The sequence below is a fragment of the Lathyrus oleraceus genome, chromosome 6 (assembly GCF_024323335.1).
Source record: "Lathyrus oleraceus cultivar Zhongwan6 chromosome 6, CAAS_Psat_ZW6_1.0, whole genome shotgun sequence".
NCBI classification, from domain to species: Eukaryota; Viridiplantae; Streptophyta; class Magnoliopsida; order Fabales; family Fabaceae; genus Lathyrus; species Lathyrus oleraceus.
In genome coordinates, this window is record NC_066584.1 from 453,580,600 (window position 1) to 453,652,688 (window position 72,089).

At 37.0% G+C, this 72,089-nt stretch overlaps 3 protein-coding genes and 1 non-coding gene across 4 annotated transcripts; 2 read left to right on the plus strand and 2 right to left on the minus strand.

The window, feature by feature from the left end:
• Positions 1 to 13,289: 13,289 nt before the first annotated feature.
• LOC127098752 (small nucleolar RNA R71) lies at positions 13,290 to 13,396 on the minus strand. The gene has a single exon (XR_007793452.1). It is a non-coding gene; the product is annotated as a small nucleolar RNA R71 (small nucleolar RNA).
• A 12,236-nt stretch (positions 13,397 to 25,632) lies between these two features.
• On the plus strand, positions 25,633 to 28,452 carry LOC127096111 (amine oxidase [copper-containing] alpha 2, peroxisomal). Its single transcript, XM_051034726.1, has 5 exons — positions 25,633 to 26,559; positions 26,730 to 27,114; positions 27,194 to 27,307; positions 27,382 to 27,920; positions 28,019 to 28,452. Exons 1-5 carry the CDS (start codon positions 25,781 to 25,783, stop codon positions 28,230 to 28,232), a joined length of 2,031 nt encoding a protein of 676 aa, XP_050890683.1. The 5' UTR covers positions 25,633 to 25,780; the 3' UTR covers positions 28,233 to 28,452.
• Positions 28,453 to 35,441: 6,989 nt separating this feature from the next.
• On the minus strand, positions 35,442 to 39,712 carry LOC127092943 (amine oxidase [copper-containing] alpha 2, peroxisomal). The gene is made up of 6 exons (XM_051031833.1): positions 38,838 to 39,712; positions 38,213 to 38,597; positions 38,014 to 38,127; positions 37,322 to 37,860; positions 37,031 to 37,239; positions 35,442 to 35,728 (listed from the first exon to the last, which is right to left on the minus strand). Exons 1-6 carry the CDS (start codon positions 39,668 to 39,670, stop codon positions 35,682 to 35,684), a joined length of 2,127 nt encoding a protein of 708 aa, XP_050887790.1. The 5' UTR covers positions 39,671 to 39,712; the 3' UTR covers positions 35,442 to 35,681.
• Positions 39,713 to 69,753: 30,041 nt separating this feature from the next.
• LOC127098516 (uncharacterized protein C24B11.05) lies at positions 69,754 to 71,472 on the plus strand. The gene is made up of 7 exons (XM_051037127.1): positions 69,754 to 69,917; positions 69,990 to 70,153; positions 70,258 to 70,295; positions 70,388 to 70,475; positions 70,568 to 70,777; positions 70,896 to 70,961; positions 71,039 to 71,472. The coding sequence occupies exons 1-7, from the start codon at positions 69,869 to 69,871 to the stop codon at positions 71,219 to 71,221; spliced, it is 798 nt and encodes a 265-aa protein (XP_050893084.1). The 5' UTR covers positions 69,754 to 69,868; the 3' UTR covers positions 71,222 to 71,472.
• Positions 71,473 to 72,089: the final 617 nt, after the last annotated feature.

The following is a 72,089-nucleotide window of genomic DNA, read 5'->3' on the forward strand; positions in this document are numbered from 1 at the left end:
TCCTGGCTGTTACAAGTTACCCACCGTGGGTTGCCAACATTGTTCCTGTGCCAAAGAAGGATGGCAAAGTCAGAATGTGTGTCGATTACCGGGATTTGAACAGGGCGAGTCCGAAAGATGATTTCCCATTACCTCACATTGATGTATTGGTGGATAATACGGCTCAATCCTCGGTATTCTCTTTCATGGACGGTTTCTCAGGCTATAACCAGATCAAGATGGCGCCGGAGGACATGGAAAAGACGACATTCATTACACCTTGGGGCACGTTCTGCTACAAAGTGATGCCATTTGGGCTGAAGAATGCCGGTGCTACCTATCAAAGGGCAATGACGACTCTCTTTCATGACATGATGCACAACGAAATTGAAGTGTACGTGGATGATATGATTGCGAAGTCGCAGACGGAAGAGGAGCATTTGGTAAATATGCAGAAGTTGTTTGACAGGCTGGTCAAATTCAAGCTGAGGCTGAATCCGAACAAGTGTACGTTTGGAGTGAGATCCGGGAAGCTCTTAGGCTTCATTGTCAGTGAGAAAGGGATTGAGGTTAATCCAGCTAAAGTCAAAGCTATTCAAGAGATGCCTGAACCGAAGACGGAAAAGCAAGTCCGTGGGTTTTTAGGGAGATTGAACTACATTGCAAGGTTCATATCTCATCTAACTGCCACATGTGAACCAATTTTCAAACTACTCAGAAAGAATCAGGCAATCAAATGGAATGATGACTGTCAGAAGGCATTTGACAAAATCAAGGAGTATTTACAGAAACCTCCAATCCTGATTCCTCCAGTTCCAGGGAGACCACTGATAATGTACCTATCAGTCACCGAGACTTCGATGGGGTGTGTATTGGGTCAGCATGACGAGTCTGGTCGAAAAGAGCATGCCATATACTACCTAAGCAAAAAGTTTACCGACTGTGAAACAAGATATTCACTGCTCGAGAAAACTTGCTGTGCTTTGGCCTGGGCTGCTCGCCGACTAAGGCAGTATATGTTGAACCATACTACTCTGTTGATTTCTAGGATGGATCCTGTGAAATACATCTTTGAGAAGCCAGCTCTCACCGGACGTGTTGCCCGTTGGCAGATGATCTTAACGGAGTATGACATTCAGTACACGTCACAGAAGGCCATCAAGGGTAGTATTCTGTCAGATTATCTTGCTGAACAACCAATTGAAGACTATCAGCCTATGATGTTTGAATTCCCCGATGAAGACATCATGTACCTAAAGACGAAAGACTGTGAAGAGCCGCTTGTCGAGGAAGGACCAGATCCTGATGACAAGTGGACACTGATGTTTGATGGGGCTGTGAATATGAACGGCAATGGTGTTGGTGCAGTGCTGATCAATCCCAAAGGTGCTCATATACCTTTTTCTGCCAGATTGACATTCGACGTCACCAACAATGAAGCTGAGTATGAGGCTTGTATCATGGGGATAGAAGAAGCCATTGATCTGAGGATCAAAACACTTGACATTTTCGGAGATTCAGCTCTAGTGATCAATCAGGTCAATGGAGATTGGAATACAAATCAGCCGCATCTGATTCCGTATAGAGATTACACCAGAAGAATACTGACGTTCTTCAAGAAGGTGAAGTTGTATCATGTCCCTCGGGACGAGAATCAGATGGCTGATGCTCTGGCTACTTTATCTTCCATGATAAAAGTTCATTGGTGGAATCATGTGCCACATGTTGCGGTGAATCGACTCGAGAGGCCTGCGTATGTGTTTGCAGCCGAGTCTGTTAATGCTATTGATGATAAGCCGTGGTATTATGACATCAAGAACTTCCTCAAGACTCAAGAGTATCCTGAGGGTGCGTCGAAGAATGATAAAAAGACCCTGAGAAGGCTGGCTGGAAGCTTTTATCTGAATCAGGATGATGTGCTATACAAGAGGAATTTTGACATGGTCTTGCTCAGATGCGTGGATAGACACGAAGCAGACATGTTAATGCAAGAGGTGCACGAGGGTTCGTTTGGTACCCATGCTGGTGGACATGCAATGTCGAAGAAATTGCTGAGGGCCGGATATTATTGGATGACTATGGAATCCGATTGCTTCAAATATGCTCGGAAGTGCCATAAATATCAAATCTATGCTGATAAGGTGCATGTACCACCAAGCCCGTTGAATGTCATGAACTCGCCTTGGCCGTTTGCCATGTGGGGCATTGATATGATTGGGAAGATAGAGCCTACTGCTTCTAATGGACATCGCTTCATCTTGGTTGCGATCGACTACTTCACCAAATGGGTAGAAGCAGCTTCTTATGCCAACGTCACCAAACAAGTGGTTGCCCGGTTCATCAAGAAAGAAATCATCTGTCGTTATGGAGTTCCCGAGAGAATCATCACTGACAATGGTTCGAATCTCAACAACAAGATGATGAAAGACTTGTGCAGAGATTTCAAGATCGAACATCACAATTCTTCTCCTTACAGACCAAAGATGAATGGTGCTGTAGAGGCAGCTAACAAAAATATCAAGAAGATTGTGCAGAAGATGGTCGTTACGTACAAGGATTGGCATGAGATGCTGCCTTTCGCTTTGCATGGGTACCGTATCTCAGTACGTACGTCGACCGGGGCAACCCCCTACTCCCTTGTGTATGGTATGGAAGCAGTCCTACCAGTTGAGGTGGAGATCCCTTCTCTGAGGGTATTATTGGATGTCAAGCTGGACGAAGCCGAGTGGATTCGTACAAGGTTTAATGAGTTAAGCCTTATCGAAGAAAGACGGTTAGCAGCTGTTTGCCATGGGCAGTTGTATCAGAGAAGGATGAAGCGAGCCTTTGATCAGAAAGTGCGTCCTCGGACATTTCAAACTGGCGATCTAGTTTTGAAGAGGATCCTTCCTCCCGGTACAGATAACAGGGGCAAGTGGACTCCTAATTACGAAGGTCCATATGTTGTGAAGAAGGTCTTCTCCGGTGGAGCCTTGATGCTTACAACTATGGATGGTGAAGATTTTCCTTCCCCTGTTAACTCAGATGTAGTCAAAAAATACTTCGCATAAATTGACCCGCTGGACAAAAAGAACAAAAGAGTCCAGGCAAAAATGGGCATCCCGGCGAACCAAAAAACAGAAAGAAAAGGTTCGGGCAAAAGTTAGGGATAAAAATGAAAAATTGTACACCCGGTAAGTCGAAAACCCGCAAGGGCGGCTTAGGCAAAAATGGGTATCCTGGTGGATTGAAAACCCGAAAGGGCGATCCAGCCAAAAGAGGGATTAGAGCGAAGACTACAGTCTGAATTATCTGTACTTCATCATGCTTCGTCAGCTGCCATCTCGAAAGATGTGATCGGTCCAGTCATTCTTCTCAGAAAGCAAGGAATTGGGAGGAAACTGATGATCTATGAGTTATAACAGAGTTGGGAAACAGTGGATGCCGTGTTCACATTGCCATTAGGATAGTTTATTTTTCCTTGTGTGCGCAATTACCTCTTCCTAGGAATTGCTTCCCAATGTATTTGCCTCTTCAGGCACACTTTCAATCAATAAAAGTCGTTATTCAGATAAATTGCTCTCTTGCTTTTTACTTTTACTGTTTTGTTTGCAAAAACGTCCGAATTTTTGATAAACATTGCATATGAAAACATGAAGGCTAAACAATGACGTGCAGAAAGATTAAAACATTTGAAAATCATTTTGAATGTTGAGGACACTTGACCGTATCTTGTCCATGTACTCCCTGGGGCATCTGTTGTTCCGATTTGCAGGTCGTCACCTGTGAATATTTTCCCCAGTAAGGTCGTCACCTGTGAGCATTCCCCAGACGGAATCGTTCTCCTAACTATGGTTTGTTTAAGCCTTCCCCAGCGAAGCATTGGTCTCTCCAGCAGAGCTTATCCTACCAGTGGATTGGACAGGTGTCCATGGCAGACGGATACCTACATCCCCAGCTGAGTCGTTTCTACTTGTGAACATTGTGGGTCGTACCCGGCGGAGTAGCGGTTATTCCCCAAAAGCAGGGCCTATTTCATCTGAGGTTTGTATGAGCCTTACCCCCAGAGAATTGCCTGTTTAGTTTCCCCCAGTGGAGCTTTTATTTCCCCAAGCGGAATTTTTGTGGATTTGATTGGGCCACCCCCAGCAGGTTTCCCTTTGTTTTCCCCTAGCAGAGTTGCTTTATTACTCCCCAGTGAGTGGCCTTATCTTCCCCTAGTGGATTTGTATTGACAGCTCCCCAGTTGTCTTGTTGTTCCCCCAGTGGATTTATCTTGAAGATTCCTCAGCACAGTCGGCCTGTGTATTTCCCCCGCAGAGTTATCATCATGCCGCATTGCATATAGTAATCATTGCATCCTCAAACTGCGTAGCATTTCCATCCCATATGGAGCATTACGCCATAGAAAAATTCAAACATATGCATTCATGTGTTCGAAACCACATCAGATTGTAGCCCCGACAGAGGCGGATCGTTTTGTTCAACATCAGCACAGCAAATCAGCTACAGTTGTTTCGACAGTATTCAGAGTTGATTATCCCCACAGAGGTTTATTTCCTCACCCGATGGTGACAGAGGTTTATTTCCTCACCCGATGGTGACAGAAAGTTTGTTTCTCCCCAGTGAGACCCCCAGCAAGTGATCTGTCTTGCCTTGACATATCTAAGATGTCGTTCTTGTGATACCAGTAAGTGTCATGTCAGCACCCACGTGTGTTTTATTGTTTGGTGTCGGTAAACGCCATTGCTTCGATGTCGATAAACATCGAGTCTCACCCAGTCATCGGTAAATGTCTGGTTATTTTTTTGGTGTCGGTAAACGCCATTCTTTCGGTGTCGGTAAACATCGAGTCTTTCTTTCAGTCATCGGTAAATGTCTGATAATCCCCAACAAATCCCCAGTAGAGTCATCTGTAAATGTCCTACCTGGTTTTCAGTTGCAAATATTTGTTTGTCTCTTCCCAATAAATTCCTCACCCCAGTCATCGGTAAATGTCTGGTCTTTCTTTTTGATGTCGGTAAACATCATCTTTCGATGTCGGTAAACATCGTGTCTCACCCCAGTCATCGGTAAATGTCTGGTCTTTCTTTTTGATGTCGGTAAACATCATCTTTCGATGTCGGTAAACATCGTGTCTCACCCCAGTCATCGGTAAATGTCTGGTCTTTCTTTTTGATGTCGGTAAACATCATCTTTCGATGTCGGTAAACATCGTGTCTCACCCCAGTCATCGGTAAATGTCTGGTCTTTCTTTTTGATGTCGGTAAACATCATCTTTCGATGTCGGTAAACATCGTGTCTCACCCCAGTCATCGGTAAATGTCTGGTCATTCTTTTTGATGTCGGTAAACATCATCTTTCGATGTCGGTAAACATCGAGTCTCACCCCAGTCATCGGTAAATGTCTGGTCATTCTTTGTTCTCCTGTTAATAAAATCGAAATCCCCAGAAGTCGTCGGTAAACGTCTTGTCTGGTATCACCACAAAGATTTTGTTCTTCCCCAAGCTGAGATGCCATCGGTAAATGGCCCAGTTTTCTTCGATATCGGTAAATATCGAATTCCCAGTTGCGGCAGCCATCGGTAAATGGCCTTGATATCGGTAAATATCAGGTTTGCTTTGAAGCCACCATCGGTAAATGGTCTTGCTTCCTTCCTACATCAAATTATTTCCCAGCAACCATCGGTAAATGGTTTTGCTGAAGTTGATATCGGTAAATATCAAGTTTTTAACCATCGGTAAATGGTTCTGTTTTTCTCAAGTGGTTTCCCCAGCCGCCATCGGTAAATGGTCGTGCTGAAGTTGATATCGGTAAATATCAAAGTCCCAGTTTTAACCATCGGTAAATGGTTTTGTTTTTCAAAGGTTTGTTTTCCCCAGTCGCCATCGGTAAATGGTCTCGCTGAAGTTGATATCGGTAAATATCAAGGTTCCGGTTCTTCAACCATCGGTAAATGGTTTTGTTTCTCTGAAGTTGTCATGCAGTTGTCATCGGTAATTGACGTGTTTCTTCTGGTATTGTATCTAGCCGGTGCAAATTTCTGCGGTTCTTTTGTATTCAATCCCTGTTTACCCTGAAAGTCTGACAGCCATTGCTATCATCTGTTCGGGTTCCCAGCTGATTGAATAGGGGCAGCTGTAGCACCTCAAATTTGCACCTATCATTGTACATACATTCTCATATTAGGTCATAGCATATCATGGTCCATTGCATAGCATTGCATTGTCCCCAGTTGCCTCAAGAGCAAGCAAGTCAAGAATTAGGTCAAACTGATCAGGAGATCAATCAACCAATCAAGCAAGGTTGTTTCTCAAGGAGCCAAGGCCCTAGGGTTTGTCCAACAAGTTCACATGACTTGGAGGTCCATTTGAAGTGTTCAAGTCAAGGGTTGAAGGCTCAGAGGTCATCAGTTCATGTACAGACAGTCAAAAACCCTAGAAAGTCAAAGACAGTCAACAGTCAGTCAAAGCAGTGGATGGTGGCCATTCTTGCAGAATTTGGGCACCATGATCAATCATCAAAGGTTCATATATCTTGAGACATCATTTGGAATCAAGATATCAAGGAATTAGGGTTTGGAATTCATCAGAAGTGCTTCAGTCAGTCAGAAACCCTAGAAAGTCAAACTTGGTCAACTGTGGATTTAATCAGTGATTTGATGGATGGAATTGATTTGAAGGAGTTCATTCATGTCCACACAAGCCTCATATATCATGCCAAACCTCATCATGGAAGAATTTGAAGCAAAATCAGAAATTTCCCAAAATAGAAAGTGGACCTGTAATTTCAACTGCCAAAAATGGAAACTTCTTGATCCTCAACTTGCATCATGATACAAGCTTCAAATGAATTTTTTCCCAACATGAAAGTTGAAGATCTTGTTCTCCCATTTTCAAAAAGTCCAAGAACTCCCAAATCCCATGAATGGTTTGCAAAATATGGTCAAATCATTTTCACATTTTCATGAACTTCAAAAGGCCATATCTCATGATTCCTTTGGCCAAATTTGGTGGGGTTTTTTCCTACAAACCACATTTTTCCTCCTCTTTCCAAAAATATAAACATCATTCACCAAAACCTTGCCAATCAAAATGCCATTTTTGAGCTTGTTTCATTAAAATTCAAGTTTGACCAAGGTTTGACTTTTTGAATTAAAAGTTTTCAGCACATTTGGCCAATTGGGAAGTGTTTGGAATGTTATTTGCAAGATGTTCCAAGCCCAAATTCAAGTAGCTTGCTGTCATACCACCTCCATATGCACCTTTGGTTCACAATTAGCAAATAATGCATTTTGGTTCATTTAAGTAGAACAAGTTTAGCACTCCATTAGCAGACTTAAGACAGCCAATACAAGGGTCATTTGCAGCATGACTAAGCCCCAATTCGTGCAGCCTTCACACCTCCATATGCCTTGGTGCAAGATTAGCAAAATGTGCAAATAGCTTCATTTAAGTTAAACTTGTTTAAGACATCATTAACCAAGTTAAAACAGATGATATAAAGGCCATTTTCTGTCAAACACAAACCCTAGCTAGCAGCTGCAAATATCAGAACACTCTCATTTTCTCCTTCTTGCATTTTTGCTCGATTGGCATTTCTGTTCAAATCTTCAAAAAAACCTCGAGTTGGCTTTGTGTTCTCATCATCTACCAACAATTTTGAACTGGTTTGAAGCCCTATTTCCTTGCTGTAACATTGTTTCTTGCTGCTGCTACATGAAGCCACATTCATGGTGAAATTCGATTTGAGCTGGATTTGATGGTTTTGAGCTGAGCTTCTCCAACTATCCATCATTATCAAGCATTGTGGACCTCTGTTTGAGCTGGAAACATCCAAACCACCACTGTTTCACGATTTTCTTCACAGCCAAGTACCCTTAGTTGCTTAAGTTCTCTGAACTTGCTTTGCTTTGCTTTTTAGCAACTTGCTTGAGGTATAATCTCTTTTGCTTCATGTAGTCTGGAGACCCGGTCTGTTATTTGACCGGGCAAACTGTCTGAAGTCCTCCTTAAGAGGCCATGCTTGTGTGTGTTTAAAATTGTCCCAAGCAGGAAAAGTCCTTCAAGTAAGGCAATTGGTAGATCAAAGGGATAAGTAGCCTATCCCCTACTATTCAGTGAGTCTTCTCCTTGCTCCCATTACATGGTTGTAGCATTGAGATAAAAACCCAAGATCAATCGAGTCAATAATGTGGAAAGAGCTCCATCTTTCTGAGCTCCCACACTTTCTAATGCTCTCCCTGATCAGGGATAGAAGCAATGAGGCACACCTCTCATCTCCTTTCATCTGCTTCACCTTAGCCTCTCAATGGCAAGGTTAAGAGCGACATTTACCTATTACAATGGACTTTCATAGTCAAACCCTCTTGTGTGAGCCCCCTTGTTTGGCTATAGAGTGTGCTGTTTGATTCTCATTGATTGATTGATTGCTTCATATGCATCTGTTTGCTTGTGTGTTATGCATTTATCATCATCAATTGCCATTAATGCATGATCATCTCTTTTGTCTGTGTGACATCATCACTGTTGTTTACCCATTGAGGACAATTGTAAGTCCCACAAGTTGGCATTTGTTCCTATGATATGGAAGTGAGTATAAGACCATCACATTGGCCACTCATCTTATCTTTGCTTGTTTGTATGTGAGGATACAATTGTAAGTCCCACAAGTTGGCATTTGTTTTCCTAGGATCATATTGTGTATGTCAGAGTAAGCCCAGGCAGATTGGCATCTGACATCCATGTTTTGTTTTCTTTGTTTGTATGAGAGGATGCAATTGTAAGTCCCACAAGTTGGCGTTTGCTGTCCTATGATCATGTGTGGAGTTAACCTAAGTCCAGTTAGATTGGCAGTTGATTTCTGTATTTCATTCTTGTTTTTTCCTTTTGAGGAGATTAGTGTAAGACCATTGAGTGGCCTCTGATACCCATTTCTGTTTTAGGAGATTGGTGTAAATCCAGCTATTGGTATCCGATATCCGCTTTCGTTTGTGAGATTGGAGTAAGACCATTGAGTGGCATCCAGTATCATTTTGTTTGTTTATTTTATCATTACTTATTTTCCATTCCAAAGGACACACTTGAATCATACCCTATATGATCTCAAGAAGTGAACTCCTGAGAAGTTTTACTTTCCATCCTCATTCATTCATCTCTCATTGTGTCCTAAACCTTTTCACACTTTGATTTCAAACTTAACATAAGTGTTGTGCAAACATCTTCATGTTTTCAAACTAAAAACCTGGACCCAAGTCCTTGACTTTTTTCCAAACTCCATTTCATAATACTTCTCTGAATCAATCCTAATCATACTTTGACTTCACTTTCATAATCACAATCAATTAACTTCACTCATTCACTTGTTTTGGCTTTGTCCATTGTTAATCTTTTCATGCATTAGCCATAGGTTTCAATTATCTTTGTGGTTGATGTAAACCTCACCTTATCTTTAGTGAGTCGACAGTAAGACTTCCGTACTGAAAACAGGGTTAACCCCTCTAGTACGTCGAAGCTATCCTCGCATGGTGGATGTTGGTTTTGGTCGAGTGTTCTCCCATGGATAATGAAAAGCCTCGGTGCTATTGTTTAAAATTGAATCCACCAACTTTTGGAAATCTTTTAGCCGAACTACGGCGTTTTGATCCTTACCTTTGATGGAAGGTACGTAGGCAACGGGTTCATCCGTTCAAACCCAATAATAAAACTGTATATTCTTTTCTCACCATCCCAATCATGTTTGCACAATGTTTATGTCATAACAAATAACAATTTAGTACAACAAGTGTGAAAAGGGCTCCCTAGGAGTACCTAGGACGTAGTGGGTGCCTAACACCTTCCCATTGCGTAATTTACCCCTTACCCAGACTCTCTGATCTTTTATTAGTTTTCTACGTGTAAAACTTCTTAGGCTTTTGTTCGCTTTTTAGCCAGTCCTTTGGATAAATAAAAGTGCGGTGGCGACTCGAAACTTCATTGTATGCTTTGCTTATGGTTTAATCGATAAATCATATAGCGACGAATACACCGCTACAATCTTTACCCAAAGTTTAATGCAATTAGCATTTACATTCATCTTATTAGCATTCAAGCATTAACTTTTAATCACAACTACTTCTCTCTTCACATTTCTTTCTACACAAAACAGAACTTGAGATTTTAAGGGTTAATCTCTTAAGTGAACTAAACTCATGATTGTTTACTAAATTTTCCAGTAAACACATTCATACAGTAACAACGCTCACGCTATTGCCAATACATCAATCCACAAGAAACCCTTTACATCCAATAAGAACGCAAACACCACCACTATATATCTTGGACGTTATCTTATGAAACTAAAACATTGATAATGATAGCATTTGCCATAAAAAGCAATTGGAAGTGTGGAACAGATATCTGGGATGGATTGCAAGTGTAGGAAAAAAATTTGTTCCAAGGTTGGTGTTTTTATATAATATCTTATCTTTTAACTGCAATTTTATGTTATGTTTTTTTATGCTAAATCAGAAATTGGAAGCGTGCAAAACCATTGAACTTGAATAACAATGGTTGTGCAATAAAATTTGGATGTTTTCTTCTCCAAGAATAACAGTGATGATGATGAATCAGATTTGACAAAAATGTGTACTTGTAGATTAAAACCAAAACAATGTAACATAAGAAACTTTGTATTATAATATAAAAAATGGATATTTGTAAATAATGTAATTTAACATTATGTGTAAACAATGTAAGTTGTATTTTACAAAAAAAATCTTTTTCCACTCGTTTTTTGACAGAAATCGGGAGGTGTGTGACGCTAGTTTTGAAAACATAAAAATGTTGTTGCTGAGTATCGAATCTAATGACCATTTCAACTATCCCCTCGATTAATCAGAAACTGAGAGGTAAAATGGAAATTTTTTACGTCGCCCTTCGTTACCTCGCTTTTGTAATCGAGATAAAATCTCCTTCGTAACCGAGGTAAAATGTATTTTTTGTTGTAGTGATTACGCCTCATCGCTATGAGACAATGCACCCCACTTATCCATTAAAGCCTCTTCCCAGACAACCTTGAACATGCCCAGTTTCGTGTGGGGAATAGAGACGTCCAAGCGAACCCTTTTTGCTTGATCAACCTCCTAATCGAAAGCCTTATATACGTTAGTGATGACACTGAAATTCACCGTATTTTCGACTCCGATTTCGCATGCATTTTAGTTGTTTTATTGTTATTTTGTTATGTTATTACTATGTTTTTCTTTGTTTTCAGGTTTTCAGTCTAATCGGAGCCCCGATGAGAAAAGGAGTGAATATGAGCTAAAATGCCTAAAAATCAGCATTTTACACTTGTGGCTCCCACTGTGGTTGGCGCCATGGGTCCAGCCATGACGTGTCCCAGTTCCAACTTCTCCTCAACTGCCACATCTCCTACTATCTCCACTTGGGTGCCACAATTTCCTCTTGTGGCGGGCGCCATGAGGTTGTGGCGGGCGCCACAAGAACAATATGTTTCCCTCCCATTTTCAAACTGAGGGGCATCCTTGTCATTTCCATTATTTTCCTTGCTTATAAATAGAGCCTTGATTTCATTTGTTTCATCATCCAAACTTAGTTACAACTAGGCATATATCAGTATTGTGTAAAAATGGTAATCGCTTCACATCGGAGTGTTGCCACAACTGTGTAATCGAGTCTGTAATCGAGTTTGGAGCACTTTGGAAGGAAGTTAATCCTGCCGCCATTTTTATTTATGTTACGCACTTTATTCGACCCTCCGATTGGAGCAGGTTTTATTGATTTACCTTTGTCTACTTTACTTTCCCGCACTACCTTTACTTTGTTTACTTTCCCGCACTCGCACTTTACTTTATTTATTTCCCGCACTGCCTATACTTTTTTTATTTTCCGCACTGCACTACTTTTATTTAATTCTTGCACCGCACTACTTTTGTTTAATATCCCGCACTAACACTACTTTTATTTAAATTAAAATGCATCTTTACTTTACCATGTTTAGCTAAATCTATAAAGGTTAGAATGTAAGGATCGTAATTGAACCGATAATTCGTACAATTGTTCGTAGAAACACTTAAGGGCTATTTTGACTTTCAACTTAAGTTTTCCCGCACTTAATTTTCGTTGGGTAAGATCGAAAGTCGTCCGACGTCTGTCTAAACTTAGTTGTTTTTAACTATTTCAAATACAGCGAAAGCGCTTTGTTTAGTTCATCAGGAGTTTTTAACTTAAAAAGAAAACTGATTTTAAAACTATTTTCGGACGCGTTTATAAGTTTAGAGTCTGGTTCGTGAGAACCTCTTTTGGTTAAGAAATCCAGGTCAAAATACTTTTCAACTTAGTCAAGATACTATATTTCTTAAAAATAGGTTTACTACGCTAACGCAATGCGCGCCTTTTTATAAGTGACAATAAGAGGGTTTGATTAGGGAGTACAACTCGGTTCTGAATACGCGAAAGCGACAGTTCCCGTTAAATTGATTCTTTTCAAAGTAAGAAACACTGCCCATAAGTAATTCTATTAGCAAGTACTTGGATTATTAATTGATTATGTGAATTACATTCGAACCTGTCTTTATTAATTGGAAAAAAATTTAATACTTTATTTTTCATTGTGCACTCTTAAAACCCCTATTTCGACTACCTTAGATAAACACCGTAACAATAGATAACGATAGATTGACATTTGGTCTCTGTGGATTCGACAATCTTTTATATTACTCTGACGCGTTCGTACATTTGCGAAAAACAACGCATCAAGTTTTTGGCACCGTTGCCGGGGACCAATTTCGTCAAATTTCATACCCTGTTGTTATATCGTTTAGACTTAGGTTATTACCTGTCGGTAAATGCGAAGGACTCGCAGCACCGGAAGCTTAGTAGATCTTTTGGCGAAACCTGAACGTTACGCTCGCGCACGTTTATTTTTCCATAGAATTAGGAGAGTTATGGCCGAAGATCAAAACCAAAGACCTCTTAAGGATTTCGCCCAACCATCCAACGAAGAACCTAGTTCTAGTATAGTAAACCCAACCATCCCAGCTAATAATTTCGAACTTAAACCCTCCCTGTTGCAACTAGTGCAACAGAGACAATTCGCAGGTCTCGCTACTGAGAACCCAAACCAACATTTAAAAATCTTTCTCCAATTAGCAGACACTTTTAAAACCAATGGAGCTTCACCTGAGGCAATCCGTTTAAGATTATTCCCTTTCTCCCTTAGAGATAAAGCCATATCATGGTTAGATTCCCTTCCACCCAATTCGATAACAACTTGGGATAACCTTAGAAAATTATTCCTTGCTAGATACTTTCCCCCAAGTAAGACCGCCATTCTTCGAAACCACATAACCAAATTTACCCAGAATCAAGGAGAATCATTGTTCGAAGCTTGGGAGAGATATAAAGAGCTATTAAGAGCATGCCCACATCATGGTTTAGAAAATTGGTTAATCATTAAGACCTTCTATAATGGACTTCATTATAACACTAAGATGACCATCGACGCTGCCGCAGGCGGCGCACTGATGAACAAACCTTACCCTGAAGCTAGTGCCCTCATTGAAGATATGGCTCAAAACCATCAATCATGGGGAGTTGAATGAGCGACAGTTGAGAAGAAGGAAGCCCAAGGAAGAATACATGAGTTAAGCTCTATAGACATGATGCAAGCTAAAATGGACGCGTTGGCCCTCAAGGTCGAGCATATGTGTACAAACCCGAATACTGCAGCTGCAGTTTCGTCGGATTGTGAGATATATAGAACCAAAGGACACCAATCTGCAGAATGCAGTCTATTAAACGAAACCAACTCTGAGCAAGTGAACTACGCCCAAGGGAACCCATATTCGAATACCTACAACCCTGGATGGAGGAATCACCCGAACTTCTCCTATAAGAACAATAACCCTATCCAAAATACTGCACCTCCAAGACAACCAGGTTACTAAGCCCCAAGACCAAATCAACCTATGCAATATGTGCCACCAAAGCCGAGCCTTGAGAAAATTATGGAAAATTTTATCACTGCTCAAACCCAACAAAACAAAGAGTTCATGAACCAGAACATTCACATTAACGAACTGATTACCCAGTTAGGAACCAAGGTTGACCAAATAGTTACTCACAATAAGATGCTTGAAACCCAGATCTCTTAGGTAGCTTTAAACCAAGCCCCCCAGACTACACCTGGAGGACAGTTTCCTGGACAACCTCAACAGAATCCGAGAGGACAAGCCAATGCCATAACCCTACGAAGTGGGAACACTTATGATGAGCCATTTAACCCAAGATTGAGTGAACCCAAAACTTCTAAGGAATATACCGAACCCACTGACGAAGTAAAGGAACCAGAGGAATCTGAAAAACAGGAAGGTCAAGAAAAAGGAGAAGAACCTAAAGACAAAACTTATGTACCACCCCCGCCATACAAACCATCGATACCATATTCGCAAAGACTCAAACAAACCCAGATCAATAACCAGTATCAGAAATTCATTAAGGTTATAGAAAAACTTCATGTAGAAATCCCTTTCACAGAAGCCATCACCCAAATACCTTCTTATGCAAAGTTTCTCAAAGACATCCTTACCAACAAACGTAGACTCGACGATCCGAAGCCCTTGGAATGCAATTCTACTTCCGAGAATAAGTTAGCCAAAAAAGATAAAGATCCTGGAAATTTCTCCATTCCTTGTGTTTTGGGAAGTCATGTCATCGAAAAAGCTTTTCTAGACTTAGGAGCTAGTGTGAGAGGTTAAACATAGGAGAATTACAGCCTACTAAGATGTCACTTCAATTAGCCGATAGATCTGTTAAGTATCCGATAAGCATATTAGAAGATGTCCCTGTTAGGATAGGTCAGTTATTTATCCCTACTGATTTTGTTGTCATGGACATCAAAGAGGATAATGATATACCAATCCTTCTAGGTAGACCATTCTTATCGACTGCAGGAGCCATAATAGATGTCAAGAGAGGAAAGTTGACCTTTGAGGTAGGTGACGAGAAGATAGAATTTATACTTTCAAAATTTTCTTATGGCGCATATCCTGGGAGACGCATGTTATGCCATAGATATCATTGATGAATGTGTTAGGGAAATAGAACAAGAAGAAATCATAAAAACAATTAAGTTGCCATCAACCCTTATACTAGAAGATGATAACTTTAGGAAGCCCTATATCGATGATAACCTTTACGAATGTTTATCCCTTACCCCAGATCATATGCCATGCCCTAAGAAACCAACCTTAGAACTTAAGGAACTGCCTAAGAACCTGAGATATGAGTTCCTCGATGAAGAGATGAACCGTCCAGTTATAGTCAGTGCTACCTTGAGCCAAGAGGAAAGAGACCAACTCTTAGATGTTTTACGAAGATATCCCTCAGCCTTAGGATATAATATCTCTGATCTGAAAGGTATAAGCCCATCCGTATGCATGCATCAGATTTCACTCGAAGAAGATTCAAAGCCCTCCAGAGAACATCAGAGAAGAATAAACCCTATAATGAGTGATGTTGTTAAAAGAGAAGTTCTTAAGTTACTTGAGGCAGGTATAATCTATCAGATCTTGGATAGTAAGTGGGTGAGCCCTGTGCATGTAGTACCTAAAAAGGGAGGCATCACAGTAGTGCAAAACGATAAAGGCGAACATGTAACAAAATGGATAGAAGGAGGATGGCGGATGTGCATAGACTACAGAAAGTTAAATAAAGCTACCAGGAAGGATCATTTCCCTTTACCATTTATAGACTAGATGTTGGAGCGTCTAGCCAGACACTCTTACTTCTGCTATCTAGATGGATACTCTGGATTCTTCCAAATACCTATCCACCCCGAAGATCAAGAGAAAACTACCTTTACATGCCCTTTATGGAACTTTTGCCTACAGACGAATGCCATTCGGACTCTGTAATGCCCCAGCTACTTTCCGACGCTGCATGATGTCAATCTTTGCAGATTACCTAGATGGTATCATGGAAGTATTTATGGATGATTTCTCGGTTTGCGGATTTGATTTCAAAAATTGTCTTGCTAACCTTGAGAAAATCCTAGAGAGATGCGTGGAGGTGAACCTTGTGCTAAATTGGGAAAAGTGTCATTTCATGGTCACCGAAGGGATTGTTTTAGGACATATAGTTTCCGAAAAAGGTATTGAGGTAGATAGAGATAAGATAGAAGTCATAGAGAATCTAAAACCACCCAAAACTGTCAGAGAAGTCCGAAGTTTCCTTGGACATGCTAGATTCTACCGGCGCTTTATCAAGGACTTCTTTAAAATAACTAAACCTTTAACTGGCCTTTTAATGAAAGATGCTGAATTCATTTTTGATGGAAAATGTAATGAAGCATTTAATCTTTTAAAACAAGCTTTGATTTCAGCACCCATCATGCAACCCCCTGATTGGTCAGAACCTTTGAGATAATGTGCGACGCTAGTGATTATGCCGTTGGAGCCGTTCTAGGACAAAGGAAAGCTAAAAAATTACATGTGATTTATTATGCCAGTAGAACCCTAGATGCTGCCCAACTTAACTACACAACAACTGAAAAGGAACTACTAGCTGTAGTTTTTGCTATAGACAAATTCAGATCTTATCTAGTAGGAGCCAAAATTATAGTTTACACTGATCATGCCGCCATTCGTTACCTATTAAGTAAAAAAGATGCCAAGCCCAGGCTACTCCGATGGATTCTGTTACTACAAGAGTTTGATTTAGATATCCGAGATAAAAAAGGCACTGAAAATGTAGTGGCTGAATACCTTTCTAGGCTAGAACACCTGAAACCAAACTTCGTACCCATAAATGATGATTTTGCCTATGATAGACTGATAGCTAAACTAGAAACCATTGAAGATGATAGCCTAGGCCCTCATGAGCACTTCCAAAAATCCTTAGCAGTAAGTAACGTACCATGGTATGCATACTTTGTTAATTATCTAGCCGCTGATATCATACCCCTTGATCTTGACTACCACCGGAAGAAGAAGTTCTTCAACGATGTAAGAAACTTTTATTGGGACGAACCGCTCCTTTTCAAAAGGGGTAAAGACGACATTTTTCGCCGTTGTGTTCCAGAAGAGGAGGTAAAAAGTATAATTGAGCACTGTCACTCTGCACCCTATGGTGGACATACGAGCACCTCTAAGACATACGCCAAGATTCTTCAAGCTGGCCTGTTCTGGCCTACCATGTGGCGCGATGTCCATGCTTGCATTATCAAATGTGATAGATGCCAACGCACGGGAAATATTTCAAGACGTGACGAAATGCCTCTAAGAAACATTCAAGAAGTAGAACTCTTCGATGTTTGGGGTATAGATTTCATGGGACCTTTCCCACCATCCTTAGGAAACAAGTATATCTTAGTAGCTGTGGACTACGTGTCTAAGTGGATTGAAGCTATAGTTGCGCCCACAAACGACACTAGAGTGGTGATCAAGTTATTTAAAAACTATATATTCCCCAGATTTGGAACACCCCGTTTAGTCGTAAGCGATGGAGGATCGCACTTCATATCGAGAATATTTGATAAACTTTTAAGCAAATATGGAGTTAGGCATAGAGTAGCAACACCATACCACCCACAGACTAGTGGCCAAGTAGAAGTATCCAATAGGGAGATAAAACAAATTCTAGAAAAAACTGTTTTTATATCTAGAAGAGACTGGTCTCAGAAGCTCCAAGAAGCATTATGGGCCTACATAACTGCTTTCAAAACCCCTATAGGAACAACTCCCTGCCAACTAGTCTATGGAAAATCCTGTCATTTACCTTTTGAATTAGAGCATAAGGCCTATTGGGCCATTAAAACTTTGAATTTGGATTACCTGACCGCTGGTAAAAAACGTATCCTTGACATCCACAAACTGGAAGAACTCAGGCAATCTGCCTACGAGAATGTCAAAATATACAAAGAGAGAACAAAAGCTTGGCATGACAAAAGAATTGTGAAAAAAGATTTCAATATAGGAGACCCTGTTCTCCTGTTCAATTCTAGACTACGACTTTTCCCTGGGAAGCTGCGTTCAAGATGGACTGACCCTTTCAAAGTATCTAAGATTCTGAGATCCTGTGTTGTAGAAATCAAGAACGAAACCTGTAGTCCATTCATTGTAAATGGGCAAAGACTGAAGCTCTATGAAGGAGGAGACATTCCAACAGACTACTCCAGCCACACTCTGATAGATCCACCAATTCCTACGGCAGATGTATAAATTCCGATCGTCAAGCTAACGACGTTAAACAAACGCTGCTTGGGAGGCAACGCACGGTTTTCTTATCTTATTTTACTTTTTTGCATTTATTTACTTTATTTTATTTTTTCATATTTTCGTCAGGACTAAATATCATTTGCAATGTTTGTGTTTTCAGGATCCTTTTCCCTAACCTTTGCAGGATACAGAACTTTGATGACATGCACGTGGCTTTCAGAGATGATGCCCAGAGGGAGCGTTACATAGTTCTCTACTAGTGCCCTATGGCACCTACACGCTATCCGGACCAGGATTGCATGGACGCCCTAGGCATTGAGCCAAACATCAAATTCTTGTGCCACCAACTCCAATGGGATGAATTCGCTGATGACATGAACAACACCTATAGGAACCTGACTTTGGAGTTCCTCAGCTCGTTTGATTATGATCCTTACTCCGGACCAAATGGACATACTATTTTCAGGCTATTCAGGACTGAGTACTCTTTCAGCCAGAAGGAGTTCGGTGACTTATTAGGTTTTCAGACTACCCCCGACGCTATCCCTGAGACGCCGATGGGATACTTTCTGAGTAAGGAAGTGGAGAAATTCTGGAGCGATATCTCTGGTGGAGGGAGTCAGGATCCTTCCACTCAGTTTTCCCAGGTTATCCACAACTTGCTATGAGGTACTTCCAGATGATACTGGCGCACTTCTTTCTTAGAAGACCAGATGCTGAGACTCTGCTGAGTGAGGAGGAGATATTTTTGTTATTCTGTGCATCCCAGTCACGCCCTGTGGCACGTGGAAATTTCCTACTGTGTGGCCTTAGCAATGTTGCCAGATCATCCAAAGGAGTTATTCATGTAGGAGGGATTATCACGCAGATTGCCATTGCCTTAGGCCTATCCCGCAAGCTGCTCCATCTCAGGACTTTCTGTGGCTATACTACTATGGATATTGACTTCTGCTTGACCAGAGGATTGATAAGGAGATCCTCTTTCAATCCCAGACAGTTCAGATTGTTGATTGATAGCGAGACGATACACTACTTTACACTGCCATACCCGATGATGACCAGTGTTCATGATCCAGCTAACTGGAGTTATGCTTTGGAAGGTCATGGAGAGACTGTTAAGGAGCCTAGATCCCCTCCTATTGCTAATTATACTCCTACGTCGCTTTCACCCAGGATTACTGTGCTCTATAATAATTTATCTTTGTAGACCCCAGATGTCCACACGCAGATTGTCGAGTGTCGCAGAGAGATTGTCGAGCTTAGGCAGGAGGTGGCTGACCTTACTTTACAGATTGCGGTATCCGGTCTCACACATGCTACTGAGGCTGATTGTTTGTACCAAGAGATAGAAGAGCTTCGTCAGGAGATAGCTGTACTTCGTGGATCCAGTCAGGCAGAGGAGCCCTCTGCTGTTTGAGTTTACCGTCTCGTTTATCTTTTCTTATTTATGCTTATATTATTTTTCGCATTTCCCTGACTTATTTTATATTATCGCATTCGGTATATTTTCTAATTATGTTAGCACTTTGATATTTCTATATATATATATATATATATATATATATATATATATATATATATATATATATATATATTATGTGTGTTTATTTCATTTATATTCATGTTATAATCTAATAGCATTATTTTATTTGTTTAATATTTAATTTTATTTTCATAAATTGTGTCAGCCTTATTTCATTAGGAAAAACAATGAAAATGCTATCCGGACCCCCAGACCAAAAAAAAAGCATGGAGAAACCCATACCAATCTTCAAATTTCGGCCCAGCTTCAATTGCTCTTGTGGCGCCCGCCATAGACCCTGTGGCGCCCGCCACGGCGTCTGGTATAAGCGGGGAAGATTCAATGAATTCACCATTTTTGGCCCTTCAAACTTCCAAAACCCATTTTTTCCTCTTCCAAAAACTCCCTTGAACCCCATAAAAGCTCCTACATTTCTCATCTTCCCACCATACAATTTATCTTTCCAACTTCCATTTTAATTTTCATCCATCAATATCCATAAAAATCCCACCTTTACCACCCTATATATATAAACCCATTTTCATCTTCTTTAACACATTCAAAGAGCAAAGCAATGGAGTTCAACGGATACATTCTTCGCGAAGGGAAACCTGGGGATAGGCAGAGAAGGATTATTGAAAGGTTGCAAAATTGGGAAATTCTCCCGACGAGGTACGTGGATGATAATTGTCTTTATACTTTGGGTATCTACCATAGTGTTTTTCATTTGTTAGATTTTCTAGGCTTGCACACTATCTTTTCAAACAGAGAGTCTACCTTTGAGCGACTGACAGTTGAGTTTTTAAGTTCTTTAATTTATATTGTCAGTCCTAACACTGCTAGTACAGTTGGTACTGTTAAATTTTGAATGTTTGTTGTTGAGTATGAGTTTAGTACCAACGAACTAGCAGGTCTGTTAGGAATTCCTCATGGGGAAGGTGCTATTTGTGAGGGGCCTTTGGATTCAGACTGGTTGGTCGAGGTGTTTTCCTTCTGGCAAAGATTGTCTAATACCTCAATAAATTCTTTTGAAGGAATTCTTGCCTCGACCATCCATAACCCGACCATCAGAGTTTTTAGATATCTGTTGGTATGCACTATTTTTGGCCGGGAGAATCCAAACAAGGTTAATGGTAGGGAGCTTCTATTTTCACAAGGAAGTCTCACAAATAGGAGAATTAATCCGGTCACGTTTATGATTGCTCATATGGCTTTAAATCTTAATAAAGCGGGACCTATTGTTTTTGGAGGACTCATTACGTCTATTGCTCGGGCTCTTAACCTGAACAATGAGATAGTTACCTTAGTTTCCTTAGCTACTCGCACAATCAACCTTAAATTTCTAAAAGATATGAAATTGTGCCGAGTGAGAAGAGAGGGAGGTTATGTGCTTATGATTCATGGTGTAGCTTTCCCATCTGTTGTCTTACTGTGCACTAGACGTACTGATGTACGTAATGAAAGGAACTAGACCTATGCTTTAGATGCTCCACCTGCTTTAGGTCCACTTCCTCCTAATGTTTCTGATGAGGAGGGACACGACACTGATGAAGAGTTCGATCGGAGAGAGAAATCTCTCGTACCTCATGTGTCCCCCCATCACCCTTCACCACCATACACCGCACCATCTTCTTCTTTTGTAGGTTCTGCTCCTGGATTCTATATTACTGAGGAGATGTGGTGCGACCACATGGCTAGAGAACAAAGGCGTGATGACCTACTCTCCACCATTCAGCAACAACTGGCGGACCACATGAGCTTCATGCAAGAATCGCAACGGAGGACAGATTGATCCTATACGACTGTTGCACAGAATCTGCTTGCGATCACAAACGAGCAATCCCGTCAGCGGAACTACCACCGTGAGCATTTTGCACTAATGGAGGCCACTTAGGGTTCCATTTTAGGCAACCTTCGAGAGGTGAGGACTGCTCAGGATGCCTTATCGGCCAGGATGGATCAGAGAGACCGTCATCGTAGCAGATCCCGTCGTCCACCTCAGGATGGAGAAGGAACCAGTGGTCAGCAGTAGTGTGATAGGTTACTCTCCTCTTATCTTATTTCGAAACATTGGGGACAATGTTCGATTTAAGTGTGGGAGGAGATTTTATCGCTTTCTATTTTTTCTTTGTTGTTTTTAGTTAGATTGTTTATTTTTATTGCTTTTTAGTTGTTTACTTTGTTTCATTTTGCTTTTAGTTAGAGTGTTTTAGAAAATGCATGTGTCTGACGAGTCACCAGTATAGTGTATCTTTAGTACATCCCAATCTCCCCATTCCTTTAGCCCTACCAAAAATTATTGCAAAAGAAAACAGTGCTATTCTGAAAGTTTTTTGAGCTTTAAGACAGGTTTGAGTTAGGATGTAGTGACTTGGGAGAACTTTTTGAAACATCAGTACCGTTTTAGCACCATAGACTTCATGAATATAGGAATCACTCCCGAAACCCCATATATCATGGCCTTAATTATCATTTCAGTATAGTCCTCAGTAGTTTATTCCAGCAGTCAGCTCCGGCCTAAGCATCCTCTACGTAGGGGACCGATGAACATAAGTGAATGATCCAGTGAAATAAATAAAAGAAAAAGGCAACTCCGAGATAGGTGACCCTCACAAAATCATTTAAAACAAAAAGTTGTAAAAATTTGCTGCAAAAGAAAAAGAAAAGGAAAAACTCACCCGCTGTTAGTTGGTTCAGAGGTATCTGGCGCTGAACTCGGTAAGGCGGATTACGATCCGATCCCCCACAACTGCATTTGGGTCAAATAAAAGGGTTTACACAGATTTATGTGCCAGAAACCCCATGTTTAGGATCAGAATCACTAACTGGTCACTCTGCTATGAAATATGTACGGATAACGGGTTTAATGTGATTGCGCCTGAATGAAAAGGACCCAAAAAGAGATGAAGAGGTAGGCCTAGGTATTGTGTAATACTATGGGTTGGTTAATATAGGAATGAAGTTTATGTCCGTGTCTGCGGATAAGTGTCATCACGATACCCTTAGTTCACTCAGTTAGTACCTATCACTGCATCCCGACTAGAACTTAGAAGCCTTTCTAGCCCGAATCACTCGTTAACGCCGGTTTTTCTTCTTTGAGCTTTTAAGTGTCTTGCTTGAGGATAAGCAAGGGTTTAAGTGTGGGAGAAATTGATGACACTGAAATTCACCGTATTTTCGACTCCGATTTCGCATGCATTTTAGTTGTTTTATTGTTATTTTGTTATTTTATTACTATGTTTTTCTTTGTTTTCAGGTTTTCAGTCTAATTGGAGCCCCGATCGAGAAAAGGAGTGAAAATGATCTAAAAAGCCTAAAAATCAGCATTTTACACTTGTGGCTGGCGCCATGGGTTTAGCCATGACGTGTCCCAGTTCCAACTTCTCCTCAACTGTCACATCTCCCACTATCTCCACTTGGGCGCCACAATTTCCTCTTGTGGAGGGCGCCACAAGAACAATATGTTTCCCTCCCATTTTCAAACTGAGGGGCATCCTTGTCATTTCCATTATTTTCCTTGCTTATAAATAGAGCCTTGATTTCATTTGTTTCATCATCTAAACTTAGTTACAACTAGGCATATATCAGTATTGTGTAAAAGTGGTAATCGCTTCACATCGAAGTGTTGCCACAACTGTGTAATCGAGTCTGTAATCGAGTTTGGAGCACTTTGGAAGGAAGTTAATCCTGCCGCCATTTTTATTTCTGTTACGCAGTTTATTCGACCCTCCGATTGGAGAAGGTTTTATTGCTTTACCTCTGTCTACTTTACTTTCCCGCACTGCCTTTACTTTGTTTACTTTCCCGCACTGCCTTTACTTTATTTACTTTCTCGCGCTCGCACTTTACTTTATTTATTTCCCGCACTGCCTTTACTTTGTTTATTTTCCGCACTTCACTACTTTTATTTACTTCTTGCACCGCACTACTTTTGTTTAATTTCCCGCACTTGCACTACTTTTATTTAAATTAAAATGCATCTTTACTTTACCATGTCTAGCTAAACCTATAAAGGTTAGAATGTAAGGATCGTAATTGAACCGATAATCCGTACAATTGTTCGTAGAAACACTTAAGGGCTATTTTGACTTTCAACTTAAATTTTCCCGCACTTAATTTCCGTTGGGTAAGATCGAAAGCCGTCTGACGTCTGTCTAAACTTAGTTGTTTTTAACTATTTCAAATACAGCGAAAGCGCTTTGTTTAGTTCATCAGGAGTTTTTAACTTAAAAAGAAAAGTGATTTTAAAACTATTTTTGGACGCGTTTATAAGTTTAGAGTCTGGTTCGTGAGAGCCTCTTTTGGTTAAGAAATCCAGGTCAAAATACTTTTCAACTTAGTCAAGATACTATATTTCTTAAAAATAGGTTTCCTACTCTGACGCAATGCGCGCCTTTTTATAAGTGACAATAAGACGGTTTGATTAGGGAGTACAACTCGGTTCTGAATACGCGAAAGCGACAGTTCCCGTTAAATTGGTTCTTTTCAAAGTAGGAAACACTACCCATAAGTAATTCTATTAGCAAGTACTTGGATTATTAATTGATTATGTGAATTACATTCGAACCTGTCTTTATTAATTGGAAAAAAATTTAATACTTTATTTTTCATTTTGCACTCTTAAAACCCCTATTTCGACTACCTTAGATAAACACCGTAACAATAGATAACTATAGATTGACATTTGGTCTTAGTGGATTCGACAATCTTTTATATTACTCTGACGCGTTCGTACACTTGCGAAAAACAACGCATCAGTTAGTCAGAGTTTGATAGAGGGACTCACCAAATCTCTTATTTAGCTTAGCCACATGGTTATCTTGAGCCTTCTGATCTTCAGCACGAGATTCCTTCTACTTTTGAAAGGCTTTCAGAGCCTCATAAACATGACAATTTTCCTCCATAGCAGTAGCAAATGTCTCCTCATGATGCTTTTTCTCAACCTCTAAGGAATACTCAAGCTCAGATATTTGAGCAGCTAAGTTGGAAGATGAGTTGTGGATCTTCGGTCCTCTTGGAAAGCCTCTGCACATAAGACCTTTTCCTAAAGAGCGGACATCTCCTCGTTAAACTTGGAGCATTTCTACTCCATAGATTCACACTTTTCCTTTCATGTATCCCTCGCTTCGGAAGTATTACCCATAACCAAGACATTACCACAACCAACAACAAGAAGTGAATATAAAGACGTCACCTGGTAAGTGTAGAAGGTAGCCTCGAAAAAAGTTACATCTTTTCTGCAGATAGTATGGTATGGCAGGCAATTTGAGAAGAGGGATGACCGATCCTGAAGCACCACCCCTAGACAAATGAACCCATTTAGGAAAATATTCCTCCAAAATGGGACTTTGATCTTGATCCTGAAGCACACACACGCACACACGCACATAAACAATGTTTGAAAGTAAAGCGTGGAAAACCAATCAACTGAACTAAATCAAATTGAACCAAATCAATTAGTTTGTTTCAGTTCCATTTTATAAAAACACTAAAAACCAAATCAAATCAAACTGATTGAGATATCATTGATTCTAACATTATTTGACCAAAAACCAATCCAAATTAAACTGATTACACTCATATTTGTGACGATTGTCCCGTATAAAACCCTAAAAATGAATAATTTTCCCCTTTATAAATAAGGAAGAAAGTTCTCTCAAAACACTTTAGAACCGATTACAAACTTGTTTAATTGCTTCTACATTACTTAGTTTACAATTGAGAAGTTTTCTCCTATATATGCCATATGAAAGAGATTTACTTACATTTATAGAATATTTTAGACATATCAAAAGAGACTTCTACACACTTCTCTCTATTACATATATTTGTTAATTTGTTAATTTGTTAATGAATCTATCAATCTACTTATGTGTCTCTCTAAAACTTTCTCTAAACTATACGAACACGACTTTCCACTTTATTAGTATAATGTGTTAAATCATGTTTATAGTACAACAAGCCACTTTAGTTTTTCCTAAAAATAATTAAGTTCTAAAGATATGCTATATATACAAAATGGTTCATAATAAACTACCTGACTTGTTTGACCAAAAACCTCACCACAATAGGAGGGATCAAGATGAAGTTTATATTCTTCTCTCTCTTTTTTCTCCTCATGCTCTTATGTAGCTCTACAGAATGCACTCATCCTCACCCACTTGACCCTCTCACCCCTTCAGAGCTCAACCTTGTCCGTACCATAATCCACAAATCATACCAAACCTCAACCAAACACACCAACCTCACTTTTCAATACGTAGGATTACACGAACCAGACAAACATGTTATCCAATCATGGATATCCTCAAAAACCAAAACTATTCCACCACCACCTCGTCAAGCTTTCGTCATAGCCAGGTTTCAAAAACAGTCCCTCGAAATCACAGTAGATTTTCCAACTCTTTCTATAATCTCAACAAAAATCTATAAAGGACACGGTTACCCTATGCTTACCTTTGATGAACAAATCATTGCGTCACAGTTACCATTCACCTTTGAACCGTTTAAACATTCTCTAAACAAAAGAGGTCTTAATATATCTCATGTTCTGTGTTCCACTTTCACAGTAGGTTGGTTTGGAGAGGAAAAAACCAAAAGGACATTGAAAATTAAGTGCTATTACATGAATGGTTCTGCTAATTTTTATATGAGACCATTGGAGGGTGTAGCAGCGGTGGTTGATCTTGATGAAATGAAAATTGTTGGTTACTCAGATAAACATGTGGTTCCAGTGCCGAAAGGTGAAGGTACTGAGTATCGAGCTTCGAAGATGAAACCACCGTTTGGTCCAAAGCTTAAAGGCATAACTGTCGATCAACATGATGGACCTGGTTTCACCATCCAAGGTCACTCCATCAGGTAAAGGTTAAATATATTTAGACAGTGGACCATTTTCTCTTGTATGCTAGCTAAACATCTTATCTAGTCAAGTACTATTTTCGACTCTATTATATCATACTTTCACAAACACAATCATAGAGGCTGATAATGTCGCTTGATGAATGATAGTGACCATTTTCTGTGATCAGTTGGGCCAATTGGGTGTTTCATTTGGGATTCGATATTCGGGCTGGCCCAATAATATCTCTGGCATCAATTTATGATCTAGCGAAGCAGAAATATCGCGAGGTACTATACAAAGGATTCATATCAGAAGTGTTTGTTACATACCAAGACCCAACTGAGGAATGGTACTACACATCATACTTTGATTGTGGTGAATTTGGTTTTGGACAGTCTATGTCTTCATTACAACCTTTCAATGATTGTCCTGCCAATGCTGTGTTCATTGATGCATACTATTCTGGCTCAGATGGTATTCCTGTTATGATATCTAACGCTTTCTGCATATTTGAGAAGTATGCCGGTGATATCATGTGGCGTCACACAGAAATTGGAATCCCAAATGAAGTGGTGATTTCTTTGCTTTATGAAAGAAAAAGAATTATTTTTTGAATTTCAGGTAATGTATTAATATTTGTGTTTGTGGCAGATAAATGAGGTCAGGTCTGACGTAAGTCTAATAGTGAGAGCTGTTTCAACTGTGGGAAACTATGATTATGTTATTGATTGGGAGTTTAAGCCAAGTGGTAGCATCAAACTTGGGGTATGAATTTATACACTACATGTTTTATTCCATATTGTTAAATGAAACTAACTGCATGCTATATTTTGAAATAGGTTGGGCTTACTGGGATATTAGAGGTTAAGGCAGGAACGTACACCAACACAGATCAAACCAAAGATGACATGTATGGCACATTGCTAGCTGATAACACCATTGGTGTCTACCATGACCACTTCATTACTTATTATCTTGACCTTGACATTGATGGTGAAGCTAACTCATTTGTCAAGGCAAATTTAGAGAAGGTAACAGTGAAAGATCAGAAAACACCGAGGAAAAGCTATTGGACAGTTGTAAAGGAAACAGCTAAAACAGAAAATGATGCAAGAGTTAACATTGGTTTGAAGGCTTCTGAGTTAGTAGTGGTGAATCCTAATAAGAAAACAAAACTAGGAAATACAATTGGGTACCGTTTGGTTCCAGGCTCAGTTGTGCATCCACTTTTGGTAAGTGATGATTATCCACAAATTAGAAGTGCATTCACTAATTATAATGTTTGGGTGACACCATACAACAAAAGTGAGAAATGGGCTGGAGGATTATATGTTGATCATAGCAGAGGTGATGATACTTTAGCTGTTTGGAATCTCAGGTTAGTCTGTTATTAAATCACAAAAGGAAAATGTAATATGCATAAAAGAGGTGCATGGGAAATTGTTCATGTTTTGATATTATGAATTGGATGTGTAGGGATAGAGAGATTGAGAACAAGGACATAGTATTATGGTACACCATGGGATTTCATCATGTTCCTTCTCAGGAAGATTTTCCAGTTATGCCAACGTTGAGTGGTGGATTTGAGCTGAGACCAACTAATTTCTTTGAGAGCAATCCAGTTCTTAAAACAAAATCACCGGAGCCTATGAACTGCCCTAACTGCACTTCTCAACATTACTATGGTTAGAATTTGATTGCTAGTAGTATAAATTGGTGATCACGCTCTTGTTTTTCTTCTCTCATTTTCTACCTTCATGATGAGACCTTTACTTTGGTTCAACTTTTCTTTCTTTTAGTCCATTAAGTTTCCTCCAAAGTTTGAGAAAGGAAAGTCGTTTGTTTAATGGAGAATAAGGAAACATAAAAAACCACTTAATTCATATGGGTTATAGGAATCGGTTGTGATATAATCTGAGTTGTATAGTCCAAACTCAAAGATAATTAGGGTTTATCATTTGTTACTTAGTATATAAATTAGTGGTATATAAATAGGCATATTTTATAATTCAGTTTATAAAATATTCAATAATAACAATCTCTCTCTCTCTCTCCATTGAAAGTGTCTCACTCACTAACAATTTGGTATCTAGAGCTCCGGTTAGATTCTTGATCGTATTTTCAAGAATCACACGTCGGTGATCGTATTTCCAGAATCGTGGGTTGTTAATAAATCGCTACAAAGATGAATGGTACTAATGACATTCCAAATTCTTTTTCAATTCTTATCGAAAAAAATTGGAATCGATGGAGCAAGAAGATGAAATCCTTGTTCAGCTTTCATGAAACCCTAGAAGTGGTTACTAATGTCGCCCCTGAGCTTGCTGAGAATGCAATTGATGCTCAGAGAGTCGCGAACAAGGAGGCGAAGAAGAAAAACTGCAAGGTCGCGTATTAAGTTCAATCGACGGTAGATTTGGAGAATTTCGACAAGATCTCTCATGTTGAATCGGCAAATGAGGCATGAGATATTCTTATCAAGTACAATGAAGGAGGTGAGAAAGTCAAAGTCGTCAAATTGCAGACTTTGCGACGATAGTATGAATTATTGTAGATGGGAGAAGATGAAAAGATTATAGGTTATATGTCGAAGGTACAACATCTCGTTTATCTCATGAAAGGTTGTGGTGAAACTCTAGCTGATAAGATGCTAGTTGAGAAGGTAATGCGTACGTTGATCTCTCACTTTGATCACATTATTGTTGCTATTCAAGAATCCAGCAATCTTAAAACATTTAAATTGGAAGATTTGGTTGGTTCGTTAGAGGCATATGAGATGAGAATTATCAAAAGAAAAGGGGTTTAGGATTCAATACAAGCTCTACATGCTCAGACATGGAAGAAACATGGTGGTTCTAACAATTTCAAGGGCAAAGGAGACACGACTCAGAGTAAGAAGTCTTGGTCGAACCCTCAAAAGCATAAGGTCGATGATAGGGCTTTTGAATCCTCGAGAAGAGGAGAAGGAAAATCATATCAGAAAGACAAAGAAGAGAAAAAAAAATGTGTGCGGTGCTATAACTATGAAAAATGGGGTCACTTGGCCAAAAATAGTTGGTACAAGAAAGGCAAGAATGGAGGAGAAAACCTTGCACGCCAAGATTCAGATAATTCTGAAGACGTGATGGTTATGGCTGCAATTGCAAATGAGCATGTTGACACCAAAATATGGTTCCTTGACACAGGTTGCTTGAATCACATGATTGGTAGGAAAGTATGGTTGGCAGATTTCGACGAGTCAAAGAAGAGCAAGGTCAAACTTGTTGATAATAGCTCGTTTCAAGCAGAAGGTACTGACGACATAGTTATTCAAATGAGCAATGGAGCAAAAGTTATGATCTAAGATGTACTTTATGCACCTGGAATAAAGTGAAGTTTGCTAAGTGTTGGAAAACTGGTCGAAAAAGGTTTTTTAGTGGTTATGAAAGATGGAGCCTTTGAACTATTCAACAATCAGAATAATCTAGTCTTAGAATCTCCTTTGTAGAAGAATAGGATATTTAAGAGCATGATCAATTGACCTGAGATACAATGCCTAAAAACAGTTGTCGACCATAAGAACAGTTGGTTATGGAATTTAAGATTTGGTCATCTGAAGTTTAGATCACTCAATCAACTGATTACTCAAGATATGGTAACTGGTATACCAAGTCTTGAGATGCCTGACAAACTCTGTGAAGGTTGCTTAGTAGAGAAGCAATTCATAAAGTATTTTGTTTCGACTATGCCAATGAGATCTTCTTGCATACTAGAAGTAGTATATTCAGATGTATGTGGTCCGTTTGAGGATCATACCATTGATGGAAACGTGTATTTTGTCTCATTTGTCGATGAGTATAGTCGAAAGCTTTGGATCTATGTGATCAAGCGAAATGACAAAGTATTTTCAATCTTTAAGAGATTCAAAGACTTGTCAAAAACGAGAGTAAAAAGAAGATCAAGGTTCTACGAACAAATGGAGGTGACGAATATACATAAAAGATATTTGAAGAATTATGTGCAGGATATGGTATTGATCATGAGGTAATTTCTCCTTACATCCTCAACATAATGGAATATCAAAAAGAAGAAAAAAGACCATATTGGACATGACGAGATGCACGTTGAAGCAGAAGAATTTTACAAAATCTCTTTGGGGTGAAGCTGTTTCCACTGCTGTTTATATTTTGAAAGCTGAAAACAAGGTTCCTAAATAAGTTTGGAGTGGAAAACGACCATTTGTGAGTAATCTGAAGGTGTTTGGCTCTATTTTTTACAAGCATGTTCCTATTGCGAGAAGAATGAAACTTGTTGACAAGAGTGAACCTATGGTTCTGGTAGGATATCACAAAATTGGATCATATAGGCTATTTAATCCAATCAATGAGAAGATCGTGATGAGTCGAGATATTTTTATTGATGAAAATTCATCCTGGGATTGGAATTCTGGTGATCCAATTAACAAGCCATTGATGAGTTATAGCATCGAAGAAGAAACCAATGAAGTCAAAGCCGAAGTAATTATCGATATTCTAGTCGAAGCAGTAGTTGTCATTCCTGACACAGTCAAAGAAAAATAGGGTATGGCTAGCACAAGCTAGAGACCTCAAAGAACTGGAGTTCGTCCAGCAAGACTTCAAGACTATGAAGCGACTGGTGATGATGAAGTCACACCAGATAGAGAATTAGTTCATTTTTCTTTACTTGTAGGTGCTAAACCAATAAACTATAGCGAGGATTTAAAGAATATGAAGTGGAAGTCTGCTATGGTCTAAGAGTTACAAGAAATCGAAATAAACAACACATGAGAGTTAGTCGAATTGTCGGTACATACAAAAGCTATTAGAACAAGATTTGGTTATGCATCTATACCTTGACTTTTGATGATAACAATGTTTTATTTGTGTGAGAACAATTTTGGTACCCTAATGGTTTATTATTGTGTATCTTAACAGTCAATTATGATTCTGAGTATATGATGTGCAACGTCATCAGTTTCTTAACAATGAGTTCCAAATCCGCGTATGCGTCAGTTATTAGAAAATCTGAAAGATATTCAATGTTATTACTGCAATGATATTTCTGCTTCTGTGTTGATCCACTCTTGAGAAACTTCTGAGGAAACGTTATGTTGTTGCTGCAATGTTCTCTCAGTTTGTGCTTCTGGACGTGACTCCGATCACAAAGCTTCTAAAGAATTGCAAGCTTCTGAAGTTGTGTTACGTAGATGAAGATTTTGAAGATCTCAAGCCAGGCGATTGAGGCTATCAAGGTTCTAACTGTAGACTCTGAAGACTCTGAAGATTCTGAAAATACTAAAGATCTCAAGTCAGACTACTAACATTGTCAAGGCTCTCACCAAAGATTCTGAAGTTTCTAAATCCATCTCCCTGTTTCTTCATTTCATATTTCATCAACTCTCATCAGAAGCCAATGAATTTGAAGATAAGATCAAATAGAAACGTGATCAAATAGTACATAGTACAAATTGAATATCCTTCCCACTACCCGATTTCGTGGGTAAAGAACAATCTTATACATCACACCTGTCACTGATTTTGTGTGCGAAGGACAGTACGCAGTATCACTCCTATCACCATCCAACAATGGACAGTCATTCTATGATTGATTAGAAAATAATGAAACTATGCTAATTGTTTAGGTAATTTTTAATTAGAAATTTGATATGTTAGGTATTAATTCATTTGATAATTACCACATTAAAAATGCCTAGAATATAATAGAATTCCATTTAATTTTTTATTAGTATTTTTCCATTTTATCTTGACTTTTAGAATGTATGTTTAGATAAAATAAAAATGATTAATTCGTGTTCATGTTTTGTTTGATTTTAATTTCACTTTAATTGTCTATATTTTTTATTGTGGTTATTAGATTTAAATTGAAAATTATTTCAATTTAATGTGATATGCTTGTATGTCCATTACACTTACCATGATCTCTATATCATTTCATCATGTCATATTTCAGTCGATCCACTTGTTTTAGCATTTAATATCCATTTCATTTAATTTATTAATGCATACTAACTCACTTTGATTCATGTTTGTGTCCACATGTGCCTTTGAGATTCAAGTATATTTCAAACTATCAATACCTCTAATTCATTTAATAGCCTTGTATTATGTGAGGATACTATACCACTTGTATGTTTTACGCATGGTACTTGGTGTAATTTGTCTAATCTTTCCATTTCCACTTGTATTGTATGTAACTCATCCCTCCATTGTGGGTCACATGTCCCCCCATCCCATGAAAGTGTAATAGCCTAGGTTTATTTCTTTTAGTGGTTCATCATGCATGCTAACTAAAGAGATAAAAACAAACAATAAAAATAAAACATTTCAAAAGAAACAAAAGGCATACTTGATTCAAAGTAAAGTGTTTTCCAAGTCAAACTCACACCATATCAACACGAGTACTTGATCCAACGTCAAGTATCTCTTATCCATTCCATTATCCACACCATTCTCTTCTCAATTTCATTTTATCTCCCTCTTCCATTCTTCACACACACTTTCATAATAAACTCAAACACTTGATTCAACGTCAAGTGCCTTTTAATAACATTTTCATAACAAACAGAATGTAAAAATGGGATGTACGTGCTTAAAAACAACATTCAAGTTCTTGGGTTGTCAGTCGTACCTAGCTTGAGGACCTGACACTTGACTTCCCCCTTAAAGCATTCAATGACTCAAACAAGTTAGGTATAGGTGTTATGAGGGAGAAAAAGAGTAGTTAGGATACCATTGTCCTCTTGACTCCCAAGTATTCTAATTGTTGGTCGTAGTTAGTCAAGGGTCAGATACTTGTCTTCCTCTAAGTTCCAATGATTAGACTTGTCAAACCATTTTCATAATTCAAATCTCTTTTTTGGATGAAAAAGAGTGATTAGGATAACATTGTCCTCTCAACTCCCGAGCTTTTGGACTTTTGACTGTATCTAGCCAATGGTTTGATGCTTGTCTCCGTACTAAAACTAACCCCAACAAATCAAATCATCTTTTGCCTCAGTGTACTCTTCACACCTTTCAAAAAGGATGTGTTGTTTACGCTCTACATGAACGACGCTTAAGTATCCATGTGTGAGCAAGTAACGTTTAACTGTTAGAGTGTGATCCAAGCGCATCCACTTTACCGCAAACAAGCAAATAATTCTTGCTATCATGCTCTAGCATACAAGCAAGTGAACAGTAGCACATGAACGTTAATACTGTTTAGTACAAACAACCAAACACATACTCCGTTTTGAGCGGAACTACAGAGCTTTGACTTCCTCATTCCATGTACGAGGATACATAGGAAAAAGGGCCCAAATCCTTGACGAGCACACTAATTTAACACTTATTTTCTCTCCCCGTCTTATTCTTTCATCTCATTTCTTGATAACAAGCAACATACAAATAAACAACATCCATATGCATTGATACAAGCAAGTGGTTCCCATGGAGTACCATGGATGTGAGGGGTGCTAATAACTTCCCCTCGCATAACCGACTTCTGAATCCGCTCTTGGTTGCAAGACCATTCTCATTTGGGCTTTTATCGGTATTTTCCTTTTCCTTTGGAATAAATAAAATCTGGTGGCGACTCTGTATTTTTCGCGGCGCGACACATAAATGCTAAAGTTTTCTTGTTTTGACATCATACAAAATACATATAAACGAAAAGTTGCACTCACAATATATGAGGGTCTCTCTTTCGCTGGTGAGTCCTTAGAAAGTACCATCTTAATCTTGTGGATCTTTCAAGTTCTTCTTCGTCAAGAAAAAACATATTGATCTATCCGAGCATGAAAAACAGCCATACACAACATGATATTGGATTTAAGTCTCCTTCTTGTACATAAGGGAGAAAGTTTATAAGTAGATTTTCCCAAATGAAATACAGTTACCCGTCGACGTAGGTTATAGTGTGAATGTCTTCCCATTAATTGAAAATTTCTTTGAAGTATGGGTATGTAGAAAAAAGTGGAACCAACTTTCTAATTTTGCCTCGGTCATCTTGGAGTGATTCATTTGATCGTGCTCATATCATACTCATGTGGATATCATGTCGAAAGGACTCTATGGAGAGGTTTTCTATTGGAATGCATCATTTAGGTTTGAGGGAAAAGAAAGGAAACATCAATGAATATTTTCCATAGACGGTGATAATCATCTAGTAAAGACCTGAGATGCTCACAAGTGTAGGGGATAACATAGATCTAATGATGCACTCTGACTTATGACTGATGTCTTGATATTTGGGTTTGTTGTCGAGAGGATGATATCTGAAAAACACTCGGGCTTGATATTTGGGTTTGTTGTCGAGAGGATGATATCTGAAAAACACTCGGGCGCGAAATCCAATGGTGAATGAAAGTGAGAGGTATTTGAGGGTTAGAAAAGTGTACCTGAGACTAATGTCTCCATTTCTTTTTTAGTCGCCTTCTAAGGTTAGAGGTGTCTTGATCCTTATCAACTCGTCCATAAAGGCTTAGGTCCTTTAATCCTTCTCTTTAATATGATTGCTCATAACGCTTAGGTCCCTTAATTAATTAAAATTGTGGTAAATATTTTGTTGGACCCAAAGTCCAATTCATAGATGCAATAGTCTAATAACCAAGTTGATACAAATCTCTGTATGTATGAGTGTTATAAACACTAATAAAATTTCTTCAACAATCAATGTGAGACTTCAATGAGAAACAAATTGAATTGAAAACATATTGAATTGAGTTGAAAAGAAGGAAGGGTGTTGTTCAATTAAAAACTGAACTATGTAGAAAGTATACATTGTTAAATTGAATACATATTGAATGGAGTTATATAAGAATCTTCCTACATTAAAACTGAACTATGTTACAATTAAAATGCATGAATTAAAAACATATTGTAAGTTAACTCTTCTTGACATAAGAATGATGAAAGTTCCTGGTTGCACCTCTGAAGAGATTCATGGTGTTGTTCATAAGTTAGTTATTGGTGATAATTTCTACCCTGAATACAGAAATATTTATACAATGTTGGATGAGGTAGCAGCAACATTTCTGTGATTTTTGTTTTCATTTGGATCTGATCATTTTTTCAGCAATTCATGCAACATCCTTTGTGAGCTGATTATAATTATTCCTATTGCCAACAATGTCTGTAATTCAGCCGTAACTCCTTCCAACATTCCATATTGTAATTTTTGCACATTCTGCAATTAGGTAGTTCTTGCAAAATCAATCATAGAATAAAAATATATATATATATCTATGGTGCATGAAACTCGATATTCCTCACCTTTACAATTAGATAGTTCTTGCATAATCAATTAGGTGTATTCATTAATAAATCTATTCATAACACATACTTAATAGGTATGAAAACTACGTTTATACTTAATACTGATTTTAAAATAGTACATTAATTTTCTTGTTTTTAAATATATACTCATACAGAAAACTAAGTATGAAAATGATTCATATGTTTTAAAATGATTCATATGTTATCTCTCTCCCATCATTCAATTTACCCAATAACCAAAAAAGAGTAAAATATCATCACAATTAGAATATACTTCAATTGCTTAATTATGGATCAAAAGTTTCAAATTAATATTTGCAGTTATAATTGCAGGTTTAACAGACAGGCATTAATGTTTAATTTTGGTGGTATCTTATTCATGAATTTCCTCAAAAATCACTAGAGATATAGGGTGCATTATCCTATGATTGAATTGAATAAAGGATGCATTAGATAAAGCCAAACTAGTTTGAGAAGAGTTAGCAACAATATTTCTCTTTATAGTGTCATCTTCAAAGATTGAATTGACTTGAGTTGAACAAAAGAACACCCGAATATATATAACTTGTGTAGTTAAGATTGAATTAAAAACATATTGAATTGATTGTAAGGTATTGGCTAGTTTATCTCTTATAATTACATTATCTTTTAAATTCATTTATTTTATCTGCACTATACATTTCGAGTCATTTATATTTTCACCTTATTATATTTCAACATATATTTATTTCACAACTCTTTAAATTCAATTGTCGCAAACCAAACTCTTTTGTTACATTTGTTTACTTTTCACACATACCAAACCATTTTTCAATTAATTTCAACGTTAATTTAAAATCCAAATCCAATTTGGAGAAATTTTCAAAACCACCATCAAATATATAATCTACATATTAAACATGTCAAAACACTAAAATCGCTATATATAAACATTCTTTAGTGTTTTGGATTTGATTGATTTGTGTTGTATCCATATAAGCATGAATACTCTAATGCAATGCATAGATAAGACATAAAGTCTTGACACATAAAAATAGTAATGATAACAAGTGTTTTAGTGACTTGTTGAAAAAATTTCAAAAATGTCAATATAAGTTACATCATTCAAATCAAGAAAATTATGAACATTCCTTTCCTTAACAAAATGATTATATAGCATTAACAAAACGTAAACCCACAACATTAAAATGAGTGGTAACAATCAAATTCTAACCAAAGTAATGTTGAGAAGTGCAGTTAGGGCAGTGCATGGACTTCGGTGACCTTGCTTTAAGGACAGGATTGCTCTCAAAGAAATTAGTTGGTCTCAGCTCAAATCCACCACTCAACGTTGGCATAACTGGAAAATCTTCTTGAGAAGGAACATGATGAAATCCCATGGTGTACCATAATACTATGTCCTTGTTCTCAATCTCTCTATCCCTACACATCCAATTCATCATATCAAAACATGAATAATTTAAATTTCTTTATATTTTTGTGTGGTTTACTATAATTTACTCACCTAAGACTCCAAAGAGCTAAAGTATCATCACCTCTACTATGATCAACATATAATCCTCCAACCCATTTCTCACTTTTGTTGTATGGTGTCACCCAAACATTATAATTAGTGAATGCACCTCTTATTTGTGGATAATCATCACTTACCAAAAGTGGATGCACAACTGAGCCTGGAATCAAACGGTACCCAATTGTATTTCCAAGTTTTGTTTTCTTATTAGGATTCACCACTACTAACTCAGAAGCCTTCAAACCAATGTTAACTCTTGCATCACTTTCTGTTTTAGCTGTTTCCTTTACAACTGTCCAATAACTTTTCCTTGGTGTTTTCTGATCTTTCACTCTTACAGTTTCCAAATTTGCCTTGACAAAGGAATTAGCTTCACCATCAATATCAAGGTCAAGATAATAAGTAATGAAATGGTCATGGTAGACACCAATGGTGTTTTCAGCTAGCAATGTGCCATACATGTCTTCTTTGATTTGATCTGTGTTGGTATATGTCCCTGCCTTAATCCCTAATATCCCCGTAAGTCCAACCTATTTTAAAATATAACATATAGTTAGTTTCGATAATACTCTGATCAGTATCATAAACAAACATTCTCTTTTCAATTCATTGAATAATTAATATATCTGATTCATATCTATATCACATGATGTATACAACATTTAGTGTGTAGAAATCCATACCCCGAGTTTGATGCTACCACTTGGCTTAAACTCCCAATCAATAACATAATCATAATTTCCCACAGTTGAAACAGCTCTCACTATTAGGCTTACATCAGACCTGACCTCATTTATCTGCCACAAACACAAATATTTATACATTAACTGAAATTCAAAAAATTAAATTAAAATTTATTTTTTCATAAAGCAAATAAATTACCACTTCATTTGGGATCGCAATTTCAGTGTGACGCCACATGATATCACCAGCATACTTCTCAAATATGCAAAAAGCATTAGATATTTTAACAGGAGTACCATCTGAACCGGAATAATATGCGTCGATGAACACTGCATTGGCAGGACAATCAGTGAAAGGTTGTAATGAAGACATAGACTGTCCAAAACCATATTCACCACAATCAAAGTATGTTGTGTAATACCATTCCTCAGTTGGGTCTTGGTATGGCACAAACACCTCTGATATGAATCCTTTGTATAGTACTTGACGATATTTCTGCTTTTCTAGATCATAAATTGATGCTAGAGAAATTATTGGACCAGCTTGAATGTCATATCCCAAATGGAAGACCCAGTTGGCCCAACTGATCAAAGAAAAATTATTAAAAAAATCATATAGACATGCGCATAGAAAAAATAATTTCATATGTTTCAAAGTTGCGATTACAATAGAATTAATTTATTTAAATATGGATAATTTAAATTTAATGGACATAATAATTGGAACTTGTATTAATAAAGTAAGAGAATTTTTTAATCCACTTCATGCATTTTGTACTAATGGATAATTTAATATATTAGTGTTACTTTAATCAAAATGTTACCTCACGGAGTGACCTCGGATAGTGAAACCAGGTCCATCTTGTTGACTGACAGCTATGCCTTTAAGCTTTGGACCAAACGGTGGTTTCATCTTCGAAGCTCGATACTCAGTACCTTCAGCTTTCGGCACTGGAATCACATGTTTATCAGAGTAACCAACAATTTTCATTTCATCAAGATCAACCACCGCTGCTATACCCTCCAATGGTCTCACATACAAATTAGCAGAACCTTTCTTGTAATAACACTTCACTTTCACTGTCCTTTTGGTCTTTTCCTCACCGAACCAACCTACTGTGAAACAAGCACACAGAACATGAGATATGTTGAGACCTCTTTTGCTTAGAGAATGTTTAAACGGTTCATAGGTGAATGGTAATTGTGACGCAATGGTTTGTTCACCGAAGGTAAGCATAGGGTAACCGTGTCCTTTGTGGAGTTTTGTTGAGACTATGGAGCGAGATGAAAGATCTAGTGTGATTTCGAGGGAGTGTTTTTGGAACCTGGCTATGACGAAGGCTCGACGAGGTGGAAGTGGAAGAGTTTTGGTTTTGGTGTTTGAGGATAGCCATGATTGGATAACTGCTTTGTCTGGTTCCTCTAATCCTACGTATTGGAAAGTGATGCTGTTGAGTTTGGTTGATGTTTGGTATGATTTGTGGATTATTGTTCGAACAAGGTTGAGTTCGGAACGGGTTAGAGGATCGAGTGGGTGAGGATGAATGCATTCTATAGAGATCCAAAAGAATGTGAGGAGAAAGAATAGTATCAATTTCATTTTGAGGTGATTGGTCGAACGACTCAAGAAGTCAACTATGGACCATGAGATATGCATAGAGATAAATGATGAACTGAGGTTATAGTATGATTCATTTTACAAAGATTTGTCAACTATCTATATTCACTACAAATATGTACCACCAAATTTACTTTTATTAAAAAAAAAGTATAAAGGCTACTTTTTTTTTTTATAAACACTTGTATTAAAACGCACAAGGGGTGCAACCCAATACAAAGGGAAAAGTTACAGTCCAATGAAACATGCAGGATTATCAAACCATAATTCTCTATTAATATCTATACTCCCCTTAGACAAAATAGAAATCCAATCCCACCCAACAGATTTAATAATCAATAAAATCTCTACCACATTCCAAATGAAATGTTTAAAAACCAAATTATTTCTCGCATTCCAAATGCTCCAACAAACCAAAGACCAAATAAACGCGAATAAAGGCGGCTTCACCTTTCCATCCAACGAATTAGACAAAAAAAACAGCACATCTTCTCCGGTAACAATAGTATCCATAACCGATAAATCCAGAATATCATCAAAATCCACTCCAAACCATGAAAACACATCCTTCCAAATGGTTTTAACTTTGCAACACTTAAGAAAAAGGTGACCAACAGATTCCTCTTCTAACTCACATAAGGGACAAAAAGAACCCTCCACACCTACAATCACACCTCTATGCGAAAGTTCTTTTCTCGTCGGTAAGGCTCCCAAGATCCATCTCCACCCAAACAACTTGACTTTACACGGAATAATAGCTTTCCATAATCTTTGAAGTTCACAACGTCTAAACTCACTACCAATATGATTAACCGCATTCAATGAGTACAAACGTTTAAAAGCATTCCTAACCGAAAAACCTTCCACATCTCTCCACCAAATTAATTTATCATCCTCATTCGAACACGGTTTTACATCCTTTAAGATCTCTGTTAACTCCTTCCAATCCTCCAATAAATCACCTACTAATAAGTTAGAATCAACACCCACCTTCCAACGCCAACCCTCATTCTCCCATAAACCACAATTAATCACAAGAGCATTAGGAAAAGAACAAACCTCAAATAACCGAGGAAAAAGAATTTTAAGAGAAATATTTCCCAACCAACAATGCTTCCAAGCAAGAAAAGAATTGCCTCTTCCCAATTTACAAGAAATTGAGTCACAAAACCAATCATGACCGCCAAAAGGAGTACCACAAACCAACCGAACATCTCTCCACCATAAAGAGTAATTAGACAAAACCGGCTTTGACACCACATCACAAAGAGATTGCAATCCACTACCATATCTAAATTGAAGTAAATTAAACCAAATCGCATGCTTATCATTAAGAAAACGCCAACCCCATTTACTCATCAAAGACAAATTAAACCACTCCACATGCTTAACACCTAAACCTCCTTCCTCCGTTTTCAGACAAATTTTATCCCAACTAACCCAACACATTTTTCTACTGCCACCACCATCCCCCCATAAGAAATTCCTTTGAATTTTGATAATATCCTCCAAAACACACTTAGGAGCCTTAAAGAAAGAAAGCAAAAAGATGGGCAAATTGTTAATCACCGAATTAAGTAAAGTAACCTTACCTCCAAGAGAAAGCTGTTTCCCTTGCCAACCACTCAATCGCTTCTTCATCTTAGAAAGCATCATAGACCAAAAGAGTCTACGTCTATGGTTACCTCCAATAGGAATACCAAGAAAAGAAAAAGGAATCTTTTCCAACTTACAAGCCAAAAAAGAAGACGCCGATTCCAAAATAAAATCCTCCACATGCACACCATACAACTTACTTTTCTTTAAGTTAATACACAATCCCGACACCAATTCAAAACCCCTCAATAAAGTTTTAATACACCATAAGTTTTCCTTTGATCCATCACACACCAACACCGTATCATCTGCAAATTGGAGCATCTCAAAATGAATATCCTCCGAAACCACAAAACCTTTGAACGATCCCAACGAAACCGCTTTCCTCATCATACCCGCCAAGCCTTCTCCCACCAAAAGAAAAAGAAAAGGAGAAAGAGGATCTCCTTGACGTAACCCTCTAGATGTATTAAATTCCAAAGTTGGGCTACCGTTAACTAAAATTGATACCGAGCTAGAAAAAACCGTACCTTCCATCCACTTCATCCAAACCTCACCAAAACCCATTTTTCTAAGCATAAATTTAAGGAAGCCCCATGAAACACAATCATAGGCTTTCTCAAAATCAACTTTCAACACCATACATTTCCTACGCTTCCTTTTCGCAAAATCTAATATCTCATTAAGCACCACCACCCCATCAAATAATTGTCTCCCTTCAATGAATGCCGTTTGAAAAGGCGACACAAGTTTACCAATCACCAATCTCAACCTAGCCGCCAGAATTTTTGATATTAACCGATATAAGCAACCCACTAAACAAATAGAACGATACTCATCAATGCTAATCGGACAATCAACCTTAGGAATAAGAGCAAGAAAAAATGCCGTCGCGGATCGAGGAAGAACACCACGCACATAAAACTCTTGAACAAAATTAACCACGTCCTCCTTCACAAAATTCCAACACTTTTTCAAAAAACCAAGCGGAAAACCGTCCGGGCCCGGACTCTTATTACAATCACTCAACCACACAATCTCTTTAATTTCATCCACTTGGAATGGAGCTTCCAACAAATCTCTATCTTCCACACTAAGAACATTAAAATTAAGCCCATCCAGAGTCGGTCTATCCTCCATCGGTTCCATAAAACGGCTTTTAAAATGATTAAAGATCTCACTTTTAATCTCCTCCACACCTTCCAACCGACCTCTTGAAGTAACCAAAGAGACAATATTATTTCTCCTAAATCTCCCCTTCATAACAGAATGAAAGAATTTGGAATTAGAATCCCCAAGACGAATCCCATTACACCTAGCTTTTTGGTGCAAAAAGTTTTCGCGCAAAAGCATAGAATTCCACACCTCCTTCGTAGCCATCTCTCTATTACTCCTCAAAGAATCAACAATGCCATCCTCCGCTAAATCCGCTACCACCAAATCCAACGAATTAAGTGCACCCACCGCTTTTTCCACATTCAAGTCAAGCAACCCGAAGACCTCTTTATTCCAACTCTTCAATTTTAATTTTACCGCCAACAATTTTTCTTTCAAAATAAAGCTCGCCTTCCCTCTCCTACTAGTATTAATCCAAATATCACTCACCAAAGGAGTAAAATCATCATGCTCACACCACCCTTTAAAAAACTTAAAAGGTTTCGGACCCCAATCCACAAAATTGCACTTTAACCAAATAGGACAATGGTCTGAGATGGACCTATCCCCCGCCACAATCCCTCCCACACCCCACAAGTCAAATAATTTCTCAGAAATGAGAAATCTGTCCAACCTACTACAAGCACTCCCATCCAAATTGTACCAAGTAAACTTCTTATTAATCATCGGAACATCCACCAAATTCATCGAACTAATAAAACCCTCAAAGTCCTCCGCCTCTTTTATATTAAAGTTATTCGAAATACCCTTCATCTCCGCTTTAACCCGGACAGTATTAAAATCACCACCAACACACCACAACCCTTCTGGAAATTTTGATTTAAACTCAACAAGCCTCGCCCAAAAAACCCTCTTCTTCTCAATAAAACAGGAAGAATAGACATTAACCAAAAAAATATTAATACCAGATCACAGCACATGAATACCAAGAAACCCTTCCCCAACAAAACTAGCCACCAGAGCAAAAGAATTTTTCTTCCACAATGTTAAAATACCTCCAGATCTACCCACTGCCCATTTAGAGCTCCACTCCGCTATAGAATCATTCCAAAACAAATCCAAAGATATAACATCAATAGCATGAATCTTGGTTTCTTGAATAAAACACACATCTGCCTTAGAATCACAAAATAATTTTCTCAAAGAACGCAATTTAGCTTTGCATCCACACCCACGAATGTTATACGACACAATAATCATTTAAAATGATTTGATTTTGCATCCACCGAATTAACCACGCACTTATCGGCTAACTCCCTCACGTTTATAGCTTCAATTTGCAACCTTTCAGGTCCTCCTCCCGTCAACCCCAAACATTTTGCTCTATGCCAAATATTACGCGCCACACCACTATTAACCTCATCAGCATCTACCGGTTCCACACTGACACTTTCCTCCACCTTTGATTCAAAGGCTACTTGTTATTTCAATGAACAAAATATCAATATTCACTAATTGACCTTCTTTTTTTTCGTTTTCTATTTTTTAAATATTTTAAAATGAATTTTAATTAATATAATAATAAAATAATTATTTAATAATAACATAATGATTTATAAAATAATTATAATAAAATATTTTTTTAATAATTAATTTTCTGAATGTTAACATATTTTCATGCATATTTTCTTTTTAGTATAATTATTTTGATTAAAATAAATAAAAAACAACTAATAATCATTAAGAAATTAATATATTAATATTATAAAAAGATTATTATAACTTGATTAAAAGATGAAATACAAAAACAAACATAATCACCTAGAAGGGCATGTAGCATCTCGACATTTTTTTTACGCGTATGGCAAATTTGCCGACAAATCCCACACCTTTTTCTTTCTTAACGTTGTCCATTTTAATTCTAATTCGGGTACTGTTCGGGGATCCCTTCTTTTTCCTTCGCATAGATTCATCGTATCAAAGAGTAAATTCATCATATTGTGGCCAATTTACCTTCATGGGGAAGTCCAAGGAAGTTTTCTTTGTAAACTTGAAATATGTTAACTTTGTACACAACTGCTTGTTTACGCGGAGAATTGGTAAATAATCGATAGTCTATTAATTAAAGGTTACTAGTGAATCCTAGGACATAGTGCTAAAAAATCTATGTTTTGTAGTTTTCTTTTGGTAAACAACATAGATTTGACTTGGTCGAAATAGTGATTTAGAAAGTGTAAAAGGTGTAGACTTCGACAGTGTAGAAAATATAACGAAAGTAACAAGACTTGAAAGTATAAAAGTAATGTAATTGAATAAAACTGAAAATTAACTAGTAAGATAAAGTAAAGTGAAATTTAAAGACTTTGCATTGAATGTAAAGATGGTGTTTCATTGTCCATACATTCTCTTAGCCGTGACTCTTTTCTCCGGAAGTTGGTACTTCTATTTTTAAGTGAGATTTATGTAGTAAAATGAACACACCCTGAATTCTACAAAAGAAATCATATATACTAATACGAAAATAACTACTCATAACGTTCATATCTTCAGTGTTTGCCACGTGAAGCGTTGCATGTAGTCCACCTATGTGCTCTCTCCGTGTGTTCTTCAGAAAGAAACCTCCAGGTAGTTATTCATGTTTGAACATAGCATCTACGCACCAAAATAATTGCCTCTTCGATCCTCTCCAAGTTGTCGAAAATCTACGCGGTTGAAATGTTCCCACAACATTTTAAAACACTAAGTCACAAATTTCTTCGACCCAAAACTCTTCTTTAGGCATACATCCTTAATGTAACTGTAGCTTTGCCTTTTGCTGAGATTTTTACCCTTGTTGTAGGGTAGCATGGATACGTGTAGCAGGTCGTTTCGATCATTCCTCTTGGGGAACGACACGTGCCACCTCATTTGCGCCATTTGTCAAAAGTGAAGACTGAAGAGTTTTATATTCCTCACTATAAATAGCATTTCCTTCATTTTCCAATTATTTTCCTCTATATTCTTCAGCTTCTTACCTAGAAAAATTGTCTCCTTCCAACGTTTCTAAGAATTCCTCAAACTTTCAACAATTGCTCCTTCAACAAAGAATACTAAGACGGTCAAAGGTCCACTCCCCATGGCCAACAAGATCATTTGTGCTACAGTAGTTTGAAATCAAGAATATATTCTTGAACCTCCAAACTACAAGGAAAAGTTGCATATTTATAAATCTCAGGTACTAACTCCTTACATCATTTATGAAATAACACATGTCCTTATGGATCCTATGTGTGACCCTCCTGAAGATCTTACTAAGCATAGAGATTTTTCCCCTACTTATCATATGATAAAACCTCTAGTTAGTATTAAGGGACCCATGAATCTAGAATACCTGACTAATACTTTGTGAGCCTTTCACTCAGCTCCCCCAACCAAAAAACATGATGATTATATCTCTCGGTTAGACAAGATAGAAGCCAAAATGAGTGAGATCTGGAAAGAGAGATGTATCTTCGACTTAATCCAACTGTCGAGAACCGGTCCGGCATACTGCCAAAACATGTTGGTTGTGTCCCTATACTATTGGGAAATTACCACAGACACCTTTCAACTTCCTTGTGGAATGTTGACACCCATGTTACTCGACGTGGTGGACATTATCGACCTTCGCCCTACTGGTGGCAACTTCGACCCCATTGAGAGCGAAGAAGATAACATTGATTTTGACAGCAATCGCGATGACTTTAGTAAGTACATCGAAGACTACCATGTTACTGGCACCACTGAAGTTACTGTTGAAGAACATATTACATTCCTTGCATTATGGTTATCCATATGCATATTTTGTTGTAGATCGCTTAAGGTGGCGAAAAGGTATTTGACTCTTGCCAACCAACTGCATGAGGGAAAAGATGGTTGTCTTAGCCAGCTGATCTTAGGGTCACTATATGAATACCTAGGAGAAGCCACTGAATCCTTAAGGAACATCAAACCCAAGGACGGTTTAATATTGACTTGACCATTTTGGCTAGTTCAATTATGGTCAATGCCATATTCGAAGCTTCTCTAAAGGTCAGGCATATGGATGACAATGACGCCATCATTAGTGGCAGAAGTATTGAAGGCGTTTGACTGAACCTTCTACCCCTCATTAATTAAAATAGGTCGGATCGATAAGCCTTTTATACTTAAGCGTTATAACTTCACTGCGACCATGGTCCCTTTCTCTAAAATAACACATGGACCTGAATGGTTCATAATCAGTTTTCGTCCACTGGCGAAAAGAGAACGAATCGAAAAGGATATGGGAAGCCTTCTTGACTCCCAAACTTCTCTCTACCAGACTTGGGACCTCCAAGGAACATGTTAGGATCCTTAGTTATCAACCCAACCTGGTATCACACCAATTTGGGATCATCCAAACTGTACCTCGACTATTCTTCAAAAAGAAAAGTGATTTATGACTTAGCATTATCGACTACTCCGAAGATGATTACCTTCAAAGGATAGCTCGACATGTTGATGGTCGACCCACACTTACTCTATTTTCTTTTGAACCCTCTTACTACTCCACCCAAGATTTTGAAACTTGATAGAGAGCTTATCATGCAAAAGAGTTTATGGATGCTGCAATAATAAGCCAACACCTCACCGACTCTTTCTCTTCTTTGTAGTAAAAATTCAACAAAGGTATATCTAAACACTTCAAAGAGATTCAAGCTTTTCAGAAATATTTTGAAACTGCATACGACCCCAATAATCTTAGTCAGACAATTTGTGAGGCAGCGGTTACTTTGAAATATAAAATGCAGGCGGAGCTTCCCAATTTGAAGATTCTAGAGTATGTGGAGGACAAATATAAGTTCGCCCTGAATTATTACCCTCCTAGATTTCCCCTTTTTCCCAGCAGTGAAATGGTTATGGCTTTCGCCCCTCTGTTTCCACGATGGTTCGTTTGTGGGGAATTTCTGAAGGTACATAAAAATAAGTGTCTGAAACCTACGCAGCGAGTGACTCAGACTAAGATGGACTTATAAAGTTTCAAAGGCCACCTTAATGTCGACATAGATCATGTCAGGGTCGAAACTCCCATACATGAGGGTGAGGAAAACAAAGAAATCTTTTTACCATCTTTCAAATCTAATAATCTCCATTCTCTATGTTTACAACTGCTTTTATTTTATGACAGTTGTCGCACATAGGTAAAGGACCAGGGATGTTGCTAGTGTTAAAGTAACACTCAAACAATCCAAGGTCGAGGAAACCTCGTTTAAACCTTCCCAAGTAATACTTTCATTGTAATGCTAAGCTTTGTATTTCTTAACATCTTTAAGCATTTTTATTTACTTAAACTCTTCTTGTATAATTGTTGTGCAGGTTGGTGATGCCAACGCAGAGGGCGAATCCGTCGCGAAAGTCCCTGAAACAATCCTTGTCGAAGATTCATCCCCTGAGCCTCCCCCCTATAAAAAGAAAACACGGGGTGTTGGTGCCAAAAATATTTCAGCCATCCTTATAGTGGCTCTCACTCCTAAGGCGAAGAAGGTTCCTGCAGGGAAAACTGCGAAGACGACTGGCGCGGCGAGGAGGTTGTCCTCGAATGAAAGTGTTAACTCCAGCCCCGACGTTGATACCATAAAGGTAAATCCATTATTTTTTATCCTTCTCCCAATTTTTATATTGAGTATTCACACTTGACTTTTTTGCAGGACAACCCTTCGACACAACTTGTGTCTTCATTTACTAAGAAACAAGCTCCTACCAATAGCTCACCGCTACATCAACCCACTGCTACCGCAACCATTGTCAATGAAGTCAACAAACTCGTAGAAGATGATGATAACATTTCTCACCAATCTACTGGGAAAGCTTCCTTTCTAAATCAAACTCTTCAACATCTGCAAAAGAAGAAAAGAACCAAATGGATATGGACGACACTTCACTAGGGAATACCGTTGAACAAGAAGAGCAAAAGCAACCAACTCCGCAAGAAGTCCTTAACCCACTCAAGATGCCCAACCACAAGATAAAGTTGCTGACACCTTGAATAATACTAATCAACCCATTAAAGTGACTGCCTCGAGTGTGGAGAAAGAAAATCCTGAAGTGTCGACTACGAACATCACCTCTTCGAACACCAATCTTATATCCCAAGTAGAAATGGACACGCTGAAGAAAGCTCATCCCAGGGCCTACATGAAAATGATGCTAAACAGCAAGGGTAGCTCCATTAATAGGTGTTCAAGTTCTTTGACCGTTTCTTGAGGTGCGAATGGGCCTGAGACCGTTGATGGAATTCTGAAACAACTGAAGACCCTTATTGGAGGGATTAATTTTTTTAAGGTCTTGGAGAAGGATTTTATGTATGGTCACAGTATCAAGGTTCTTCTCAAAAAACTGGATGTCCCTGATGCCCCTGTCGAAGTATTCGATTTCTTGGTCGCTTTTAGGCCCCTCTTAGAACAAATTTTTGTTGACTTCAAGAGGAAGCATGATGCTAAGGCGAAGACGGCACTCAAGGCAACTGAGAGGTCAATGGCATGGAACCTGACCAATGAATCCGAACAACATGCTGAATAACTCGAAGAAAATCTTCACCAGGAGAATACCACTGTTGCTGCTTTGGATAAAAAAAATTGTCGACTAGAAGAAAGAGATTAAAGATTTATAGAAGAAGGTGCGAGATTCTGAAACTGAAAAAACCAACCTTCAGAGAGTCATCCAAATCCAGCTAGATCAAGAAACTAAAAATGGGATTTGATACCTGGAGACTCTCGCCGCTCTTGATGTTGAAATTTCTGCATATACTTCGCTCATTTCTCAAGTTTATTGTCGCCTTACTGCAACCAGAGTTCAGTATGAGAGACTCAAAACTAATTTTCCTTTCTAGGACTGCACTTTGATTTATTTCTGTTTTGAAGTTTATTTTTTGTCGCTTGTGGCAACATCTCGGATAATGTAATCTTGAAGTATGTCGTTCGTGGCATTTGACAATGTTTAAGGCTATTAGTGTTTAGCCTTCTTATTTTTTGAACTTATTTTTTTATTCTGCGTTAATATGTACTTCATGCAACGTAGGCCTATATTATTTTATATACTTGCCGTTTATTCGCAGGGTTCGACCTTCAGGGGTCAATTCTTCGACTTTATATGCATTATTTGAATATGCTTGCAGAATTTTAAATGACCATTCTCAATTTGGAGACCATTGCCTTCGAAAGCCAAATTGCGATCAGGCTTAGCCTCTAAGGCCAAGTTCATTCTATTTTCGGCCATGTAAGCCGAAATCTGAGCCAATGATCTTGACTCAACATTCATTCTCATCGACCATTCTCATTATAGAGGTCGTATTTAAAGAAGGTGTACCTTGAGGGCATGTAACTTATCCCTGCTGGTCGCGCCATATTGTTAACGATTGACACTAATGAATTATAGGGATTGTATAGTGGCGTTGTGGCCACTGCATTGTCACTAAAGGTTAACATATTCGTCTGAAGGTTAGCCATCATCGACATTGGCATGCCATAAGGATAGTCCCTACCACTTTGTGGCATTGAAAACCTGAATAAAGGTCTCGCAATTGTAGGGTTAATAAGGGGATTCCCTGATTGTGGCGGGGGAGTTACACCCTGTGACAATATTGGTGTGATTGGCGTCGTTGACACAACTGGTTGTTATACTACATTTTGAGGATTATTCTGGGGATTGACATTATCTACAGAAGGACGCGACATTTTGGACAAAGATTTTCCGCTTGTTAATTGCATGCAAAGTACCCAGAAAAATTCATGAATATAGAACAAGTTTATAAGAGAAAACTATGGATATCTGTGAAAGATATGTAATTTAGCACATGTTCCATTGGGCGTGTCAACTTGTTTACACGGAAAATTGGTAAACAAGCGCTAGTCTCTTAATTAAAGGTTACTCGCAGGATCAACTAGTGAATCCTAGGACATAGTGCCAAAAAACCTTGATTTATAGTTTTCCTTTCGTGAACAACCTACTTTCGACTCGGTCGAAATAATGACTTAAAGAGTGTGAAAGATGTAAACTTCGACAATGTTAAAAATGTAAAGAAAGTAACGAAAGTAACAAGATATGAAAGTATAAAAGCAAAGTAGTTAAATGAAACTAAAAGCAAACCGGTAAGACAAAGTAAATTGAATTTTAAAGACTTTGCATTGGAGATAAAAGATGGTGTTTTATTGTTCATACATTCTCTCAGCCATGACTCTTTTCTCTGGACACTGGTACTTCGGGTTTTAAGTGAGATTTTTATAGTAAAATGAACACCCAAAATTCTACAAAAGAGCTCATATATATACTAGTACGAAAATAACTGCTTCTAACGTTCATATCTTCAGTATTCGTCACGTGAAGACTTGCATGCGGCCCACCTTTGCGCTCTATCCTTGTGTCCTGCATAAAGAACCCCCGAGGTTGTTATTCATATTTGAACGTAACATATGCGCGCCCAAATAACTGCTTTTTTTACGCTCCCGATGTTGTCGAAACTCCACGCAGTCGAAATGTTCCTACAATAATTTAAAAAGACTAAGTTTAAAATCTCTTCGAACCAAGACTCCTCTTAGGTACACATCATCGGTGTACATGTAGCTTTAACCTTTGCTGGAATTTTTGCCCTTGTTGAAAAATCTCAGCTAACAGCTGCCTTCTCAGCATCTGTCGCATTTTATGCTAGCGGTTGAAGCTCATCTGCTACATGCTCAGACACATCTTGAACATTAAAGATGACTTTCATCTGAATGCACCATTTTTCTCAGTTCTTGCCGTCAAGAACTGGAAGATTTGCAGGAAAGTTGTTGTCGCCTATTCCAACCATAGCTACAATCACTACTGAATTTGAATCTGAATCGGTCTCGTGATACCATATGTTGGTGTTATTATACCTTACAAATGCGAAAGTTAAATAAGAGAAAAATATAAAGAGTATTGGAGTGGAAAAGAAGAAGATAGAGTAATAAATATTGAAGTGTTTATAAAACTACACAAATAATTATTATATATACAAATAATAACTGATTAATTAATTAACTTTAAATTAATACAGCATGGAGCACAAGTGACACATATCTTAGAGAGATGAAAGACTTTTTATCTCTAAAATAAATTTTGTCGATGTATTCATATCTTAAGATAGAGGATTTAGGATGTCAACATTAAAGTTATTCCTATGAATTTGTTGAATGAATTTTTGTAACTCCGTTTTAATTTATTATTTTTATCGATAAATTGTGTTTTAAATGAATTTGTAATTTTGATACAATTAGTCGATAAGTCAATTTATTGTTTGATATTGTTTTGTTTTAATTATTATTTTTTATCTCACAATCTTTTTAGTATGCGTTAGAATCTTTATATTGAAATTTCAAACAAAGAGACTAATTAATGATATTTTAGTCAATATGTATTAGAGTCGTTGATATATAAAGTGAACTATAATCTATTTTTTTAAATACTTTATGATTGAAATATAATTTTATAATAATTTTTTATAATTAAACTATGACTAAATAAACATGATTAAATAAACTCTAGTTATTTGTTAGGATCGAACTATATTTAACTAATACAGTAACACCAAAAACTTAATATGGCTCTTATATACTATAGGAAATACGTGCCTATTTTTGTATGGTACATTAACATATCTATCTCAAATTTGTTGTCATATATCCATTATTAGCATGTGTAACAATACCAAATAAAATATCTAGCCTCGTCAGTTTGATCATTAATGATACATCCAGCCTTGTCATATCTTGTTTTATTATTGTCCATCGCATTCTTTGGTGCGTAATGGGAGCCACTTTTTCGTCACCAACCAATAATTACATTATTTTTTTCTTATAAAGAACTAATAATCACATTCAGCATTGTTGTTAATGTAACTCATATTTTATTTTATTTATCAGAGAAAGTATGAAGTGTCAATTTCAAATTCGATTGGATTTAAATAAAATTAAAGCCCGTGATTATTCGATCATAAATAAAATTGGAATATTAATTACATATGAGTTCCTCCATATAAACTACATTTTAAAATTAGAAAACAACTCAAATGAAAATTTGAAGTGAAAGCAACAATCTATCATTACAATTAAGTGTACTAGCAATGAGAACAATCACACACTGAATTATTGTATATCCACACTTGTTATTAAAAAATATTAGATGAGATCAATTGCATACAAAAATCAGAATTGCATTATTCAAGTGTACACATTAAAGCAGTTATACGAGCAACTTCATAATTTTAAATGACAAATGCAAAGAACTGTTTAACCAATGTTGCGGTATTATTGTACTGGAAACTTGAGAACTCCATCAAATCTGATATCAAAAAGATTTTGGTTGCATTTGCGGTATTAATGTTCTTCGAACAACAAATGCAACAGAGAGAGAGAGAGAGAGAGAGGAGAGAGAGAGAGAGAGAGGAGAGAGAGAGAGAGGAGAGAGAGAGAGAGAGAGAGAGAGAGAGAGAGAGGAGAGAGAGAGAGAGAGAGAGAGAGAGAGGAGAGAGAGAGAGAGAGAGGAGAGAGCGAGAGAAGAGAGAGAGGAGAGACGAGGAGAGAGAGAGAGAGAGAGAGAGAGAGAGAGAGAGAGAGAGAGAGAGAGAGAGAGAGAGAGAGAGAGAGAGAGGAAGAGAGAGAGAGAGAGAGAGAGGACGAGAGAGGAGAGAGCGAGAGAGAGAGAGAGAGAGAGAGAGAGAGAGAGAGAGAGAGAGAGAGAGAGAGAGAGAGAGAGAGAGAGGAGAGCGAGAGAGAGAGAGAGAGCGAGAGAGAGAGTAAAATTCATAATTCTCCAATAAAATAAAAAATTCATAATTCTTTGGTTGATTCTATATCAATCTCAATAATTTTATAATAATTTTTAATATTTCAAATATGAATTTAAAAAATTGGAAGAAGTTATATAAAATAAAAACTTGAATATTAAGATATATTTTATAATTAATTTTAATAAATCAAACATAAAAATTTGCTTTGATATTATTAATTGATACTAATTTAATAATTAATTTATACAATAAACGCCGAACAAATTGAAATTTCAGTCATACTTTAATTCGAAAGCTAAAGAATTATAAGAAAAAATAATAATAAATAATAGATGATATATGTTGAATTTTTTTAAATTAATTTTACATTAAAATTGTGAAATTATTGCATAATTTATAATAAATATTTTTAAGAAAATAACTTATTATTTATGACAAAGAGAAAGCACTTTACAAATTTCAAGAGGTATCTTGGAGTAATCGGTGTTTAACTAACAAATCTTACATCCTTTTCTATATATTTACATTGAGATTATATAACAAACACAAACTTTAACAAGTGTAAGTTTGTGGATTGAGAGATGGATATAAAGCTCAATTAATTTATTTTAAAATTTGTATTAATAAATTTTTAAATAAATTTTTTAATTTTTAATTAATTATTAATTATTAAATGATACTATAAAAAAATATTAATTAATATTTAATTTACAAAATGACATAGATATTAAAAAGATAATTAGTCTCGTCATAAAAAAATATTATTTATTAATTATTTTACACTTTAATATTTTTTAGACTAAAATCGGGAATAAAAGACTAAAACTATTTAAAATAAATTTCGTGAGTTGGATGGAGTATAATAGAAGATTAAAACTGTAATGTAATCATAATTTTATTATTTAGTTTCTAATTAATAAATAATTAAATAAAAACATATACTTATATATTAAAATATAATAATTAAATACAATGTTTCAATAACCATTGAATAAAAAATGGGAGTGTTTGGATTAGTTTGAATTAATGTTGGAATGTGCTGTCTTCTTTGCTACTCCTAGTAGATAAGATAGGTTTCCCATTACATGTGAACACTTCGATCCTATCTAGAATGTACGCCCTTAAATTCGACAAGATGATGAAAAACTATTATTTTAATAAGGATTCTTGATTTACATGTCGTTTTGGTAGCTATAAAGTGAAATTCCTGACATAAATTACAGTAACATCAAACAAAACTAAGAGCCAGCTGTTAGATATATTACTTGTCACACATGAAACATGCCCAATTGGTACTCACTCCACAACAAGAATCGAGCGGTTGTTCTTACCCTAAAACCTTATCCTGCTATGTCACCATTTATTATTTTTAAAAACTTATAACACATTTAGTATTTATTTGCTAAAACTAGACATGGCTAAGATATACGACAAAATGGAGTGGAATTTTTTTTAATATACTCCTTTGCATTTGCATGCTCTGAATTTCTTCCTAAAATTTATCACTGCTATCATAAACTGTATCATGACACTCTTTTCTTAGCTAAGTGATAGTCAAGAAAAAAGATTATGAATGGGCTCTTTATTACTAAACATGGCTTTGTTATTTTCTATTTGCTATTTATTTTTTATGACTGTGTTATCTTTTGCAAGTCTAATGGTAATGAGGCAAAATAGTTGTTCACACAAAAACATTATAACTACTTTAATGCGGGTCATAAATAGTTACAGTGCGTAATTACGCTATGAAATTGAGTCTATCTTTCTCTTTCGTTGAAAAAATATTTTATACTTCCTCTTTGGTGACTAGATCTTAAACAAAGATCTTAACTACAATTATAATCACCATAATAAATATTCATGTAGTTGGTCTAATTCATAAATTATCGTATATGGGAGACATGTGTTGATGCATTGATGTCGCGCAATAATGATCCATAAATGGTTGAATGTTAACAATTCGTCTAAAAGGTCTTTGGCTCACCGAATCTCCTTATATGGGTTATTCCATTTTTAGTCATGGTCAAGATGTTTAATGGGATGAGATGCTTAAGGAGAAAGTCATATGGGTCATCCGACCATCGCACATGGACCAAAACTCCAAACATGACTATTGTAATTTTTGGGATGTACACAACCCTAAGCATATATGAGGCCCAATGTAACGAAATGCTTAAAGGGAAAGTCATCTGACCATCGCACATGGACTAAGACTCCAAACTCGACCATTGCAAATTTCTGGGATGTACACACCCCAAGCATGAGGCTCGATGGGGGGATATGCTTAAGGGAAAAGTCATTCGGGGTGTGGATTATATGAGATCACGCTATTGTTTAAATACGCCTTATCAGATCTTATGCCCGCTTATAAACTCTTGGTCTTTTGCATTTCAAGAAGTAACTTAATGCTTCATGATTGCTTTTTATTAGGACTCACATCACTGCTAATGTCATCATTACACTTAATCACTAAGCTTCTTAGCTTTTTGTTTTGAGGACTTTTGTATACCTAACAAGTCTTTTAAATAGTGATTCTTCACTCCAAACCTTTCATTATTCTCTTTTTAAAAACTCTTGCAGATAGTTCACTTTCCCTTTACACTTTTGCTTATAAGTTTTCATGCATTCACTTCCATGACCCAAAGTCCTTTCAACTTCTCTAGGATTTCCTTCTTTCTTCCTACTTCAGGTATTGTGTTTGTTTTCCCTTCATTTTTATTCTTTGCCACTTTCAATGCTTCTGATTCATGAATGCGATGAGCGGGGATGGTTATTTCCCCTAAAATCATCTCTAAGAGGAATGTGTTAGGGGGAGAGTGTGTGGAATCATCTAGATGCTCTATGGGAATGGTGAATTGGGAGTTTGTGAACGGAGAGATGTATGGCGTCTTTGATAGCACTTCTAATAACAGCGATACTGACTCAGTTTCTTCTTCCTCATGTTCGGTTGAAATCATCATAGAGCTCTCTGCGTGCTCTTTTAATGAAGATGTTTTGAGTTACAAAGTGTTTTACCTCGACGATACATGGGTGGAAAGTTTCTGAGACGGGATAAAACTATCTAATATTGGCAACGAGGTCGACATCATCTTAGAACCTTGCTTCCCAGGCAAGAAAGTTTGCATGCGGCGGCCTCCCAATGTTCCTAATGAGTATTTTTATTTCTATCATGTGGTTATTTATAACTTTGGCGTGGGTATCCCATTTGATCTCTTCCAGTCCGAACTTCTTAAACCTATGAACGTCACACCTTCCCAACTTCACCTAAACAACTAGGCTTTCTCCAGGGCATTTGATGTTGCTTGTTAGAGTCTTAATATTACGCCTACCTTTGACATTTTCTTGTCTTTTATGAGGCGAAAGGCGTGTACAGAGGAGGTTCGACTGCTGTAAGTGTTATGCACGGGCGGGTTATCTTTTATCCATACAACTCAAACTACAGGGACTAGAAAAAAATGGGTTAGGGGTAGTTCCCACTTCCTGGAATTTATATATAAGGAGGATGGGACACATTGGTTTCCACTTTACTAGACTAGTGACCTTGTCCCTATTATGGGTTATGACCAACATAATTTAAGCGTGGTGTATATATATATATATATATATATATATATATATATAGAGAGAGAGAGAGAGAGAGAGAGAGTTGATCTTTTAAAGCGATTTCACATTATAAAGGTGCGCGATCTGTTCAAGTATGAAGGCGGCCTGAAGAAGTTGGGTGACTTTCTTGGTATAGTAACTTTCATGTCGTTTTATTATTCTTTCATCATTATGTTCTTTCACAGACCATAGGAGAGGATGAGATGAAGCTTGAGCTTTTCAAAATGAAGGAAGTTCAAGTCCTTAGTCAGACTCTACTTTTTGCAGCTAACGAGAGGATTCTTGGGCTCAAACAGGATTTAAAAGCAATCCAAGAAGAGCACGACTCACACCAGGAGAAGAAAAAGTCTTTATAACTATCAATCTCACTGTGAGAAACTCTCTTTAGTTGAGCAAGAGGCGAACTCACTTAAAGAAACTATTGAGAAGCTCTAGAAAGATCTTGAGGAGGAGCATATGAACAATCTTCTTTATAGGGATCAAGGTTTTGAAAAGCCAAGGCTCAAACTCTCTGTCTCTATCTTATCCTAATCTTGAACTAGTCGAGCTGTATTATTTCAAGGTGGTGGTGGACAAACGTCCGGGGGATGAAGTTGATCCTGAGCCCGCCCTAGATTCTAAAGTTGCCCTTGAAATTGGATTTCCCTCAAAAGATCAGATTCTCGAAAAGACAGATGTCGAGGTAGAATAAGATCTCAAAGGCAAGAAAGTAGTTGAGTCCACCTGGGAGGCCTATAAATCTTTTTATGTTTTAGCTTCTTTCTTGTTATGACTCTTTAACCCTTTGAGATTATGATGTAATGATTGGTTTTATTGTTAATCTAATTTGTGCTTCTAGTTTTGTTTGTTAAGTAGTGATTTATGAGACAAAATGACCTTGTCTTTTTTATTATTTTGCACTGTTACTTCCAAATATTATATTAAACTCTTATATGAGAACTGTTTTACTTAAGATGGAGAACTAGGTGGGTTCCATCCTTGAGCTCATTTGAGAGCTTTTTCATCTAACTCGGAGAGCCCATTGAGTTCCAACCTTGAGCTTATATTGATGGATTTTCATTTAACCTAGAAAGCTAAATGGTGAAAACAGTAGAAGGGAGTCCCAAAATTCCAAGGGTTCAACATTCCAAAAGGGTGAAAATAGTGGTAGTATGGCTATTGGATCAAACAACTCTAAAGGAGGAAATCTAATAGGTATAAGTGGAATAAGAATGCTTGACAAGAGTAGCGTGTAGTGCTTTAATTGTTAAAAGCATGGCCAATTTGCAAGAAAGTGCAATTCCAACAAGAAAGAACCTCAAGAATATTAATATAGAGTTGTAAGGCAAGCATTTGGTGATGAGAACACACTCTTGGTCATGATCACATAGGGAGAATGCAACAGTATCATGTTGCGGTACAACAGTATCAGTAGTTTGAAAAACGCTGCAGAACCATGTTGTAGACGGTTACGTAAATATCGTAATCGATTACATGTTGAAGAAAACACAATGGTAACTTTGAAAGAAGCAGTACAGTGCATCGATTAATGTTATTTAGACTTTAGGTGTTCAACGCATATGACAAGGAGGAAAGATTGGTTTTTTACAATTGATCGTACCATGAAGAACAAAGTGAAGATCACGAATGATACCACTCTAGCGACATAAGGGATCAATGATGTATCAATCGAGTGAAGGGATGGTGGACATTATTTCATAAAGGATGTTTTGTAGATTCCCAAAATCAAGTATAACCTTCTAAGTATTGGTCAATTGCTTGAGAAAGGTTACAAGATTCATATGGAGAACAAGGTGTTACGCGTTATGGATGCCAACAGGATTTTGGTCCTAAAGGCTCATATGGCTCCCAATAGAAATTTCAAGGTTGAGTTGAAGGTTATGAAGCATAGATGTATTGCTACACCTACTAGTCGAGAAGAGTGGATATCACAATATAGGCTTGGGCATCTCAATTTTCGAGACCTCAATGCTTTGCAAAGGAACGAAATGGTGATGGGGTTGTCATTGATCAACATACCGACTGAAATTTATGTGCAAGTGTTAGCCTGAGAATTTGATGTAGTATTTCGACAATAAAGGTTTGATATAAAGGTATGAAATTGCTAAGTATGAAATAACCTAGCCGCAGTTTCAACATTTTGATAACTTCGATTGAAAGGGTGAGTTTGACTCGCTTATCAGATGTTTTGGGACTTAGTCTATTTTGAGTTCAAATTTTAGATAACCTAGAAACCTACCAAGCATGGTTTGGAAGAATCTCAGGAACAGATCCACAATATTAGGATCACTCTCTCTTTAAAATATGTTCAGAATCTCGAAAAGGTTTATGGTGATTTGGCATATTTCATAGAAGTGAAAATGAGATAAATTCCAAGGCTAAGTACAAATAGCTAAATCATTTCAATGTTATGCTCAAAGGTTTGATGGAAGAAACTTTTGATAGAAGCAGTTAGGAGATTTAAAAGAAAGTTTGAAACAACAAGAGAAATTCAAAACACTTCAAATGTCGAAGAGATGTGGAAACAAATTAGAAGGGTGAAGCCCACATAAGGAAGTACATGTCTATTTCTACGAAGATAATTGTTATTGACGGCTAACATTGTAATAATATATATGACGAGTTCAATCATGTAAACAAGGGTTGTAAAATTCATTAAGTATTCTCTATAAAACTTAAGTATCCAAGTCAGGGAGAGAAAAAAGTTTGTGAGAAGATGTATGAATTTGCATCCTTTCTCTTAATCTTTTAAATTCAAAGAATTTACTCATATGATATTTAGTATTTTCTTTGTTTATTATTCATTTCCAAAGAAATTTTGCATAATTCCAGTTAGAGTTATATCCAAATGTTCGACATTCAAACATTAATATTTAAAGCACAAACATATTTTCTCAAATCTTTTGCACAATATGTCCTAGGATTTCCAAAGAAGCAAATTTCTCCCATGAAGATTGATTATGACCCTCTGCAGGTCAAAGAAGTAAATTTTGTTTAATCTGTCAATGTTATGATGGTCGAGATCATCGGAGACTCCAGTTCAAAGGCATGATAGGATGGTATGTTGGACTATGTTGAGAAGGCCAAAGTTGTTTATCCAAAGGCTGAATAGGAATCTGTTGATTTCCTCAACAAATGCAAGATTAAAGGATTTTAAGTCATGTTTTTCCCTTGTTGCAGCGCTCTCTTCGATGAAGAGGCCGCTAAAATTCTCGAGGATTTCAAACCTCAACCACCTAAGAGGAGTCACGAGAATGAAAGAATGCCCCAATATGACTTCGACAAAAGAGGTGTTCCTTACCAAAAATCACAAGAACTGTCACGCTAATTGAGGAGTCGAAAGACATATGTTCCACCTATTGCTGCTCTTGTTGGTGAGTGGGTTCATCCTGTGAGAAAACCCAATGGTGACCAACATAAATGGAAGGTAATTGAAGTAGGTGTAGTTTCCTCGTACAATGAAAATTCCTTGATCTTTAATAAGTAATTATACGGTTTAAAGAACTATCTGGGTAAAAACCCAATGACTCTAACATAATGGAGAAGATATCAAAGAAAAAAGAAAGTGGCTCTTGAAGCCGATGAATCAAACATGAATGGTAAAATTCCAAAGATGGTAGAAGTCCAAATGGAAAAGAGACCCCTAAAAGAGAGATTCTTCCCCCCTTTTCCACTAGTGGACAAATCAAATGGCAAAGAATCGGTGCCAAAAAGAAGAAGACGAGATGTTAACAAATAACTCTTATTCAGTGTCGGAGGGGGAATTTGACGTCATATGTAATGTTGTATTTTTCCTTACTATAGAATATGACACTATAACTAAGATAACTGAGGAAGAATATGATGGTCATGTAGAAGAAATAGTGAGCCATAAACCTCCTTGATATTATGTAATGAACTGCGGTTGTGCCATGGAAGAAAATGACTCTTTTTAAAGGCTTGACGAATGGATGAAACAACATCTCAAACCATTGTTTATCTGGGTTAAGGAAGATAAGGTGTGCGTTAATAAAGTGTTAGGGGATGGCGGAGCGACTATAAATTTGATGTTGTATTTCTTATTAAAGAAGATTGGGAAATTTGACACAGATTTGCGACCCCATAATATGGTTATGTCCAATTATGAGGGAAAAACAAGTTACCCCTTAGGAGTTATAGGAGTTAACATTGTTGTAGGAACAACAACCATACCAATCTTATTCGCAGTTATTGCTTCCAAAGTAAATTATAACTTAATGTTAGCACGAGAGTGAATCCATGGCGTATGAGCGGTACCATCAACTCTACATCAAAGGATTTCTATATGGCGGCCTGATAGAGTTATCAAAAATATTAAGGTCAACCAGAGTTACTTTCTGACAAATATCAATAAAGTAGATAAAATAACGTTTGACAAGAGGTTGGCTAATATTTCCCTTTGCATGCCCGCAAAATGTTTTATCCATAGGGAGATGTCTATTTCTCTATGAAGTTGCATCCCACCCATGGTTTGATATGGGAGCATGGAAATATGGTGGTGAAGGTTCGACCATAACTACTGTGTAGTCGACAGAAAATAAAGATGACTAAGTCCAATGCTTTGGCTCAGATCTCGGCCTTCGTGGCCGAAAATATAATCAAAGTAGCCTTTGAGGCTGATTTCCAGCAAAGAATTATTGTTAAAGTCAATCAAATTGAAAATAATATACAAAATAGAAGTTGGACAGGATCCAACGCCAGATAGCCAGAGGCTTGATTATATATATGACAATGAGCCTTTGGGATTTGAAAAAGATTTGTTAGTTTCATCTATGAAGATACAAGCCCAATATCCTCTAGAATAAGTCAATATAGAAGATGGAGGAATAAAAATAGCCAACGTATATAAGTACCAATATCGATCCAAGCATGAAAGTCCAATTGATTAAATTGTTAAAAGAATTCAGAGATTGCTTCACATAGGACTATGGTGAAATTACAGGGCTCAGTTGAGAGTTGGAGCTACCAATTTGACCTGACAAAAGACCAATGAAGTAGATGCTCAAAAGGTTTCCACTAGAAGTGGCGTCGAAAATCAAAGAGGAAATCAAAAGGCTTCTGGGGAACAAATTCATAAGAACTGCCAGGTATGTCGAATGGTTAGCAAATATAGTTCTTGTCATTAAAAATAATGGAACTCTTAGAGTTTGTAAATATTTTAGGGACTTAAATGTTGCTACTCCAAAAGATGAATATTTGATGCATATGGCAGAAATTTAGTTGATTCAACAACAAACTTTGAATATCTAAGTCTTCTAGATAATTATTTTGGATATAACCAAAATGGATTTGTGCTATGAAGGAGGAGCTGAAATTAATTGAGAAGAACAAGACTTGGGAGTTAGTTGATCTATCGGAACAAAAGAAGCCAACTGGTGTAATATGGGTGTACAAAGTGAAGGAAAATTCGAAGGGTGAAATAATTAACCATAAGGCTCGATTAGTTGCAAAGGTATTTTTGTAAAGAGAATGCGTAGACTTTGCAGAGGTATTTGCACCCGTGTCTAGAATTAAAACAATTAGGCTAGTTGTTGGTATTGCAAATAACAACAATTGGTTTATCTACCCAATGGATATCAAATCTGCATTTTTGAATGAACTGCTTGAAGAGGAAGTTTATGTAGAACAACCCCTGGTTTTGTTGTGAAAAACCAAGATTCAAAGTTTTACAAGTTGAAGAAAGCATTGTATGGTTTGAAACAAGTTCCAAGAGCTTGGAACAAGACGCTAAATGGTTTCTTAAAGAAGTTTGGCTTCAAGAAGTGTGTATCTAAACATGGTGTGTATGTGAAGAAGGATACAAATGAAGGGGTGATAATCCTTTTTTTCTATATGTAGACAATTTATTGATTACGGATAACAACGAAGAGTGCATTTCTAAGTTCAAGAGTGAGCTTATGAAGGTGTTTGAAATAATTGACCTAGGTCTCATGACATATTTCCTTGGCATTGAGTTCTACAAGTCCAGGAAGGGGGTGCTCATCCACCAAAGAAGGTATGCGCTTGAGATTTTGAAAAAGTTTGAAATGGAGCATTGTAATGATGTCATTGCTCCAGATGAACCAATGTTGTGATTGTCAAAAAATAAGGAGGAGCAAGATATTAATCCAACTCAGTATGGGAGGCCGATTGGATCATTGTGTTACTTGTGGAATATGCGACCAAATTTGGCATCTAGTGTCAGTATTGTGAGTTGATTCATGGAGAGCCCAAAGGTGTCTCACTTGACATCAGTCAAGAGGATTCTAAGATACATTAAAGGATACTTTGGCTGTAGAATTATCTTTCCCGCAATGGACATGGGCATAAAATACAATTTGCTCGATTCCAATATGAGCGGAAATAAAGATGATAGAAATTCTAAAGTTATATACAACTTTATGTTCGTTGAAACACTAATCTCACGGTTTTCGAAGAGGGAACAAGTAATAACACTCTCTTCTTGTGAGGCTGAGTATATTGCAGCTTCGTTGTATGTGTGCCAAGCCGTGTGATTAATGAATCTGTTGAAGGAGTTGGGCAGTGAAGAGGGTGACGTTATATGGCTCATGGTTAATAATGTTTCCGCTATAAACCTTGCTAAGAACCCTATATCACATGGGAAGAGCAAGCATATCGTGATGAAGTTTCACTACTTGAGAGAACTTGTTAGTGAAGGAATGTTAAGATTAAGATATTGTAGAAGTGATGATCAAGTGTCCAATTTACCGACTAAATGAGTCTTAATTGAAGTGTTCAAGACATTGAAGAAGAACATGGGCATAGGAGACTTGAAGCACTTGAATTGAGATGATGTGTTGTGAAAATCACATAATTGATAATTGGGTTACCCCTGTATTAGAAATTGGCTTTTAAAACAATTGTACTCGGGCCACTACGCCAAATAAGGGAAAAGAGGGCGCTTATTTTGGCCTATAACAGCGCTTTTAAGCGCCCTCTAATCTGGCGCTGGCATAGGTATAGACAGCGCTTTGTTTTCCTGGAGAAAGCGCTGTCTAAAGTGGCCACATTATAGTGCGCTTTAAGAAAAAAGCGCCCTCTGGAGTGGTCCATAAAGGGACACCTTAGAGGGCGCTTTCTGGAAAAAGTGCCCTCTAAAGTTGTCAATGTAAAGTGTTTAGAGGGCGCTTTCAGGAAAAAGCGCCCTCTAAAGTTGTCAATGTAAAGTGTTTAGAGGGCGCTTTCAGGAAAAAGCGCCCTCTAAAGTTGACAATGTAAAGTGTTTAGAGGGCGCTTTCAGGAAAAAGCGCCCTCTAAAGTTAACAATGTAAAGTGTTTAGAGGGCGCTTTCAGGAAAAAGCGCCCTCTAAAGTTGTCAATGTAAAGTGTTTAGAGGGCGCTTTCTGGACAAAGCGCCCTCTAAAGTGTTAGTTATTTTAAAAAAAATTGTTTGAAAAACAGTGGATATTTAATTGGTAACATGTTCGCATGCTGCAAAAGTGTAAAATTCATATTGATTTCATCCTTTAATCCAATGTTATACACCATTAATTCATTGATATATACAACATGAATCCATTTATATACAACATTAATCCTCCATATATACAACATTAATATATGATTCTTTGATCAACAATATACAACAACATATTCATGATTTAGTAAAATTACAACAATATACAACATATATACAACAACAGCATACAACAACAACATTCCATACATATATGTACAACAATATACAACCTAGCTATATGATTCTTTGATCAACAATGAATTGAAACAATTCATCCTTGATTTCATCCAAATTTGCTCTTGAGTAAGTTTTGTATTCCTCAAAGTACTACAATTAAGAGAATAAAACATATTCATGATTTAGTAACAAATTAGATGAAATATTCGATAATATTAAAATAAACCCTAAGTTATTATTCCATACCATTTTTGGGATGTCTATACGATTCAACGCAATGATGTCTCTCATAAATCTCAATACAAAAAATCCGCAATCGACCGAATTATTTTGCTGAGGACACTACACAGAAAAACAAACAATATATATATAGTTAATTTCTTACAAACACTATTATAAGCAAAAAAACAAACACTATTATAAGCAAAAATAAGATACTTAATATATACCTGAACTCTGATCCAGGTAATGTCCTTCCTATTGCGGTATTTCTTTTTCAATCTAAATTTTATTATTGCCCTAACAAAATAAAAACGTATATTGAGATCAATCTGACAGACATAATTAAATATACAAATACACACGAATATTTAGGGGAATTTCACTTACGCGTCAACCGTCTTCTTCATATTCGGATATTTACTCCAATCACCCGATAAAGAATCGAGATAATACACTATTAGTCTCGAAAGATCCATAGCAACCAACACCCAGTGACCACTGTAAAATAAAACAAAAATTTAGATAATTGAAAATTTTCTACGTAAAAGATATACATAGATTAGAATGAAATTATTAGAAAGAAAATCTAACTCGTTGCCAGAATTAAACGGTAAAAAATACAAACTGGGTGTAGTATTATCACCGGCCGCCATGAATCTATCGACTAGATCATTCTTTACGGATGTTGGATTATTCGTTATTAACGTTGCATTGATACGGGAAGCAGCAATAAAATTGAAACGGTTACACAATTCAGTTCCCCGCATCAATGTTACATACATATACTTAAATAGAAACATAATAAACATTAGACTACTCATTGAAATGTGTAAATAAATTGTTCAACTAAGTAAATTATAGATTGATCGGAGTACCATATGTATGTATGAATGACAGCGATGCCCAATTCGGTGTGTTCAAAAAGTTGTTGGAAGTCCTCCTTTCCAATTATTTCGAAATGAGCAGCTCCGAAAACACCTTCATCAAAATCTATAGTACGAATGGCCCCATGCATAATATCGGACTCCTCCACCATTTTCTCAAGACGCATCATAATTTGAGATTTTGTCCCGGACGTCGTTGGAATATCCTTAGCAGCGCTTTTCAACTCTCGACCGGGAACCTAAAAATTCATATAAAATAAATCATGACTTTTTATGATGCAACAGAATCGTTGCGTATATAATTCAATGGGTATATATATTTGTACCTCTTTTTGAGATGCAACCGACTCGATGCGTCTTGAAATCCCTTTACCAACTTTATGTGTGGGTCTTGTAGGAGTCTAACATTACCATATAATTGATTAAATATCATAATTGTAGCTGAATTGAAATGTGAATACTAAATATTCATAATCATTTAGAACATATATACCTCGGCATCAGGGAAAATTAGATCTGACGGCCAACCAACAAAGGATCCGACTGCATCTCGCATCAACGTTGTCTCTGAAACAACGTCAGGTAATGGTAGACGGGCGTTCGTATCTAATACGAGGTCAACCGAAACTTTCATAAATCCCACCGGGAGGGGATTATGGTGAAGTAATTCACCCGAAGTATTGTGCACTTTTCCCTTGCCAACCATGCGATAAGTTGGTGACGATAGATACAGCTGACAAGGTGAAATGCCCTAAACCAATAATAAATGTTATTGTTAACTTGTATATGTGTCAAGTAAAAAAGTTCTATTTTAATTTCATAATAACATATATAATTACCTCGGGAAATTTCGGTTGATGATTGATACTAGCTCGGTCACTAGTATCTTTTGCCTCGGAAGCGCACCTTTCCTCTCTATACCTTGCATTCTCGTTTTGCAGTTGGAGTACTTGTGCCCTTAACTCCGCCAAGGTCTCCATCACCTCTTTGTTGGTAGGATTTTTTGTTTTTGTTTTTTTATAAAATGACGACGGAGTCACACCAAAACCCTTACCCCTCACACGACCGGAATACTCAGGAACATTTAGTACTCGACTAAGTACGCTCCTGCAATCCTGGACCTCGGTTGAAGGTACGGTTTGGGATAAAGTCTCCTGAAATATTATTAGAGGAGATTAAAAATGAATTATATGTCTAACAAAATTTTCGATATAATTAAAGAAATAATGTTACATATACTTACACATTCGTCATAAACATTTTGGACCGCTTCAACGACAGCCCCATCCTTCCCAACCCGAGCAGCCTTCCATAATACGTGCTCCGGAAGAGATGTTGCGTCACTTTTCTCCTCGGCTAGCTACACATTGAATTAGATTATAAGATCATCAATTATAACATATTGTGACAATGTATAAGCTCATAGCATTTGAATATACTCACAATTCTTTGTTGTAACCGTGCATAACCCGTACGCCCTTTTTTGTACGGATACGCGGGTTTTGATGCCCTTTTCCTATTTTTGTCGCTTACTTCCTGGATAAAAAAGTTTAAGGCATATTAGAACCAAGTAACTTAACAATTGTATAATATCATAATTAATAGACATTACATGGAATTTTTCGTTTCTTCGTTTGGCGACAAAGTTATCTCATTCATCGGCTGAAATAATCTCGGCATACTTCATTGGCCGTTCTCCTTCAACAAATTTTCCTTCCTCATCCTTGAGAAATTTGTTGCACAAAAAGGATCGAAATCCTCGGAGTCTTTTTCCGGCCAATTGAATACAATATTTTTGCCGGCTTTCATCGATGTGAAAGGATCTCTAAAAAACATACAAATGGAGTGTGTTATTATAAAGTAATATTATAACAATATATGGTTAACAAATAGTCAACAAAAAAAACATATAACAATATATGGTAAGTACTTGTATCTCCGACCATATTTTTTCCTTGCCAACCTTCAAGTCCGGACTTCTCCAATTATCACATGTAATCGGAATATGTTGGCGAACAAGGAAACCAATGTAACTTGCCAACACTGAACCGTTAGGCTCAATTAGTTGGTCTTCAGCACTCCAATGTACTTCAAATTTTACACCCTTGTCTCTTGCACGAATGATTGACTTCATAACAGTCAATCCTCGTTTGATTTCTTTTTCAACATTATTACGTGATTCATTCGCGGAATGGGTATCGTCTTGGTTAGCCATTTTATCTGTAATATAGAAATGATTCAATAAGACCCAAGTAAGACAATGATTCAATACGTGAACACATTCATATACCTTCCATTTCTCTCATGTTACAACAATCTAAACTCTTTTTTTTTTATCATTATTGAATACAAACTCACACACACCTACTGCATGCAAAAGACCAATGCAAACTTATGGTGTTTGGAACATGAACAAAGTTGCATCCATAATCATCAAACTTCCAAGCACAAGCTCAAACACACTTCAAATATATCAGTTTTCAATCAGAAATAAAAAACTCAGTTTGCCCTAAACAACATTAATCAACATAATGCACAAAATGAAAAACTAAGTTTAGAAAATGCCCTAATCAAACACATGAAGAAAGTGAACGGTAACGATGGAGAAGACAAATACCTTAAAGGTGACGATAACGATGGAGAAGAAAGTGAACAGTGACGGTGGAAGAGGATAACGCAGTGAACGTGAACGGTGAGGGAGGGAGAACGAACGGTGACGATGACGGTGAGGGAGGGAGAACGAACGGAGGACGAGAGTAATCGCAGTAGAGAGTAATCGCAGTTGAGAGAAAACCCTGTTACGTAAACGAAATAGCTTATAGAGAGGGAAAATAAAGAGACATGCAGTATATGTTATAATTTTAATGTTTACTAAAGGGGACCTTAGAGGGCGCTTTTTTAAAAAAAGCGCCCTCTAAAGGGGGCCTAAGAGGGCGCTTCTGAAAGCGCTCTCTAAGGCTTTCCAAAAGCGCCTTCTAAACTGGAAATGTACATGGACTTAGAGAGCGCTTTTTCAAAAGCGCCCTCTAAGGGTAACCTTAGAGGGCGCTTTCACAAAAGCGTCATCTATTGTTGTCCCTCCATTTTTTTTTTGGCTTCACTTTAGAGGGCGCTTTGTTACAAAAGCGCCCTCTAAAGGGGGTCTAAGAGGGCGCTTCTAAAAGCGCTCTCTAAGGCTTTCCAAAAGCGCCTTATAAACTGGAAATGTACATGGACATAGAGAGCGCTTTTTTAGAAGCGCCCTCTAAGGTTACCCTTAGAGGGCGCTTTCAATAAAGCGTCCTCTATTGGTGTCCCTCCATTTCCTCATTATTTTTTCGCTTCACTTTAGAGTGCGCTTTGTTACAAAAGCGCCCTCTAAAGTGCGTTGTCTATTCTAGTAGTATGCTCCTTATTTTTTCTCTTCACTTTAGAGTGCGCTTTTGTAATAAAGCGCCCTCTAAGGGGCGCTGTCTATTCCAGTTTTTGGCGTAGTGGGCACTGCATTAATACCTGGGTACCATTGTGTTGAGAACTATTTATAGAATACCTGTAACCCAATTAAACATTTCAGATTTTCTATTAGTTACTTGTATCTCAATCAATTATATTTGTGTATATACCTTCTAGATATCAATGTAATGTGAATGCTACCTGTCATTGAATTTTTCACCCTCACTATCTCTAATTTTCTCTCTCTCCACACTTAATTATTCAATTTAATTTCCATCAACCTAATTTTCATTAAAAAAATACATTATTTATAAAGCAACTGCTATTATTTGATAACTTAAAATTTTAATAGTGAATTCATAAGATATTATGTTTTCTGGTATTATTTTAAGACTATTCTATAAAATAATTTCTTATTTTTAGAATAGAAAAATACAAAATTTTGATAAACTACTCTAAGATAGTAAAACGTTTAAAACATATGATATAAGATAATGCATTTATAAAGTTATTGTGCGTACTTGTCATGAGTCATATGACAAACAACCATATAGGAATATTAGACAACCTTTGTTGCAAATTGACATATCTATGTTCACACATGATAAGTGATAACTACAAAGGTTATAACCGTCCTTGCACAAATTTTCCGCGGAAACGTTAGTTATCATACGCGCCCATTTCATGGACCCCACATCTACTCGGCTTACAAAACTGCAAAACGCTGACTCATCGTAATTGGAATTTTCTGTGCCTATCCATTCAATCCAATCTGTATTGTCCACGTTTACAATTTATGTTTACTTAATCATTCGTTATATTCTCATTCATATTACGAATATACCCTTTCTCTCCCCTTTCCTTCTCTATATATTCTCCCCACCGAAACATTCTTTCACTCGCTCTCTCTTCATTTTCTTCATCTTTTCAAAACACAACAAACAACCATGGCTTTCCGTAACAAACCTTCTTCTCCCTTCGACTGCATCATCTTCGGTAAGTATCGATTTTCTCTCCTCTACAATCTCCTTCAAAATCACTTCCTCTAACTCGTTTTCTCCCAATCAGATTTGGATGATACCTTGTACCCATCCACCACCGGAATCGGAGCTTCCGTTAAGAAAAACATCGATCTCTTCCTAATTGAAAAATGCGGTTTCTCACAATCCAAAGCCTCCACCCTCCGAGTCGAACTTTTTAAATCCCACGGTAGCACTCTCGCCGGTTTACGAGTCAGTATTCTAATACCTCTTCTCTTCCAATAACTAAAAACTTAATAATAACCTAATAACAATAATCTCAATCTAATTTTAATTAATTAATTAATTACTTGCAGGCACTAGGCTATGATATCACCGCAGAAGATTACCACAGGTAAAAAAAAACCGAGCATATAACTTAATTAACTATCCTGTTTAGTAGTCTAATCATGATTAATTTTTTTTTTGTCTTTTTACTATAAACAGTTTCGTGCACGGAAGACTACCTTACGAATTAATCAAACCTGACATTCAGTTACGAAACCTCTTGCGTTCAATCAAACAAAGGAAAATTGTGAGTATGTCAAATTTTTTTTTTATATTTCCATTAACTAATAGAGATTATTCTTTTTAGTATAAATATTTCTAATTCTGGAACTATTTTAGATTTTTACGAATTCGGATAGGATACATGCGTTGAAAGCGTTGGATCGGCTTGGTGTAAAGGACTGTTTCGAACAGATTATATGCTTCGAGACTTTAAACCCGAATCTACCGAACTCGATCCGACCCGATGAGTTTCCTGTCGTTTTGAAACCTTCGCTGGATGCTTTTAAAATCGCGATTCAAGCTGCTAACGTGGATCCTCGCCGTACCGTAAGTCAACTGATCAAACTTGTCCTAATAAACTAAAAATTGAAATTATTATTATTAGGTTCTTTCTTGGTTAGCTTTAAAAATTGTAATGTTTTGTTATGCATGTATTGTATTGCAGTTGTTTCTGGATGACAGCGTAAGAAACATCGCTGCGGGTAAAGAAATGGGTCTCCATACTGTTTTGGTAATTTTACAAACCAAAGTCCTATGATGTTGATTTATTATTTGTGATTATGAAATTAATTAATGATGTTTGTTTAGGTTGGGGAGGGGGTGAAAAGCAAAGTTGGGGATTATGTAGTGGAATGTGTGAATAGAGTTGCACTTGCGGAAGTGGTTCCTGGAATATGGGGGAACAGAGTGGACGACGGTGATAGAAAGATTTCACGCACAAACAGCGAATTGGATGCTTTGTTAAGCGCATATACTGCTGTTGGAGCTTGAAAAGGCATGATGTTGTATATACCGAACAACTAGTCATTCACCCAACCTAAAGACAAAGACAGTGAACAAATAATGTCGGGAACCTAATGTGTTTTGTTAATAATCATGTGAATAGTTTTAAACGTGTTAAGTGACAAATGAATAAATTAATGTATGCTAGATGTCAAATCTTGTGTGTAACCTCCTGTGTATTCGAATTGACTTTTAATCTTGTAGTATATTTCTAAATCAAAATCACACTCTTTCATGCATTGTTTTTATGTAGTTTCAACTATAAATAAAAAATATTATGCATACAAATTAAAAATCAAAATACAAGTGATTAATTGTTTTAAAATTAATAATAATAATAATAATTTTTTATTTTACATTTTTAAATTCTTTTTAGTTTTTAAAATGCTCAATATCTTTTTTCATCCCGTATCTTATCCCAATGATACATTTTGATTTTTTAACTTAAAAAGTCTTCATAGTGATCTCTTAACTTTCTAAATTCATTATGTTATTTTTTTTGTCTAACTAATTACAAAAAGAATTCAAATATCGATCATTAAATTTGTAGTTAATTTGATAAAAAAGACTAACATAATATATTTTAAAAAATTAAGAGATCAGGTATAAAAAAAAATTTAAGTTAAAAAACTAAAATCAACCTTAAAATTAAAATACAATACTAAAATAAATATTAAATTTTTTTAAATAATTTAAATTTGTGAATACGAATGTTGGATCCAGTAATAATTCAACTATCATAATCAAAAATCCGAATTGTCGATAAATAATAATTTTTTCTCTTTATATTTTTCTATATATATATATATATATATATATATATATATATATATATATATATATATATATATATATA

Coding starts and splice junctions, on each gene's coding strand:
- LOC127098516 (XM_051037127.1), top strand. CDS start 69,869: ATGGCTTTCCGTAACAAACCTTCTTCTCCCTTCGACTGCATCATCTTC. Junction 69,918..69,989: donor CTTCGACTGCATCATCTTCG/GTAAGTATCGAT, acceptor TCTCCCAATCAG/ATTTGGATGATACCTTGTAC. Junction 70,778..70,895: donor ACGTGGATCCTCGCCGTACC/GTAAGTCAACTG, acceptor ATTGTATTGCAG/TTGTTTCTGGATGACAGCGT.
- LOC127096111 (XM_051034726.1), top strand. CDS start 25,781: ATGAAGTTTATATTCTTCTCTCTCTTTTTTCTCCTCATGCTCTTATGT. Junction 27,115..27,193: donor TTGGAATCCCAAATGAAGTG/GTGATTTCTTTG, acceptor TGTTTGTGGCAG/ATAAATGAGGTCAGGTCTGA. Junction 27,921..28,018: donor TTAGCTGTTTGGAATCTCAG/GTTAGTCTGTTA, acceptor TTGGATGTGTAG/GGATAGAGAGATTGAGAACA.
- LOC127092943 (XM_051031833.1), bottom strand. CDS start 39,670: ATGCATATCTCATGGTCCATAGTTGACTTCTTGAGTCGTTCGACCAAT. Junction 38,598..38,837: donor ATCCGAGGTCACTCCGTGAG/GTAACATTTTGA, acceptor TTCTTTGATCAG/TTGGGCCAACTGGGTCTTCC. Junction 38,128..38,212: donor TTGCGATCCCAAATGAAGTG/GTAATTTATTTG, acceptor TGTTTGTGGCAG/ATAAATGAGGTCAGGTCTGA.